This window comes from Cannabis sativa, chromosome 2 (genome assembly GCF_029168945.1).
Source record: "Cannabis sativa cultivar Pink pepper isolate KNU-18-1 chromosome 2, ASM2916894v1, whole genome shotgun sequence".
Classification (NCBI taxonomy): domain Eukaryota; kingdom Viridiplantae; phylum Streptophyta; class Magnoliopsida; order Rosales; family Cannabaceae; genus Cannabis; species Cannabis sativa.
In genome coordinates, this window is record NC_083602.1 from 26,747,925 (window position 1) to 26,818,534 (window position 70,610).

General features: G+C 35.1%; 8 protein-coding genes across 15 annotated transcripts in view; 3 read left to right on the plus strand and 5 right to left on the minus strand.

Annotated features, from left to right (window-relative positions):
* The first annotated feature begins 4,334 nt into the window (after positions 1–4,334).
* On the plus strand, positions 4,335–8,868 carry LOC115719173 (uncharacterized). Of its 4 annotated transcripts, none has more exons than XM_030648111.2 (9): positions 4,335–4,370; positions 4,737–5,284; positions 5,899–6,278; positions 6,429–6,678; positions 6,772–6,937; positions 7,068–7,170; positions 7,278–7,406; positions 8,015–8,230; positions 8,308–8,868. In XM_030648111.2, exons 2-9 carry the CDS (start codon positions 5,062–5,064, stop codon positions 8,584–8,586), a joined length of 1,746 nt encoding a protein of 581 aa, XP_030503971.2. In that variant the 5' UTR covers positions 4,335–4,370; positions 4,737–5,061; the 3' UTR covers positions 8,587–8,868. The 4 variants fall into 4 exon arrangements, with proteins under 4 accessions (XP_030503971.2, XP_030503973.2, XP_030503972.2 ...); XM_030648113.2 differs by lacking the exon at positions 4,335–4,370 and adding an exon at positions 4,394–4,551; XM_030648112.2 differs by lacking the exon at positions 4,335–4,370 and adding an exon at positions 4,540–4,610.
* A 787-nt stretch (positions 8,869–9,655) lies between these two features.
* LOC133034901 (uncharacterized) lies at positions 9,656–13,753 on the minus strand. Its single transcript, XM_061110394.1, has 3 exons — positions 13,370–13,753; positions 11,042–13,032; positions 9,656–10,456 (listed from the first exon to the last, which is right to left on the minus strand). Exons 2-3 carry the CDS (start codon positions 12,635–12,637, stop codon positions 10,061–10,063), a joined length of 1,992 nt encoding a protein of 663 aa, XP_060966377.1. The 5' UTR covers positions 12,638–13,032; positions 13,370–13,753; the 3' UTR covers positions 9,656–10,060.
* A 5,502-nt stretch (positions 13,754–19,255) lies between these two features.
* LOC133034231 (protein FAR1-RELATED SEQUENCE 3-like) lies at positions 19,256–20,840 on the plus strand. Its single transcript, XM_061109280.1, has 2 exons — positions 19,256–19,824; positions 19,985–20,840. The coding sequence occupies exons 1-2, from the start codon at positions 19,256–19,258 to the stop codon at positions 20,838–20,840; spliced, it is 1,425 nt and encodes a 474-aa protein (XP_060965263.1).
* Positions 20,841–20,845: 5 nt separating this feature from the next.
* LOC133034232 (uncharacterized) lies at positions 20,846–21,623 on the plus strand. The gene is made up of 2 exons (XM_061109281.1): positions 20,846–21,059; positions 21,192–21,623. The coding sequence occupies exons 1-2, from the start codon at positions 20,853–20,855 to the stop codon at positions 21,621–21,623; spliced, it is 639 nt and encodes a 212-aa protein (XP_060965264.1). The 5' UTR covers positions 20,846–20,852.
* Positions 21,624–21,896: 273 nt separating this feature from the next.
* On the minus strand, positions 21,897–22,742 carry LOC133034233 (nonsense-mediated mRNA decay protein 2-like). Its single transcript, XM_061109282.1, has 3 exons — positions 22,698–22,742; positions 22,258–22,548; positions 21,897–22,157 (listed from the first exon to the last, which is right to left on the minus strand). The coding sequence occupies exons 1-3, from the start codon at positions 22,740–22,742 to the stop codon at positions 21,897–21,899; spliced, it is 597 nt and encodes a 198-aa protein (XP_060965265.1).
* A 630-nt stretch (positions 22,743–23,372) lies between these two features.
* On the minus strand, positions 23,373–24,471 carry LOC133033949 (uncharacterized). Its single transcript, XM_061108997.1, has 2 exons — positions 23,950–24,471; positions 23,373–23,747 (listed from the first exon to the last, which is right to left on the minus strand). Exons 1-2 carry the CDS (start codon positions 24,211–24,213, stop codon positions 23,604–23,606), a joined length of 408 nt encoding a protein of 135 aa, XP_060964980.1. The 5' UTR covers positions 24,214–24,471; the 3' UTR covers positions 23,373–23,603.
* A 31,960-nt stretch (positions 24,472–56,431) lies between these two features.
* Positions 56,432–69,116, minus strand: LOC115719170 (diphthine--ammonia ligase). Of its 5 annotated transcripts, XR_009686220.1 has the most exons (14): positions 68,278–69,116; positions 68,035–68,106; positions 67,744–67,823; positions 67,154–67,379; positions 67,032–67,064; positions 66,846–66,928; positions 66,686–66,758; positions 66,041–66,386; positions 65,579–65,910; positions 65,108–65,445; positions 64,621–64,975; positions 63,767–64,176; positions 58,106–58,170; positions 56,432–56,643 (listed from the first exon to the last, which is right to left on the minus strand). XR_009686220.1 is itself a non-coding variant. In XM_030648106.2 (12 exons), the coding sequence occupies exons 1-12, from the start codon at positions 68,353–68,355 to the stop codon at positions 63,961–63,963; spliced, it is 2,232 nt and encodes a 743-aa protein (XP_030503966.2). In that variant the 5' UTR covers positions 68,356–69,116; the 3' UTR covers positions 63,303–63,960. The 5 variants fall into 5 exon arrangements, 2 of the variants coding, with proteins under 2 accessions (XP_030503966.2, XP_030503967.2); XR_009686219.1 differs by lacking the exon at positions 58,106–58,170; XR_009686221.1 differs by lacking the exon at positions 58,106–58,170 and having other exon boundaries at positions 56,432–56,662.
* A 291-nt stretch (positions 69,117–69,407) lies between these two features.
* LOC133029074 (serine/threonine protein phosphatase 2A regulatory subunit B''beta-like) overlaps positions 69,408–70,610 on the minus strand; it is a 7,304-nt gene continuing 6,101 nt past the window's right edge. The window contains exons 12-13 of the mRNA XM_061110395.1: positions 70,591–70,610; positions 69,408–70,001 (exon numbers count right to left, since the gene is read on the minus strand). The exon at positions 70,591–70,610 is cut by the window's right edge and continues 130 nt beyond it. Coding sequence (XP_060966378.1) covers positions 70,600–70,610 — 11 coding nt within the window. The 3' untranslated portion in view covers positions 69,408–70,001; positions 70,591–70,599. The remainder of the gene's footprint in view (positions 70,002–70,590) is intronic.

A 70,610-nucleotide genomic window follows, 5' to 3' on the forward strand; every position in this document is an offset into this window, starting at 1 on the left:
ACAAGTGAAACACATATATGATGATCGATCGTATTGAAATTGAAGCTAAACTCTCATACCTAAGCTAGGAAACGCAAAGCCGAGAAATAATTTGGATCGAATGGAGCCCCATATTTTAAATTTAAAGAAGTCGTTGAGAGAAATATGATAGATCTTCAGTTCTTAGACTTCAATTGGTTCCGCAGCAATGGCAGCCAACCTGCTCATGTTCTGTTTGGTAATTGTTTTGACAGGGAGATTCAAGATTCGTCTAGCAAGAGGAAATTGCACTAATTAATTTTTCCTGATGGGGGAATACCTTGCATTTGCTCTGAAATTAAGAATCCTGAGTTTAAAACCCAATGACTTTCCGACGATGATGACAATTCTAGTGACTTTCCAACGTTTATGAGAAATTTTGATGATTTTTCCGAGGACGATGATAAATTTTGGTGATTTTTATGATGGCGATGACTACTCTGCCGACTTTTTCAGCGACATTTGTTCTTAGAGATTCTGTTAACTTTATTTATGGTATTTTGTTGGGGTTCTCATTTTTTTTTAATTTTCTTTTCTGTAAAAGTTATTACCATATTTTGTAAGAATATATTGTATGCCCTTAAAAATAAAAACTAACTTTTTTTCACTATATTTTTGTAAATTCTTCCAAAATTATAAATTATAGGCCCAATAAAAATCTTGCCCAATTATTTTAGGAATAATTACATAAGATGCCATTTTTTATATAAAAAAAAAATTACATTTTTACGTTTAAAGAATTTTTTTTTTATATTTTTTGTTGGATTTTATGCCCTAAATAAAACTCATTTCAATGTAATCAGATTTACTTATTAATATAGATCAGAAATAACATTTAATGTTGCATGGTTCACATGATTTATTTCATGATTATATGTACATAATGTATAAATTCATCTGAAACCCTTTTCACATACTTGATCCTGTTTATTGTGCCGTCAACACATTGGAAAGTAAACATGACTATGTGAATAAAGTTTTCTAGATTTATCAGACATAGGGTTTTACTGATATGATAATCTACAACAGAGTTTACTTGCATTTGGAGAACTGCTATGTTCTTTCCAGAGCATTGGTTAAAGTAAAGCTCAGGTTGGATGCATGGAGTATGCATCAGAAGGGACCGATATTGAACTTTGACTTAGATTTATTAAACTTACCGTAATATCTATTCAAGTCAATATCGCCTAGTTGATCCTAGATTAAATGTTCTTAATCCTGTTATGATTAGGCTCAATCTTGAAAGGCTATTCGTGTTCTTTGATTTGTTAGTTAAGCCTACTTTTAGGTCAGGGTGATACGTACATTTTGGGAACACGGTAGTGCAATTGAGTGCGAGCGCTAGCATAAATAGGAATCTATAGCTTCTATCTGGCGAATAGTAAGCAAAGGATGATCTCCTTCGAGCTTGACCAAACGAACATAAATGGTGGAGTACTCATTTCACATAAGCTGAAATATCATTTATACGGGGTCAAGTGTTTTAAGGAATAAATACATTGTAGGGTGTAACGGTAATCTAATCCCTTTACAGTGTAGATCATTCATATAGAGGATCATGATCACATTAGGATTATAACAATGGATAACTAATGATGCGTCTATATGGTGGAACATATAGAGCATTCTATATACTGAGAGTGCAATTCTGAGTTCTATGCGTGGATTCAACGAAGAATTAATAAGTTAGTGAATTTTAGTGCTAAATTCTTGATCTACTTATTGGAAGCTCGGTTATATAGACCCATGGTCCCCGTACTAGTTGAGATAATATTGCTTGTAAGACTCATGTAATTGGTTTTGATTAATCAATTATAATTCTCAAATTAGACTATGTCTATTTGTGAATTTTTCACTAAGTAAGGGCGAAATTGTAAAGAAAGAGTTAATAGGGGCATATTTATTAATTATGATACTTTGTATTGTTCAATTAATAAATATGATAAATGACAATATTATTTAATAATTATTTATAGTTATTAAATAGTTAGAATTGGCATTTAAATGGTTGAATTAGAAAATTGGCGTTTTTGAGAAAATCAGATGCAGAAAAGATAAAACTGCAAAATTGCAAAAAGTGAGGCCCAAATCCACTAGTATAGGGCCGACCACTTTTATAGGAATTTACCTCTGATATTTTCATTATTTTAATGCCAAATAATTCAAACATAACCCTAGTGGAATGCTATAAATAGATAGTGAATGCTTCAAGAAAATTACACTTTTCTTCTGACACTTCTGATTCAAAAAAACCTGAGCCTTCTCTCTCCCTATCTGGCCGACCACTCCCTCTCTCTTTCTTCCCTCTCAAATTTCGAAATTCTTAGTGTAAGAGTAGTGCCCACACACAGCAAGTGATACCTCAACCATAGTGAGGAAGATCGTGAAGAAAGACTTTCAGCAAGAAGGAGTTTCAGCATCAAAGATTCAGAGAAAGAGATCCAGGTTCAGATATTGATAATGCTCTGCTACAGAAAGGAATCAAGGGCTAGATATATGAACGGAAGGAGTCATATTATTCCGCTGCACCCAATGTAAGGTTTCTTAAACTTTATACGTGTTTATTTCATCGTTTTAGAAAGTTCATATTAAGGGTGTTAATAAACATACTTGTGAGTAGATCTAAGATCCTGGTAAAATAATTTCCAACATTTTTATGGTATTTAGTAGAAACAACACAAAAACAACAAGAAAACTACATAAAAGTAATATTAAAATAGCATATATATAACATCAAAACAATAACAAATAATAACATACAAATAACAAAAAATTAACAATAAGAGTACAACATAAAAAGACCGTATTTTTTTGTAAATAAAATTAACAAAATCGTAAAAATATTTAAAATTCCGTAAAACTGTATTTTTGTAATTTATTTGTTGTTTTTGTGTATTTGTGAAATAATCCCCTTATTTTAATTAATACATCCTAACATTTTTTTTTCTGGCGAATAGCAAGTATCCTAAGTTTGTATTCCCCTCTTTCAATATACAAAATGAATAAATAAATAAGTAAGCAAAAGTCCCCAGTTGTGCCGATTGTAAATGAATATTAGTAGAAACAAGTGAATAGCTTAATATAATAAGATGTATGATATAATTTGATATAGTTATACATATATACTTTGTTTGGTACTCACGTAAATGTAATCAATCTCAACTGAACTGCAGGATTGGCAATGGAATAGATGCTTTTGTTTTGTTGAGTTTTAACTTAATTATATATCCAAATCTGACAAACTCAGTGAGCTCCCAACTGTCTTACCTAGGAATTCACGGGAGACCTAAGTAAAACACACTTTCATCCCAGTCAACTGTCCTCATGATATCATCCCATCTGGAATTCGTAGCCACCAACACCACCACTTGTGTTAATTTTATCAGTAAAACTCACCTATCTATGATGAAAACTAATAAAGAAAGACTTGATTTAATAATAATAATAATAATAATAATAATTAAAATACCAAAATTGAAGTATTGTAATCTTTTTCTTAATTATACACATGTTATCACGTACACGTAAGTATTAAATTTCAAACTAATTTAATCTCTTTACTTAAGACAAAATCATATCTTAAAATTTCTATATATTATATATATGTTTGGAGTTGGTTGGACCGCTACTAAGCATATCTTTATGTTAAGCAAAAAAAAGAAACATATCTTTATAAGAAAGGAAAGTAAGTGCAATTAGCTAGTGAAGGAGAAAAATGTACGACATTTTAGATACTGAATACCCAAATCCTCACTTGTTATTATACAATGTTCTGGCATTTTATAAATTGCACTCAATCCTTTTATGTTTTTTAATCTATAAAGACATGATATTCTAAAGAAATAGTTTGTGCAAAAAATATGATAACGTGGGTGATGATCAGTACTAAATATTGGAAGAAGTTGGTAAAAGAAAAGAGAACGATAAGGAAAGGAAAGGAAAGGAAAGGAAAGGAGTGAGGTAGGGTCCACAAACTCTGGAGGTTGAGAATATGATCTCTCTCTCATTGGATAATATTAGTGATTGAGTAAAGAGAACAAGAGAGAGAGGGAGAAAAATGACACGTTTGTCTATCTTTCCCTTGTTTTTATTTTTCTTTCTTGAGAAGCTGAAACTGGTCAGTTTCCCAATGGCCATTTCTCTCCCTCTTTTGTCATTTCCCATTCTGATACAAAACCTATATTCTTTTCGGTTTTACTGAAATACCCACTTAAATTATGATGATACAAACCTCAAAATATCCCATTTATATATGAATATATTAATTGCCTGTTTTTGAGTCTTATCTCTCCAAATCCAAATCAGTTTATTGTCGTTTATGATATATGTGTCACTTTGCATGGTGTGGTATGGTATGCTGTAGATTTATAGCCCACTTGTTTAGTTACTCTCTTTCTCTCTCTCTTTTCTCTTTTTTGTCTATTCGTCCAAGTGTACGTTTCATTTTCATTTTCATGTGATTTAAATTTGAAGATATATTTAAAATAATTCAAGTCATTGAAAGTATCTTCCCTTTCCCTACTTTTTCTGCATGTACGGTTTCCCTCTCTCACTCTATATTTCTTTACCAATTTTTTCTCTCAACTATGGAGGTTTTAATCATATAACATTTGCTTCTGCCACTTTCTCTTTATAAAAACCTTAGACTGTCATTTGTCTAAGACAGTTTCTGATTATGAAAATGATTTTTTTTGTTTTCTTAAATTTTGTTTGTGCAGCATGGGAAGGACAATATATATAGAAGTGGACCACTAAATGCAAAGGTGAAATAAATGGTTATGAAGACGTACGATGACAATTCTGTAAAATTTGTTCCTTGTTTTGAGTAATAGTTGGAGCTAGCTAGCCATGGAGGAGGCTTTAGTAGTAGCCTTTAGCCCATACTCTTTCTTAGTCAACAAAAGAAAGTGAACTCTTCATTTACTTCTTGTGACAAAATAGCTTGAGTATTCTTTCTTGTGATTCTAACTATTATTTGTTTAGTTAGAGAAGAGGGAAAGGTAAGAAAAGATCAAATCTTTTGAAAGGAAAAAAAAAAAAAAGATGATGGAAGCATTAAACCAGAAGTCTCTTGAGAGAGTTGTGTCACAGAAGGCATTGCAGATGGGAAATTCATTTCCATGCCAAATTTGTGTGGTGGGTTTTCTAAGTGGAATATGTCTCACAACTGTGTTTCTTGCTGCTCTTACATCTCTTGGTACTTTTGAGCTTGGTGGGTTTTCATTTTCTGCCATTTCAATGGGGACTTCAACCTCAGATATGATCAGTGAGTTAAATTATAGTTTCCTCTTCTTTTATTTTTCTTCTGATAATTTCTTCACTTCTTGATCATTTTCCTATTTCTTAGTGTTCTGATTTATTTATTTTTATTTAAAATTGGGACTTTGCTTAAATTCAAAGGAAAATTAAGAATGGATTGATTATGCAATGATAAGAATTTTGGGTTTTTTAAATTGGCCATTATATTTTATCTTGATTTTTCCCCACTTTTCATGAAGTTTCTTTAAAATGTGTCTTAATTCTGAAGTGAACAATTGAAAAGCAATAACAAGAATGATTAAAAGGTGTATTCAAAGTAAAGTCAAAGCTAGAATCACTTAGTTTTCAAAAGGAAAAAAAAAAGTTTGTTGTTTAGCTTCTCTAAGACTAAATTTAATTGGCATTTCAGTTCTTAATAATACTTAATTTTCTATTTACTTTCAATAAAAGCCAATATAGAAACAATTAATGTGTTGTACACTATTTCCTTGGAAAAATTAATTTGAATCATCAATCCCAGCCATACAAAATAACTGGTTTGCATTAAATTGACTGATCATTCACTCTACTTGAGTAGAATTTATTGACATTATTGAAATAAATGAACGAACTCATCAACAGACTGCGATTTTGTACCGAAAGCAACAGAGAAAATAACTGATTCAAGGTTAAGTAAAGAAAAAATCAATGATGAGAGGGTGGCACAACTCTATTCAGCTTGGAGTTCCTTACTTACTACTGGCATTTCATTAGAAAAGAATGAGCATCACCTCCTCAAACTTGGACTGAATGAATCTGATGTCCCAAATGCTCCTCACTTGATGAATTGCAAATTGAAAACACAAGAGAATGAGCGGCTTGATAAGCGCGGCGGGAATGAGAATTTCCCTCCTTGGACAAGTTGGAAGGGCCAGTTGGATTCATTTCCTGCTGCTGCAAAGAGTGATCAGTTTAAGAATTTTAAGCATCAGGCTGCATATGAAGGTTCTCATCCTCCTTGGGTATGGTTCTATTTTCGAAACCAATGACTCTTTATGTGAAAATCCTAATATTTGATTGGGAATTTGGCAATTTCTTTTTTTGGATAAGTTAGCGGCATAAACAAAGCAAGTATGTGTTTTTGTACTAAGTTCAAGCATTTTCTGCTGCAGATAACCGGGTCTGATGAAGATAATTACCCTTTGACTAGAAAAGTGCAAAGAGACATATGGCTTCATCAGCATCCTTTAAACTGCAGAGATCCTAGTGTGAGATTTCTTGTAGCTGATTGGGAAAGAGAACCCGGCTTCGGTATTGGAGCTCAGCTAGCTGAAATGGCTGGTGTTCTTGCCCTTGCAATCAATGAAAAACGAGTCCTTGTGACCAACTTCTATAACCGAGCTGACCATGATGGTTGCAAAGGTAGTATGTCTTAACATATCATGGCAACGAATATACTAGTTTCTTATAATTTAAACTGCAATCTTATCTCTGATATGTTTACTGAATTCACAGGCTCCTCTCGCTCCAGCTGGTCTTGCTACTTTCTCCCAGAAACATCCCAAGATTGCCGAGACAGAGCGCTTGAGCTTCTTGAGAGTAAACAAGCATGGCAGGAAGGAATTGTAAGAGTAAAACAAAATTATAGCTCTAAGCAAATATGGGCTGGACATACTCCAAGGTAAGAAAGATAAAGTACAATTGGTGAAAATAGACATTCTTTTTCATAATGCATACGAAACCATTTTGGTTGAGTTTACACCAATGATATCATGCTTAATTAATATCATTAAATATTTTACCAAATGTAGGATATGGGGTGATCCTTGGAATAATCTGCAGCCAACTACAGAAATTAATGGAACTTTAATGGCATATCATCGCAAAATGGATCGGAGATGGTGGAGAGCACAAGTAAGAGTTTTTGTACAATCAATTATTCCCTGGAACATCTAGTCCAAATGTATGTTAAAAGAAATAGAAACATTATATGATAAGTTGATATACTTTGACTGCATCAGGCCGTACGCTATTTAATGAGATTTGAAAGTGAGTACACATGCGGCTTACTCAACAATGCTCGCCATGCAGCATTCGGGAAGGAAGCTGCTACTATGGTTCTTAAAAGTTTTGCTGGAGAGTGGCCTAAGGTTGGAAATTCTAGTCCTTGTTCTCTGTATTGGTGTTGAACAAAACAAACAATCATAAGATGTTTCTGTCTTAATTTATTTCTTTCTTGTCACAGATATACAGAAATTATAGGTCTCAATTCATATCCAATTAAAACTGACCAAATTGACTAGTCCTCTCATAACCGATTGTCAAAAATTGGATTCATAATTTTGGAATCCAATAAAATTGACCAACCCAATTCTATATATATGTTGATTTAGGGTTGATGGATTTGTATAATGAATATTTAATATTTTGTTAGACTTGTTTTAATTGCTCTTGGTGCAGATGGTCTGATGGCCTAGTTATTGTTTGTTTAATTGATGTTGAACTAGAATAAATTTATATATTAATTAGGACTTATGATTATGTTGGACTTGTGTAATTTTGAACTAATCAAAATTATTATTTACCCTTTGGTACTGGCCTAACTTACAATAAATTCCTATCTAATTATATGAAAATTGGGTCTGATTGGATTAGTTATGGATAAAATTATTAGATTTCTAACCATTAACACCTCATTCCAATTCATTCCTTTTGTGCAGCAACCAAGATGCTAATCTGAAGACCTTTTCTTTTGCAGGATGTTAGGAATGACAAAAGATCAGATATTGAAGAGTTTGTATGGTCAAATCATAAGCCTTGGATCCCACGGCCATTACTGAGCATGCATGTGAGAATGGGAGACAAAGCATGCGAAATGAAGGTTGTTGAATTCGAAGAATACATGAGTCTAGCCGACCGCATCAGAAGGCGCTTCCCACACCTCAACAGTGTCTGGATCTCCACTGAAATGCAGGTACATAGTTGGTTCAAACTTATTTCCTTTAGCATTGTTTTAGCAGTATTTTGAAAAAAAAAATGTATGGATTACAGGAAGTTATTGACAAGTCCAGAGGATACTCTCACTGGAACTTCTACTACACCAATGTGAGAAGACAAGTCGGGAACACGTCCATGGCCGCTTATGAAGCCAGTCTCGGTAGGGAAACTAGTACAAATTATCCAATTGTCAACTTCTTGATGGCAATAGAAGCTGACTTTTTTATTGGGGCACTTGGTTCCACTTGGTGCTTTCTCATAGATGGAATGAGGAACACTGGGGGAAAAGTCATGGCTGGATACTTAAGTGTCAACAAGGATAGGTTTTGGTAAAGATTCAAAATTGTAGATTAGGTAGGTATGTACGTATGTAAATTTGTGTAGTGATTCTACCATAACCATTATGGGTCGGCCCATCAGCTTTAGTCCAATCACATTCTGTTATACAATTAATAGTACAAAATCAAGAAATAGGGTGCTCAACAGTTCTGTTATAAGTAACGGCCTACTGATTTGTTGTCCATGTTGAGTTGCTGAAATGGTGAATTGTTTTGTACATATAATTAATGTAAACAGAATCATAATCTAAAGTGATGGTAAATATGAAAATCTCTTCATATTATTCCTTGTTGATGTAATGGTTGACTGCTTGAAATCTGTTGTTCACATGGTTTTATGTCATCTTTAAAGAAAACAGAAGAAAAAAGAACTCAGTCAAGAAAAAAGAAAAGAAAAAGCAGCAGTGCCTACTCTGAGGACAAACTCAATCACAGATCAAATATTTTTTAGTATGTCAAGAAGAAAAAAACGTAATAGTAACATGCACATAAAAAATATTACAATGACGTGATGAATTCTTCACTTAATTGTTGCATCACTTAGTTTACCAGGCAATAACTAACGAAGTAAATTCACCAGTTTTCAACAATTTTAGAGTCATAAAACATGTACACGTACTATATGTTAATGCCCACAAGTTCTGAAGTCCCTACGATTAAACATATTATCTAAACATCATTGAGAGTAACTCCAAAACTGTCAATTCTTAGTAAACTCTAGTGGTGGCTACTGGCTGGTGGCTTCAGCAAAACAAAGCAACAAAATCCAAGTTTTCCACAAGATTGACAATCTGTCAAATGTGTGGACCTGCACTACAAGACACAAAAGCCAAGCTTTTTTCCAAGTACGAATTGAATCTTTGTGTTGATTTTTTAATCATTTTTCTTCCAATCTTTGTCGTTTACTAATCTACATCTTGCTTAAAGAATGATTAGAAGACAATACGACAATCCTATCAATCTTTTTTGTTTGGAAAGTAATGGCAGTATCCGACTCTAATATTATAACGTTAAATCTTTCATAAGAGGGGTATAATAATAAAAAATAAAGTGAAAGATGAAAGTGACCAACTTTGACTCGCATAATAACAAACTGAAGAGAATGACAATCACAAAAATGATAAACTTTAGATACAATGATTCGTGTTGAAAGAAAGAAAGAAAAAAATCAGGACGCAATAAGCTATTAATAAAAGAGGAGGAGCCTGTTCCTCTCAAATTTCACATCACATAACAATTCAACAAAATAAGATAACCCTTTTCTGAATGAACGCCAACTGATCCATACCCAAAGAGATTTCTTTCTTTCTTTCTCTCCTGTAAATCCTCCAACACAAACTCAGAGGGAAGAATTATAAAGTCAGATGTGGGCAATGAATGTGCTTTCTATTTTTACCTCCTTTTCCTGTTGTCAGCTCTTCAAATTGGGTATTTGGTAAAAGTAACAAATTTTAAGTCTTTAATGCCAATTACTCTTCCACATCCTCACTCACCTGCTGTTGTCCTTGTCCCCCATCAGCAGCGGCTCTGGCCGCTGTGTGTTTTTTATGCTTCTTGTTTTTGGCTTTCTTAGCCTTCATCCTGCGTTTCTTCTCATTGGCGTCAATCCAAGTATAATCTGATGGTATGTGGAAAGGGTCCACTTCATCTTTAAACCGGTGGCTTTCGCCATCGCTTGATTGCCCACCTCGGCTCCCTCTCATCCATGAAATCCATGAAGAAGATGCTTCTGAATCTTTTGATTTTGCATCCTGAAAATGTGCTGGACTGGAGAGAGGTGTTGAGAACTCCTCGATTGGCTGTAGCTCCTCAAATTTTGTAAAAGTGACTAGGACTCTAATGGTCGGCACGATAGGAATAGCAACCTAAGGCAGGGGAAAGAAAGTCATGATCAACACTCAAATAGCGAAATAGAGAATATTTGTTCTTGAGAGAACTATCAGTATGAAATACTAGAAAACAATTTTTTATATACTATCAAGATATAATTAAACCGTGTCTAAAGTAATAGAAAATCAGTCCCTACACCGTTACTAGAGAAGCTCACTGTCATAAAACAATTCTTAGCACATTCGGGTGTAATAGAAGATCCAAAAATCAAAAGACCAAATGCATTTTTAAAATCATGCGAGACAAATTGTCAATAAAATTTCAGCCATTTTAAAATGCTGGAATCACATGGCCAACACCTGCAGATTGCAGCATGAACGCTACAAGTGACATGAACTAAGCAAGAAAAAAAATGACACGACAAACCTTCTATTTAATAAAAAGAATCTGGTTTTATGTGCTTATAATAAAATAATGAATTCACAAAAAAAAATAACTACATGATTGTTCTTTTATTTCTAAGTTAAGCTTGAAAGTATTTCAATGCTTAACTGACACCTCAATGGTCCATAAAAATCAAAGTGTGTTCGGGATTACAAAAAATACAAATATTTAGTTACCTTAACAGGAAAAGTGCCGAGTGGAAGTTTGGTAGTTAGAAGCTCCCTTAGTCTTCTAACAGCCTTGACTTTGTTAGCTAAAATGTCTAGTAAAGGCAGAAGTTCATCTGTTTTCAAGGGGAAATCAGGAGTTAACCACAATACAGGTCTTAAACCCTTCTTGTACTCACTCTCGTGCTTAATTTCACCAGGCACTCCTTTCTTCTTCTTCTTCTTGCTGTTCTTTTCTTTTCCCTTCTTGGCATCTGTCGTATCCTCCCTATATGATTCAGATGTTGGTTTTTGATGATCAAGTGACTTCTGGTTGCTGCCTTCTGTAGCTAACTTTGAGACCTTCTTCAAATTCTTCGAATCTTCAGAATCATCACTGTTAGCCTTGCCACCTTTCTTATTCCAACCAAACCAACTTTTCTTCTCCTTAGACATACCATTAGACTCACCGTTTTCATAGGCACCTCCTGAACCATTTTCTTGGCCATCAAGAGCCCCGTGTTCTTCATCCTCACAAATACCATCAGGGTTCCCCATACGAAGAGCAGAATCAAGCTGCATTCTTTCCTCAGCTGTCAATACATCATCATACTCATCATTATCACCCCCATTGGCTGTCCTTTCTTCATCATCCACAGCAAAGAGCTCCTCATCAGTCATAGCACCCGGAACCCTTCTTGATTTCACACTAACCATGACATGAAGCATATCATAAACTTTAGCCTTCCAGCTTCCAACCATCTCTGTCCTCTCCTGTCTCCTCCAGTTTAGATGGGGAACAAGCTCAGCCTGAGTTACATCAATCCCAGGCCTATACATATTTGTCTGTGACATCAAGGCCACTTCATGGGCAACTTCTTGTTCAGTTGGTTGGGCACCAGCTCCTTCCAAAGCATTAGTAATTTCCTTCTCTTTGTGGGCAAGAACAATTAGAGTACCAGGTGCCAAATTCACATTGTTATCTTCCGAAGTGTAGCCTTCTCCAAGAAACAGAAACGTTTGATCAGACCTTTGAATGCGAAATCCATCAAACCCAGCAAGGGTCATATCAGCACGGAGATTAGAACCCCGCTTCCAGATTCGATAAGTATCAGAAGGCGCAATTCGGCCTATGAAAGGGATAACTGAGCTCTCAAAATGAAACGTTATCTCCATGTAAAAATCACGAATTCTTGATGCAGACGCCACAATACGAGGAAGTCTACGACACCATTTGGCCCAAGCAAGAGGTTGGTAGTGTCGAGCAATGGTCATGGCGATTGTTTCCTCTCTGGTGCATACTGCTTCTTGGAGAGCACTCCAACCATTCTCATTCTGAAGACTCCAATCTGCACCAGCAGCCATTAGTATCTCAGCTGAAACTGGGTCCCTAAGCCTCACAGCAAGATGCAGAGGAGTCTCACGGCCAGGAACATCACGACGGTCAATGACAGACGAAACAGAATCAGCTCGAATCTCTGCCTCAAGAGATTCAGCTTCAGTGTTAACCTCACCGGCCTTGGCAAGCCGAGGCAGAGAACCGATAATGCGCCTAAGAGCGGCATAGTCTCGCCGAGCCACCGCTAAATGAACTGGACTATGAGCATACTTTGATAAATCTTCCATTGATTCTGTTTAATTTTTATATATTTCTTCGTTTCTAAGCCAGAAAAGCCACTTCCATCATCGTCTATGAAAATCAAGATTTTGAACTCTTAATTGGAAAAGTTTCTACTCTATCTTCAGCTACACACTTGCAAGAGCCAAAGATAACTTACTGGGGGTTTGAGACCAATGCCAAAATTATGGATTTTTAAACTATCTAAGCCCTAGAAACTAACCTACAAAAGAATTTAGCGCCAACCCTCAAAAAAGATTCAGTTCAAATTCAAATTACAACAAGAATCCTTCACGATTGCCAAAGCTTCAAACTATTCTGCTGCTCAATCACTGACACCCACTTTCGCCACCTGACCCTAAGCTCCATCTTCAAGTAGTCGAGTTACTACAGTACTTCAAAGCTGCAAAACAAAAACAAAAAAATGAGTTCAAAAACAACCATTAAAAGAAGAGCAACAAACTTTCCTCAGCAGATAAACCTAAAGAAACAATCTTTCCGCACCAAAAATTTCTATTCTTTTCTAAATCCAATATCTTCCCCAAAAGAAAATATAAAATTTTGGGATCTAAAATAAAAATCCAAAAAACCGATTCCCTAATCTAAATATATTTTCCACACATTGTTCTCACACTTTTAACCCACCAACAAATAAGACTGGAGAATTTCACCATCTTTACCGCCCCCACCCAGCAACCCAAAAAAAAATAGAAAAGAAAATGAAGAGAGCGACAAAGTACCTGAAAATCTACAAGAAAACAAATTGGGTTTTGAAAAGCCCTCTCTTTCTCTCCCTCTGATTCTTTTGAATCTTAGGTTTAAGCTCAAAATTGAGCTTTCGCAGAGAAGAGAGAAAGCGAGAGGTGCAGAATCGAAAGGTAGGTATAGGTTATCCGAGATGGGATCTAACGGCCAGGATCTTCTTCTTCCTCTTCTTCCTACTTCTTCTTTGTTTTTTGTTTTAATTTTTATTTTTTATTTTTTTGAATGTTTGACGGCTCAGGTAGAAAAGAAGTGATCTAACTCGTTCCCGCGACTCAGTGATCCCAACTCAGATCTTCTTTCTCTCTCTAAAAACTAAACTCTATCTGCATTTTACAGTCCTTCCCTTTTTGCTTTTTTCCTCTGGCCAACTCTGTTGCCATTCTGGACTCCAATTTACAAAAATACCCTCCATTTTTTCATCTATTACTTTTGTTGCCATAACTTACAGTTATTTTTTCAGTTAACCTCTTCCTCCTCATTCTTCTGCCTTATTCACCCCTATCCGTATTCTAAATAAATTTTGTTCCGTTAAATTTCTACTTTTGTTATAAGTTAAATTTAAGTTTTGATTTATTTTTATTTTTGGATAGCTATTATATGATGATATTTTAAAAAAAAAAAAAAAAAAAAAAATTAAATATTTAGATATTATTAAAAAAAATTGTGAGTAAGTTAAGAATTATGTAAATTATTTTAATTTTAAAAATAATTTTTCACAAATCTTTTGGAATAAGTAAAAAAATTTAGATTGACTTTTAAATTTAAAAAATGATTTTTTATTTTTTAATTTTAAAAACTAAAAAAAATTACAAAAATTAAGCCAAACAAAATTATTATCCATTGCTTTACATCATAAAAATTAATGGGTGATTCTACAATGTACTCATTTACAAGGGATGTATTGATACACACTTTATCTATTTCAGTATTTAGAAGAAATTTTTAGTTTATTTTTTTTTCATATTCGTGTACGTTATAGTTATTTAAGATATCTTACAAAATTTTATGAAATTCAGAGTAATTTATAAAATAAAATAGTCACGCGTGCAACGCACTGTTTGAATCTTGTTTTCAGTGTATTAAATTTTTTCAAATTTCTTAAAATTTTGCAGGATGTCTAAAATAACTATAACGTACATGACCATGAGAAAAAATTTGATTGAAAAATTATTTCAAATATTAAAATAAATAGAAGTGTATCAGTGTATTTCTTTTAAGGTGATGCATTGTAGAATTTTTCAAAATTAATAACAACATAAAACAAAATATAAGTTTTTGGTTTTTGTTTAGTAAAAATTGACTAAAACTAAGTTGTATTACACCAATGTTAAATTTGTGTTATACAATTATTTAAAGGTGTTTATAGATTCAATGGGAAATTTATTTTGGTGGTTCTACTAAAGATTTAACATTAGATTAGAGTTTGATAATTTATTTGTTTACTACTTTATTAAAACAAATAATGATATTTGCGGGTCACCACCGACAGTTTTGCCAAGTATTGTTTTTGTTTATTTATATGAATTTAATGAGAGTTTTGCATATTACATGAGATATAATGACCAGAAGCCACCTAAGATTCACGTGAGATCTAATTAGCTTCTATGTACTTTTAATAGAATTCCCATGTGGATTATGATCTCTTACATTTTTTTTTTTTCACTCTATTTATTATTAGTAATTTAGTTGTATTAATAATCAAGGAATTTTTTTAAAAAAAAATGTATAAACAAGGAAAGTTGGGTTTGTTATTTATAACATTTTGTGTTTGTATTTTCAATTTCATTTTGATTCTCATTTCCATTATTTTAACTCAACTAACGGCATTATGAACTTTTTGTAGACATGTGGTACTGAATGTTATATTATTTTTAACATATGTGTAATAAATCGTAACATACGATAATACTTTTTTTTTTTGGTAAATTGTGGCATAAATATCTAATGTTTTAGATTTTATACACTTAAATACTTTATTTTTATTTTTGGAAGAAAAAATACCTAATGTTACAATTTTCTTATACCGTTACTACCAGTATTTTTCGTTAACTCATAAATATAGACACGTGGATGGTTCAGATGCATTACATTTATTTTTTTTTTATTTTAAAACTTAATATTTTTAATATATAAAACTAAATGCTACTTGTTTAAAAAAAAAAAATCAGTTCTCATAACAATTTATACATAATATTGGCACTTTAATTTGATAATCAAGTTCCATATACTGCACTGGTACTCAGCTATGGTATTGCATCTCTCTTATTTTATTTTTTTTGAAAAAAGTAGCATTTAGTTTTTTATATTAAGAATATTAAATTTTAAAATAAAATAAATAAATGTAATGCATTTGGGCCCTCCACGTGTCCATATTTATATGTTAACGGAAGTACTGGTAGTAACAGTGTAAGAGAATTGTAACATTGAGTATTTTTGCCTCCAAAAATAAAGATAAAGTATTTAAGTGTATAAAATCTAAAACATTAGTTATTTATGCCGCAATTTACCTTTTTTTTATCATTTTGTAACATATGGGAAAGTTGCTTGTTACTATAAGTAACCTCCACATTTATCACCAATATTAAGTGTGTAAAACACATCTTAATTTGAAAATCTTAATGTTATAGGAGTTATGGTGTGTGCATGAATTACATTTGAGTCCATAACATTCATAGGGGTTATCAGTTTGAATTTTTAAATGGTAATATTATACACACTATATAAAGAGGTCTAAGGTGCTCATATTGAAATAGACCAAGTTTTCTATCAAAAAAGTACTTTGCTAAAAAATCCTAAAAGGCTAGAAAACCATTCATGAGTAGGGGTGCACACGGGTCGAGTTTTCGGGTTTTCGGGATTTCGGGTTCGGGTTTTCGGGCATCGGGTCTTGGAAATGTATAACCGAACCCAGTTTTCGGGTGCGCCGGGTTTCGGGTCGGGTTTTTCGGGTTGGTTGTGGTCGGTTTTGGGTCCTATTGGGCTCAGCCCGAATTAATTTATGGGCTGAAATAAAATTTAATTTTTAAAAATATTTTTTTTTTCTATTTTTAACATTAGTTGGACTTTTTTTTATAATTAATATAGTAGAACAATATTAGACAAAAAGAGTAAAGTAATAATAATATTGACAAGTGAAATAACAAAATAGTTGCAAGATAGTTTGTAAGGTATATATTTATTAGTATATGCATATATGTGTAAGAATATATATGAGATGAAAAGAAAATAAAAATACATAAAAGACAAAAACAAACGACTTGTTTAATATTTATCTATTCTTCTATCAACATATTAGATATATATACAGTAGAACCTTTATTTAAGAATACTCTATTCAAGAATAACCTCTAATTTATTATAAAAAAATCAAGTCCCAATTTGGGCCACTTATAAATAAGAATAATCTCTAAATTGTAATTAGTTATACATTTTTTAAGTCCCGTATTAACAAAATATACCTCTATATAAGAATAATTACATCTTAATAAAATATATACATATGTTTTGTAAATTTATTTACATAAAATTAATAATTTTATTTCAAATTGTAACATATGTATTACCATTATATTTACTCTAAAATAATTCTATTATAATATAGTATTAATAATTATTTATTGTTATTATTGTTACATTGATATTTTTTAGTATTTTAATTTTTTTTTTCTGGTATAACTCTATTTAGTTATAACCTCTCAATTAGAATATAATTTGCTTGGTCCCAAGTCTATTCTTGAATAGAGGTTCTACTGTATATATATAAAAAAAAATTAATTAATAATAGTAGATATATTATACAATCACAGAGGCAGGGATGCGACTGAGAACTACACAAACGTCAAAGAAGAGTGTTTCAGAGGCAGGGATGCGACTGAGAAAATAGGGATGCGACTCCGCCGGTGAAGAGAACCAGCCGCCGTCACCGGTCTTGGAGAAGAAGAAGCTTTGGTTTGAATCGTCTAATGCGTGGTAATGGTTTAAGGGTAAGGTGCCTGTGGGTGACAACTCGAGTCGACTGGTGGTGTGGGTGAGTCGGATGAGTCGAGTCAGTCGAGTGTGATGTGGGTGGGACGGTGAAGTGAATACTAATAGTTAATAGTGAATACGAATAGGTAGCAGGCTGAGTTTGAAATTGAAAATAGAAGAATACGAATATCAATAGTAATTACTAATTAGTGAATACGAATAGGCAGCAGTAATTAGTAATTAATTATTTAAAGTATTAATTTTTTAATAATTAAAATGATATATTTCGGGTTACGGGTTATAACCCGATCAGAAAAAAAATCAATTACGCTGACCCGAACACAAAACCCGTTTACAGTCCTTTTCGGGTTGAACCCGACCCGACTATACGGGTTTTTAGGTGGTGGGTTTTTTTGGCAGCGGGTCGGGGCGGGGGTTTGGATTTTTTGGGTTTGCGGGTCTAAATGGGCAGCCCTATTCATGAGTGAGCATGGTGATGTATATTATGTGATTTACTATTTTATATGATAGTAATATATATGATATATGTGAGTTATATATTTGTAGCATATATATAATCATGTGTTTATATCAAATTAATAATGATATCTAATATGATATTTGAATTTATATCATGTTATTATACATATATATGTGAGATATATAATATATAGTATGCATACAAAAATGGAGGGATATAATATATAGCATGTATACAAAAGTGGAGGGAGGATTCACTTTTAAGGGGCCAATTATTAAAAATTTATATTTTAAATAAAACATTTTTACATATATTTCAAGTTACAAAAATTATTTATAATTAAATTTGTCGTAAATTTTTTAAATATATTTTGGGAATTTTACAAAAATACTGATTTTGGACCAAAACTTTACATTTATACTGGGACACGGCAAAAACAACATTTTTACTGCCCCAGCCCAATTTCATTACTTTTGTACTGCCCAAGCCCAACATCATTTCATTTGTACTGTGAACAGTAAAACACACGGGAAACAACCTTGTTCGTGTGTGGGGAGACGCCGGAGACGGAAATCACCAAGAAAAAACCATTAAATCCGGCGAAGAGTTTTTTGAAAAGGAATCAGAATTGAAGAACAAGACGTACAGAAAACTGTCCCAACAAAATAACAGAGGTAAACACAACAAACCCAAAAAATAATTTAATTCTTAAGAAACCAAAAAAAATTAAAAATAAAAAAAAAACAAGATTTAGATCTGAAGTTTTAAACAAAAAAACGAAAACACAACTGTGATATTCTTTAATTTATGATGCAAAAACATAAATGAGGGTTGTTCTATTGTTAATTTGACGTTTGTAACACAAAATGATTTCGAAAAAAAAAAATTGATAAATTAGTACAATTATTCAAACACAACATCAGGGTTGTTCTAATGTTGTTTTGCGGTCAGTACTACAACAACATTCATACATATATGTATCAGACAAATATAATAAGAAAAACTAAAAAAAAAATAATGGGTATTTCTGTTTGGTTGTTTTTGTGTTGTTTTATTGTTGTTATTTTAGTTTTTTTGTTGATTTTTTTTTTGTTGTTTTGCTATTGTTTTATTGTTGTTGTACTATTGTTTTAACATTAAATAAGACCCTGGAATGACAGGTAATGGAACGTCTACCAGTACTCATCAAGAGCAATGGACAATGGAATGAAGATCACAATTATGTGAACTATGTGGCTAGTGGAGAATTCATACCAACAAAATGCACGTACGAAGAGCTACTGCAAATACTGGTTACTTCATTGGGTGCGAAAACACCAGCACAACACTACAAATACAGTACCAAGCTAAAGAAGGAATACCACCGATCAAAATATGCAACGATCGAAGCCTCTACTTTTACTTGGAATTGAAAATGAAGGAAACAGATTTCACGACATATCCACTATGTGTCAACCAGCAAAACAACAACACAACACCTGCTGCAACACCAAATTCGATATCCACAACAACACCGAATGAATATAATGTGGCAATGATCGAAAACAACACAACAACGCTTGAAAACAACATAACAACAACAGAATCATACACAACGGGACAGCAAACGGAAGAAGGGGAAAAGTCAGAAACAATAGAAGATGAGGAGGACAAATTCGACATAATTGACTATGCAAATCTGGTTGCTGAAGAAATGGTAGAACAACTTGAAAACACCAGTAAAAAACTGGATCCAGAAATCGACATCAACAATGCAAAGTTAATAACAGACAAGCAACACCCCGAAGTGGAAAAAGGACAGGCATACAAAGACAAAGAAACTCTAAAAAATGTCCTCAGCTACTACGCAATCAAAAACAACTTTCAGTACAAAGTGTGGAAGTCCTACTCTCAAGAATACAGTCTGAAATGTGTTTACGAAAGCTGCAATTGGTCACTAAGAGCATCGAGAAATGGGCCAACAAACACATTCATAATCAGGAGGTTGGTTTTTAATAGTTTTTTAATGTTGTTTTTGTTGTCAGCCTTAACAAATGACCTGTTTTCACAATTTGTACTGAAATACACATGTTTGGTATCTGCAACAGGTTTGTTTTAATAGTTTTTTAATGTTGTTTTTGTTGTTTTTTTTTTGTTTCAATAGGTTCTCAAATATGCACACATGCCCCATAAATATAAGGCATGAAGACCAAAGGCAAGCAACATCGAAACTGATAGGGGAATGCATAAAACCGAAGTTCTTGAACATAAAGACCAAGGCAACAGCGAAGGACATAAAAGGGGAGTTGAAATACAGATATGGCATCAAAATGAACTATATGAAAGCTTGGAGAAGTAAGGAACATGCAGTAAACGACTTGAGAGGTAATGCTAGTGACTCGTACAGCCTAATACCGAGTTTCTTACACATGGTGGAAAAAACAAACCCTGGATCATTTGTGGATCTGAAAACGGCAGAAGACAACAGCTTGCTCTTTGTTTTCATGGCATTGGATGCATCCATAAAAGGGTGGGGAGCATGCAGACCGATAGTTGTTGTGGACGGAACGTTCCTCAAAGCAGCTTATGGGGGAACTTTGTTGTGCGCATGCACACAAGATGCAGCAGGTCATATTTTTCCACTAGCGTTTTGTGTTGCAGATTCTGAGAATGACCAATCTTGGAAATGGTTCTTCAAAAAATTTAAAGAAGCGTATGGTGTACGGGAACACCAATGCCTAATTTCAGACAGAAATGAAAGCCTCATCAAAGCAGCGAGAGAAATCTATCCAGAAATTGCACACAGTTACTGCGGTTACCACATTTTGAGCAACCTTAAAACAAGCTTCAAACAACATGCTGCCAAATACAATCTGCCATTCTTTGGAGCAGTGAAAGCCTACACAGAAAAGCAATTCGAGTTCCACATGGCTGAATTGGATGGATTGGACAAACGCATAAGACCTTACCTCAAAAAAATCGGGTATGAAAAGTGGTCAAGAATTCATAGCCAAAACTAGAGGTATTCCACAATGACCTCAAACATATCAGAATCACTGAACGCTGCAAATTTGGCAGCAAGGGAGCTACCAATTACAACGCTGCTAGAATGCTTGAGAGCATTGGTGCAACAATGGACGCATACTAATAGGACAAAAGCACACAACACCTTCACTAAGCTATCACCAACTGGAGAAGACATACTGTTGAAAAATTACACATACTCATTGAATCTGGAGGTAAAATATTAATTATGCTTCTTTTTTTTGTAGTGTTGTAGTGTTGTTGTAGTGCTGTTTTAATAGTTTTGTATTGTTGTTGTAGGAATTACAGCTATGTTTGATTTTTTTTTTCAATAAAATTTAAAACAGGTTAAAGCAACAACAGATTACTTGTTTGAGGTAACAAGAATGAAAGAATCGTGGGAAGTAGACCTAGAAAAAAGAACATGCACGTGCAACAGGTTCCAAATAGATGAAATGCCATGCGGGCACGCAGTGGCCGTGATGAGGGAGATGAACATGGACCCGTACACCTACTGTTCAGATTACTACACAAAAAAAAATTGGCTGGCAACTTATTCAGGGACAGTTTACCCAATAGGACACCAAAGTGAATGGGAGGTACCGGAAGAAGTGAAAAATATTATAGTCTTGCCTCCACATGAAAGAGTAAAATCAGGAAGACCAAAAACATTAAGAAGGAAGGCTGGATGGGAAAAGGATCAACACAACAAGTGCAGCAAATGTGGTGAACTGGGGCATAACAAAAGAACATGCCGCAGAAGACGTAGAAGGGAGTAAAAACAACAACAGAACAACAGTGGAAAAACAAAAGAAAACTACACATACGTTATGAGAATTAGATATCGTGGAATTTAAATTTCTGAAATACACAGGGAATACAGTTTTTATTTGAAAAACATTGATTACATTGGGAATTGTTGATACTCTAGATTGGATATTAAAAGATGTTGGATACTAAATTGAATATATATATATATATGAAGTTTTTTATTGAAACAGTTTGTGTTTTTAATACTGAAATGAATATTTGGATTCAAAAAAACAGAGAAACTATAAGAAAAAAAAAACATTGTCATCGTTACGAACATCGCCCGTGTGAGCCTCATCCTGACCAGCACCAACACCATCTCCACCCAGATCATCATCATCATCATCATCAGTTTCATCGTCATGATGATCATCTCCTTTGTCATCGTCGAATTTATCATCCCCGTCTTCCTCCGAAGTGGAATCTTCATCATCCTCATTTTCTGAAGTACGAAGAGCATCTTCAGACTGAGATCCATTGTGAGTGAGACCACCTTGGGATGACTGAGAAAAAAAAAATAAAAAATTAAGTAACTGTATAAAACAACATAAAAACACTACTAAAAAAATAACAGAAAAAGTAATGACAATTAAAAAAAAACACCTCAATAAGAATGTCCAGCTTCTTGTTCATCTCAGCAACAGATTTCATAAGAATCCCTTGCTGGCTGACAACAACAGATAAACACTTTTTAAATTCCTCAAACTCAACTCGGGAGACATTCTCATGAGCAGTTGATGAAGAAGAACCCATCAAGCCAGGTTGACCAGCAGGCTTGGAACCACCTTTAATTTTGAATTTCACAGCCTCGGGAGTAGTCTCACCAGAGAAAAAATCAGTGAGGCTCAAACTCAATCTCTCAACGAAAGTTGGAGTGAGGTTTCTTAATTTTAACTGAAACAACAAAAACCAACAAAAAACAATATGCACATGAAACTGAAATTATAAAATAACAACAACAATAAAAACATAAAGTATAAATAATGTATACAAAAACAACATTAAAACAACAGTGGAAAAATAATAAAAAACAACAGGATTACCTCTTTCAAAGACCGATCGAAAATGAGGGTGTTCATGACATCCATTTTCACCATACCCTCCTTGTCCTTGGGTAGTTTAGGTCAATTCAAAATCCTTGGAATGCCAACATTTGAGTACAAGGATAGTTTCCCAATAACATACGGGCAACACTCGAAAAACCAGAATTGAATAGCCAAAGGAAAACCCAATAACCTGTAATACCCACCATCCTCGTCACTACGAACTACCCTCTTATAACCAGAATCTATCTTACCCTTCAAAGAATGCATAGTGATATCAAAACAATGCTTGCCCCACCCAAATTCATTATATCGACCACTATCCACAACATCTATTTCCTCAGACGAAACAACTTTACCCGGGGGACCACCTAACAAATAACACTGCACAAAATACAATACAGCCAACTTGACTGCAAGATCGTCGTTATCCTTAAGATTGTCAGCAATAAAAGCAGTCTGAATAGCACCCTTGGTAATTTTTTTGTACCCCTTAAAACAAGATTTGACCAATTCATTATCATCTTGCTTAAACTGATAAAAATCAGAATCAACATGACAATCTAACCCCGTGACCAACGCAAACTCTTCGATACTAAACCTAAGGTATTTCCCTTGGACACAAACCCAAAACTCCAACCCATTAGCCGCCGAACCTCCTCAACAAAGCAAACAATGAAGCAATTGGTAATGAATTATGTACTCAGGAATTCGAAGAAAATAACCAAACACAGATTTTGAAAAAATTTCCAATTGGCTTTCAGTTAAAATTCTCTTAATGTCACCAAGTACAGAGTAATAACCAGATGTTACTACTCTAGAATGATAAAATTGAGATCGAGTGTACTTGCATTCCCAATCCTAAAAAACAGAACAATGAAAACACTGATAAAACACCATAAAACACTACGAAAATAACAACAACAAAAAAACAACAAAAAAACATAGAACAGAATGCATAACATGACAAACCTCAACAATCCTATTAACAGGAATTTCTTCAGAAACACCTGATGATGGCAACACCTTCACAGGGGATTTACCCTTGCCCTAAAATAAAAAAAAAACAACACCAACAAAACAACAAATAAAAAATTAACAAAAACACATAAATAAATCAAACAAGATATATAAAACAATTACAAATACATAAACAAAAACAAACAAATACCCAGATATATGAACTTCAAAAATCGAATTTAACAAAAAAACAAAAAACCTCAAAAACAACAACAGATAAATAGTAAAATACCTTAACAGAAACAGGCGACTTAAGAAATTCAGAATCCAACTCAAAATCTGAGTCTGAATTTTCAACAACAGTTCGAGGTCTTTTTCCTCGAGTGTTCTTCGAAGGTCCAGCAATGGTTTTTCTTTTAACAGAAGGGGAAGTGGGGCTAGGAGGGTTCTCTTTCAGATTTTTTTTACCCATTTTTGATTTGGGTCTGGTTTTCTGCGATTGTTTTGTGGGTTTTGTAACTTTGGCCGGAGATGGTGATGAACGAGTAACGGCCATTATGAAGAACTATGAAGGTATTTATAGACAAAAATAATAAAAATGGGAGGGAAAATGAGAGGGAAGTTTAAGATAGTGGGATGGGATTTGAAATTTTTTAAAATGAAAAAACCACCCACTATTACAACCGTCTAAGCAAACTGAAAATGGGGAAGAAGATGAACAGTTGAGGTGAGAGAGATTACCAATTACAAAATTTAGATTCGAAAATAATTAAAAAAAAATAAAAGAAAAATACATAAATACAATACTTTTTGATCAGAACACATAACCGTCAAATCAAACAATTATTTTTTTTTTAAAAAAAAAAAAAACGTGGCAAAACCCTATCGTGACAAGTGGCAATGAAAATCCCTTACACGGCTAAAGTTTAAAAGGCAGTAAACTGCCAAAAAAAAAAAAACAGTATAAATGTTGTTTCCAGCGTGGCACAGTATAAATGTAATAAAATGGGAAAAATCAGTAGTGGGTGTAAATTTCCCTATATTTTTTCACAGCAATTAGTTAGTCAAAACTCAACCTCTACAAATATTAGTAAAAGGCATCATCTATTATTGTTATTCGTTTTATGAATAAGAGGTATATTATTACTCAAAAACATCTATTATTATTATTTTGAAAAGAAAAATACATATTTTATTACAAAGTGTATGAACCATTAATTCAAAAAGATTTTATAGTTATTGTAGAGAAAATAGAAATTACAGAACAACTATTATAATTTTCATAAAAAAGAAGAAGAAAATATTATGTACTGATCCATTTTGATTTAGTGAATTTCAATATTTAATTACATATCTCATTAAATGTTGACAACTATTCAGTATTTATAATTATATTTCAACCAATTTTTTTTCTTTTTTTTGAAAAGGGGTAAAAATTTATTCATCTTGAAAAGCTATCATCCCTTACAATAGAAAGCAAATCTGATGGAGCAAAAAACTCATCAAACATACAATTTGACATAAAACAAGATTGTCTTGCAATGCAATGAGCAGCCCTCTTAGCATATCGTTTAACAAAAGAAATAAAGACATTTTGTAATTCAGAAAGAAGCAAACGACAATCTTGAACAAGTAACCCAAACTGAGATGGCATTTGAACTGAGCCATGAATAGCCTGAACAGCTACTAAAGAATCGGTTTCAATTTCCACTTCAGTTAGGTGCTTCGTCTTGATCCAACTCAAAGCCTCTTTCATACCCATAACTTCAACAATCTCAGGGGAAACCACACCAGTTTTACTGCTTGAGACCGCTTCGCCAAGCTTACCATCCTTGTCTCTAACTATGAAGCCAAATCCAAATCGATTCTCAGCTTCAAAGAGGGCCCCGTCGACATTGATCTTGAACTTAGTAAAAACTGGTTTCGTCCAATGCTCTCTTCCATTACTAAAATTAACATTTAGTAATGGAATGGAACCATTTGATTGAGCATTTTGCCAATTGTCAAGATTAGTCTTAGCCGACCGAATCACCTCTGAAACTTTGGTCGATTTATTACTCCATAATAGATTATTGCGAGCCATCCAAATACGCCACATAATTATAGCAGCCTCCTCTGCTACAGACTTACGATTGTGCATCAGAATGTCACAAAACCAGCTGCTAAACTCCCTTTCATCGACACCAGCAGCATTAGCAGATGAAAGATTCCAGCATGAGTGCGCAAAATTGCAACTGATGTCAACCAATATTTTTTTTAATTACATGTCAAAAGTTAAAGCTAATTGTGTATATAATCCTAACACTTGATGTTCATATATATAAAGAGTATTTATCAGTAAATATAAAGGCAATATTAATTTACTTTTTCTTTAGATAACTACACATATCATACAACTATTTTGTGATAAATTGAGGGGGAGCCAGGGCCACCTGAATGCATAATGTATCTCTGCATATATATATGAGTAATATATATTATATACATGTAGAACATGTGATATAATAAATATTAGTGTGATTAAATTTGTAGAAATAATTATTTTTATATATTTATATGAGACATACATATATAATATATATTATGTGTATATAATATATATCATGCATGTATATTAAAGTTTATATATATGTTATATATGTGTGAGATATCACTACTACAAAAATCAGAATTCGCGACGGTCCTAAAAAGGTTTTTTTTGGGGGGGACCGTCGCTAAAAAAATTAAGTAACTGTTTAAAACTATCGGGAAAAATTAGTATTTCCGACAGTTTATAACACTAATTAAAAGAATAGGCGATGATTTTAATTGGAATTCGTAAAATTTATTGGGCCCTTATAGGAGGCGACAGTTTTAAACCGTCACCTATAGTATAGGCGACGGTTTTAAACCGTCGGGTATAAGAGCCTAATAAAAAATTGTTACCTACTTCTCGCCATATTTCCCACGTGCTCACCTACTTCTTTTCTATTTTTTAAATGCCCACCTATTTCTTTTCCATTTCCCACACCCTAAAACGAAAATCTTAACTCTCCGAAACCCCACCCACGCATCCGCACCATCGCCCTCCTCTCTCGCCTTCTTCCTCCCTCTCTTGATCTTCCTTTCTTCTCGTTTCTCTCGTCCATCGATCTCCACCCACCTCCTCTCGTCGGTCTCCCTCTCCTCTCCGTCGCATACGTCAGACCACCACCACCTCCCGTCTGTCTTTCTCTCTCTCCAAGCTCGGTATAAATACATGTATTTATTTATATACTTTTTTATTTATTATATATATTTATTTTGTTATTGTATAAATTTAATGTGTTTTAAAGTTAGTTGTTATTGTAATAAAATTAATTAGTCGTTTTATTTTAATTTAGGTAAGATTATAAAACTAATGCAGGAAAAAAATGGGAGAAAATACAGATTTTTCTCTTTTTCTTACATTCCTCACAGTTTAAAACTGTTGGGAAACCGTCGGGAAGTCCACATTAGCGACGATTTTTAACTATCGCCTATTTTTCTCATTTTACGACGGTCGTATAGGCGACAGTTATAGAAACCGATGGGAATACTTTAAACGACTGTTTAAAAACGTCGAGAAAAACCATTTTTATAGTAGTGTATGTAACATATATATAGTTGTGTAATAATTAATATATTATGGGTATGTTACACATGAGATGTTGTTAGTAACATACATAATATATTAATTAGCATAAGATTATTATTTTAGATATATAATTTTATGTATTAGAGTTATATATTAATTTTTATATTTATGTATGAGTTATATAGTATGATAATAATGTTGATAGTAATATAATATTGCTTATTACTATTGATACGGAGATTATTATCATCTATATTGTGAATAAAGAGAATTTGGAAATTATCCACACTAACATCAGTGGACCTTATTCCACGTTGTGCAAAAACAAGTATTTTATAACTTTTATCGACGATTTTTCTCGTTATGAATTCACCTACTTAATTAAAGAAAAATTTGACACCCTTGATAAACTCAAATTTTTTTTTTTAAATGAGATTGAGAAACAATTAGAAAGAGTCGTCAAAGTTGTTCATTCTGATCGTGGAGGAGAATATTATGGTCGTTATACAAAATTTGGACAACACATGGGGCCTTTTGCTGAGTACTTACAAGGAAATGGTATAGTTGCTCAATACACTATGTCTGGTTCACCTGAGCAAAATGGCGTTGCTGAAGGGAGAAATCGCACTCTCATGGATATAGTTAGAAGCATGATGAGTAGATCAAATCTTCTAAAGTTTTTATGGGGTGAAGCACTTATGACTGCTACTTATATTTTAAATCGTGTTCCAAGTAAATCTATTCCCAAAACCCCTTTTGAGTTATGGATTGGGAGAAATCCTAGTCTGAATCATCTTCGTGTATGGGGTTGTCCAGTTGAAGTAATAATTTATGATCCTAATTTGGAAAAGTTAGATCCGAGAACAAATCTTTGTTGTTTCATTGGTTATCTAATGCCTTCAAAAGGCTATCGCTTATACTATCCTACTCGTGGTACGCACATTATTGAATCTCATACTGCTAAATTTCTGGAATTTGATGTTGTTGAAAATATTCCTTCAACGTCTCTTGAAATGGGAGAGTCATCTAAAAGAATTTTTATTCCTATGTCCTTTTAAAGAGATGATAGTAGTAGTATTAATCTTACTGCAGTTGGTAATGCTCCCATTGCTGATGAATATATTACTCCCGTATCGAAGATGATGAGGGTCCTATTATTAATGAAGGGCCTATTATTGACGAGAGGCCTATTATTGAAGAAGCTCTTTTTGTTGATGAGGTATCTATTATCGAAGAAATTCCAGTTGTGGAAGATGTTATTCAAAATAATGATCAACAAATAGAAGCTATTCCAAAAGTACTTCCGCTAAGAAGATCTCAGAGACAAGAGAAGTCAACAAAGTGACATGATAATTTTGTTTACCTTAGAGAAGGAGAATATGATATTGATCATTTTGTGGATCCTGTCACTTATAGTGAAACACTTAATAGTCCACAATCTTCAAAATGGTTAGCACCTACGGATGATGAGATTGACTCCGTGAAGAAAAATGGTGTATGGGAGCTAGTTTTATTACCTGGTGGTTTTAAACTAATAGGTTGTAAGTAGATTTTGAAAACTAAAAGGGAAAAAAAAAAGGACAGATTGAAAGGTTTAAAGCACGTTTAGTGGCAAAAGACTTTACTCAAAGAGAAGGTATTGATTACACTGAAATTTTCTCGCCTGTTTCCACCGAAGATTCATTCAAAATTATTATGGCCTTAATTGTGCATTTTAATTTAGATTTGCATCAAATGAATGTTAAAATTTCTTTTCTGAATAGAGAATTGAATAAGGAAGTTTATATGTCTCAACTTGAAGGCTACAAGGAGAATGGAAAAGAAAATTTGGTTTGCAAGTTAAAACGATCCATTTATGTTCTTAAAAATGCATCTCGCCAGTGCTACTTGAAGTTTGATAAGGTTGTGATGTAATGACCGCTCTAGTAATATGATTAGAAAAGGCAATTAGCACTAATTTTTATTATTTTATTATTATTTGTGAATTAATTTATTTGTGGACCCCAATATTTAGAAATAAATATTAGAGTTATAATTTCTCAATTCTGGAGATTTTATTAAACTCTAGGGGTATTATTTAGCTTATATGTGAAATATGTTAATTTTGTAATTTTGCTCGGCGACAACGGAAAATGCGATGGATGGCTAGATTAATCACATGGGTAAGTTTAGAACCTTATTTCATAGTGGGAAATAATTTAGAGAGAATAAAATATCGGGATTGAGCGGGGTTATGGAATTTGACCATTTTACCCCTAGCTTTAGAAATACCCAAGTTATAATTTTGAGGGCATTTTAGTAATTACCAAAAAGGGAGTTGGTGGCTGCCTATTAGGGTGACACCTAGCAGTAATTTCAGCAAAGGATTTATTTGAATCCTTTTTCTTTTGAGGGAAATTAAGAAGAAAAGAAAGAAAAGTCAAAATTGAGGAAATCAACCTTTTTCCCCTTTCTCTTTGCTCGGCCAACCTAGACCAGAAGGAACCAAGTTCAGCTCCTTTGTTTTGCTGGATATCAACTAGAGATTCAAGGTTCTTAGGACTAAGGTAAGCCCTTATAGCTTTCTTCTTTATTTTCCTTAAGTTTCATTGGTTTGGAAGTGTGATTTTGTGAAATTGGAGCTGTTAGTATTAGGTTTGCTTAGGGTTTGGTTTTCTAGGTTCATTTGAGTTGGTATTAACCTCTTGTTGCTGGTTTTGATGATTTGATTTGGTATTGTTCAAGTTTGAGCTTTGAGTTCAAAGTTTTGATCTCTAATGGCATATTTGTTTACATTGAGTTTTTCTGTGAAATACTGGCTGGGTTTTATTGTGTATGCCTTGATTAGGAGCTCTGGAGAGTTTGGTAAAGATTGGGCTTGATTTGAATCAAGGGGGAGAAATTTTTGGGTTTCTGCAGATGAACCGGAATTCCGGTTCTGGGTGGTCTATACCAACCGGTCGACCGGTTGGTGACCCAGAACCGGGATACCGGTTGGATCCGGTCTGCCTGTTGGGGGTTTTTCCAGAACCCTAGTTTTAGCCAATTTTGGGTTTTATAGGGTATTGCCATGAGGTTTATTGATAGGGAAACTTTTAGTTTCGAGTTTTAAGTCCCGAAAAGTGATTTGGCGAGTCACTCATCTGTGTTACCGTTATTGTGATTAGGGCATCCATCTAGCACGTGAATTCCGTTCAGGTCGGCCAGCACACTTGAATTCGGAAAACAGGTAAGAACTGTGTATAATGTATGATATGATTATCTGAATGTGTGTATATGTGTTTATATATGCATGCTTGAAATATGTTAAACACTACCAACACTTGTGTGAGTGTATTGGTACAGTGATTGTTGTTAATTTGAGTACGATACAGTGATACCAACACAAGCATAGAAAATGCTAAGGTGTGTGGTACATCACTCAGTGATACTCAGTGATCGGGATAAACCCTACCAACACTCGTACAGCGAGGTACGTTGTGTATGTGGTATAGTGGTTGTACCCTGGTATTGAACGTTCATGCACATCTGTTAAGCTCTGTAAATAGGTGTATGGGCGCCTATTTACAGGTCGGAAATTATATGGTATGTTATATGCATTTCTTACTGAGTCTGTTGACTCACAGTTTCTGCTTTCATGTGTAGGTAAAGGAAAGGCGAAGGCTGAACAGGAGTGATCCTGAGCTTGGGTGAGATTGTACATGTCAAGCAGCGCGACCTGGAGTGTTCGGTCTCGGGACATCTGGGAGTTGTATTTTGAATGTCGCTGTGCGACCTGTAAATCTGTATATTTTGGAATGTATATTTATAAAGTAAAGTTTGTAAAGTTTTAAAGATCGGGATCCCGGCACTTGTAAATATTTTATTAAATTACAAAGTTTAAAGTTTAAAGCAAAAGTTTTAATTTGACACGTTTTTCGAGAAATTACTTTGATTAGCAAAGTTTGCACAATAATTGAAAAAGCACTGTAGCGTGCCTTAGCATTAGGGCGTTACAATTTTGGTATCAGAGCCGCCAGGTTTGTCTACCGAAGCTTGCTATGACATGTACAATCTTCATCAGAGAAAGCTCGGTTCACGGTTCAGTAAGCCCGTACTTGTTTAGTATTTTAAATAAGTGTGATGTAAAAGCATGTTAGGAAGCATATTAGATTTAAATTAAATATATATTTCTTTAAAAAGAAAAGAAAGTGCGTTGCCTTTTTGCTATTAAGAGCGGTGTTAATTTTGATCGCCGTCTAACCTGCCTACCTTATGGATTCGCAGGCTAAGTCCTATTAAATGGACGCCCCGCGAAATACAAGAAGCCAGGGTGGCATGGTTGAGGCCGGAGGCGGTCAGGGGAATCCTCAAAATCCCCGTGGTCGCGGCCGTGGCCGTGGTAGAGCTCAGGGTGGTCGCCCTGTAAATCCACCTCAAGCTCCTCCTGATTGGGAGCAAAGATTTGCTGAAATGCAAGAGAGGATTCGTCAGCAAGATGAAGAGATCCAAAGATTGAGGCGGCGGGGTCCTCCCGCCGTGCCTCCTCGGCCAGTTCAGGGCGTTGCGGTTCCGGCGGTGCCGGCGAACAACCTGTTGTTGGCAACCGTATGGAACCGTTGTACGAAAGATTTCGAAAACAGGCACCTCCAGTGTTTCTGGGAGGCCCTGATGTGATGAAGGCCGAGCAATGGCTTTCGATGATTGAGCGCATTCTCAACTTTATGGGAGTGGTTGGAAATGATCGAGTATCCTGCGCCACTTTCCAGCTTCAGGAAGATGCCCTCGTGTGGTGGGAATTGATAACCCTCACACGGGACGTCACATTGATGACCTGGGAAGAATTTAGGGAGTTATTCAACTCCAAGTATTACAATGAAGCGGTCCGCAGTGCAAAGCGGAAAGAGTTCACTGATCTAGTTCAGACTGAGGGAATGTCAGTCACTGAGTATACAACGAAGTTTGATCGGTTGGCTAAATTGGCAGCAGGAATTGTGCCCACGGACTTCAGTAAGAAAGAAAAATATTTAGCGGGTTTAAGTGCAAAGATCCGGCATGATCTGGTTATTACCACTACTGAAGCAACCACGTATGCAGATATGGTTGAGAAGGCTTTGAGAGCCGAGGGTGCAGTAAAATTTCTTCAGGAGCCCCGGGTGACTCCGAGTGTTGGTGGAACCCCCACTGTTCCTACTCCTGTTTATGGTAGGGATGGTGGTGACTCCACCATTGAGCAGAAAAGAAAAGTTGTTCCGGCTTCTGGTGGCTCGGGGCAAAGCAAGCGGTTCCGTGGGAACCAAGGCAGAGGAGGACGCCAGGGTTATTCTTATCCTGAGTGTCCAAGGTGCAAGAAACATCATCCGGGAGAGTGTAACCGGAAGACATGCTTCTTATGTGGCATGGTGGGGCATTTCAAGAAAGATTGCCCCCAGGCAAAGAAAGAGGAGCCGAAAGCCGAGATGAAACCGGTTCCTGCTCGTGTGTTTGCCATTACCCAAGCTGATGCTGCAGCCAGTCCTTCTGTTGTGACAGGTCAGCTTCCCGTCAACAACTTGTTATTTACAGTATTATTTGACTCGGGAGCTACACGTTCATATGTGGCTACAAGGGTGATTGATCTTTTGGGTAGACCTTGTGACATTTTAGAAAGAGGGTTTGGAACCCTAATGCCTAGCGGGGAATTGGTTATCTCTAATAGGCGCATTAGGTCTATGCCGATTAGAATCGAAGATAGGGAATTGAGTACTGACCTTATAGAATTGAAACTAACTGAGTTTGATATTATACTGGGAATGGATTTCTTATCCAAGTATTCGGCCAGTATAGATTGTAGGCGTAAAATGGTGACTTTTCAGCCGGAAGGTGAAGATCCATTTGTTTATGTTGGATCGGTTCAGGGGTCTCGGATCCCGGTTATTTCTGTGTTGAGAGCTAGGGATTTACTATGCAATGGTTGTGTAGGATTTCTAGCGGTAGTATTTGACTCCAGCAGACCTGAAACATTTGGGCCTGAGGTAGTTCGAGTAGTGAAAGATTTTCTTGATGTGTTTCCCGAGGAATTGCCGGGATTGCCGCCACAGCGAGAGATTGATTTCGTAATTGATTTGGCACCTGGAGTCGAACCTGTTTCTAAAGCTCCATATAGGATGGCTCCAGCGGAACTCAAGGAGCTTAAGTTACAACTTCAGGGGATGCTTGATATTGGGTTTATTCGACCCAGTGTATCGCCCTGGGGAGCTCCGGTTCTTTTTGTGAAAAAGAAAGATGGTTCCCTCAGAATGTGTATTGATTATCGGGAACTGAACAAGCTGACGATTAAGAACAAGTACCCGTTGCCTAGGATCGATGATCTGTTCGATCAGCTTCAGGGAAAGGCAGTGTTTTCGAAGATTGATTTACGGTCTGGTTATCATCAACTCAGAATTCGGGAGGAGGACATACCGAAAACTGCTTTTAGAACCAGATATGGGCACTATGAGTTTCTGGTAATGTCGTTCGGATTGACCAATGCTCCTGCAGCCTTTATGGATCTCATGAATAGGGTGTTCAAGGATTTCCTCGATAACTGCGTTATAGTGTTTATCGATGACATTCTTGTATACTCTCAGTCAGAAGAGGAGCACAAGCATCATCTTCGAATGGTGTTACAGCGACTTAGGGATCACAAGCTGTATGCCAAGTTCAAAAAGTGCGAATTCTGGATGTCCGAGGTGTCCTTTTTGGGTCACATAGTTGGGAAAAATGGAATTATGGTTGATCCAAACAAGATAGAATCAGTGAAGAATTGGCCGAGGCCCAGATCTGTGACAGAAATTCGAAGTTTTCTCGGGTTAGCAGGGTATTATCGACGCTTCGTCGAAGGATTTTCTAAACTTTCTATGCCCCTAACTGAATTGACCAAGAAAAATCAGAGATTTGTGTGGTCAGATAAGTGTGAATCAAGCTTTCAGGAGTTGAAGCAGCGTTTGATTACAGCTCCGGTGTTAGCTTTGCCATCAGATCAAGAGAAATTTGTTGTGTATTGTGATGCATCCAGACAGGGTCTGGGATGCGTTTTGATGCAAGCTGACAGAGTCATAGCTTATGCCTCTCGTCAACTGAAGGATTATGAGCAGCGTTATCCAACTCATGATTTAGAGCTCGCTGCTGTGGTTTTTGCTTTAAAGATTTGGCGACATTATCTTTACGGTGAAAAGTGTGAGATTTATACGGATCATAAAAGTCTTAAATACTTTTTCACCCAAAAAGATCTGAATATGAGGCAGAGAAGGTGGTTGGAGTTGGTTAAGGACTACGATTGTGAAATACTGTATCACCCCGGGAAAGCCAATGTTGTGGCCGACGCTCTGAGCAGAAAAGGTCCCGGTCAAGTGTGTACTACGGTTATGATAGCTCCTCAGCTAGCCTCGGAAATGGTTAGTGCAGGAATTGAATTCGTGGTCGGGAAACTACATAATTTAACACTCCAATCTGATCTGTTGGAGAGAATCAGAAAGGCACAACTGGAAGATCCCGAACTAGTTAAAGTTCGAGATGAAGTGATAGCTGGTCGGCCTAAAGGTTTTACAGTCTCGAACAGTGGAATGTTACTATATAAAGTTAGAGTTTGTGTTCCTAGTGTGGATGAGCTTAAGAAAGAGATACTTGATGAAGCTCACACCACACCTTATTCGTTGCATCCGGGAACCACCAAGATGTATCAGGATTTGAAACCCTACTTCTGGTGGTATGGGATGAAAAGAGATGTGGTGGACTATGTGTCTAAATGTTTAACTCCGCCAAATAGAGATTAAGGCTGAACATCAGAGGCCGGCAGGGTTATTGCAACCCTTAATCCTTCCAGAATGGAAGTGGGAGGACATCACAATGGACTTTGTAACTGGGTTACCTAGAACTACAGGGATGTATGATTCTGTATGGGTCATCGTGGACAGATTCACAAAGTCAGCTCACTTTCTACCAGTGAAAGTTATCTATTCAGTAGATCAGTATGCTGAATTGTATGTGAAGGAGATAGTTCGTCTCCATGGAGCCCCTAAATCTATTGTATCAGACAGGGATCCAAAGTTCACATCGAAGTTTTGGGTGAGTCTCCAGAAGGCTATGGGTACCAAGTTAAAGTTTAGTACAGCCTTTCACCCTCAGACTGATGGTCAGTCAGAAAGAACTATCCAGATTTTAGAAGACCTATTACGAGCCTGTGTCATGGACTTTGAGGGTTCATGGGTTAAGTACTTGCCTCTAATTGAATTCTCCTACAACAACAGCTACCAGAGTACAATAGGGATGGCTCCCTATGAGATGTTATATGGTAGAAAATGTCGTTCTCCTATTCATTGGGACGAGACAGGAGAAAGGAAGTACACAGGTCCCGAGTTAGTGCGAGAGGACCAATGAAGCTATTGATAAGATCAAGGCTCGGATGCTTGCTTCTCAAAGCAGTGCGAAAAGTTATGCTGATCCGAAGCGCAGAGATGTTACATTTCAGGCAGGGGAACATGTTTTCCTGCGAGTTTCACCCATGAAGGGTATTCGGCGCTTCGGGAAGAAGGGTAAGTTAAGCCCTAGGTTCATTGGGCCATTCCAGATACTCGAGAAGGTCGGGCAGGTAGCGTATCGGCTAGCCTTACCACCAGCATTATCAGCTGTTCATGACGTATTTCACATTTCTATGTTGAGGAAATACGTGTCAGACCCGACTCATGTCTTGAGTTATGAAGCCCTTGAACTACAACCAGACTTATCCTATGAAGAGCAACCTGTTCAGATTTTGGATAGAAAAGAAAAAGTTCTTCGGAACAAGACTATCAGACTTTGTTAAGGTGCTCTGGAGGAATAGTAAGGTGGAAGAAGCCACCTGGGAATTGGAATCAGATATGAGGACTCAACATCCAGAGCTATTCAGGTTAGATTTCGGGGACGAAATCCTATTAACGGGGGGATAATTGTAATGACCGCTCTAGTAATATGATTAGAAAAGGCAATTAGCACTAATTTTTATTATTTTATTATTATTTGTGAATTAATTTATTTGTGGACCTCAATATTTAGAAATAAATATTAGAGTTATAATTTCTCAATTCTGGAGATTTTATTAAACTCTAGGGGTATTATTTAGCTTATATGTGAAATATGTTAATTTTGTAATTTTTGCTCGGCGACAACGGAAAATGCGATGGATGGCTAGATTAATCACATGGGTAAGTTTAGAACCTTATTTCATAGTGGGAAGTAATTTAGAGAGAGTAAATATCGGGATTGAGCGGGGTTATGGAATTTGACCATTTTACCCCTAGCTTTAGAAATACCCAAGCTTTAATTTTGAGGGCATTTTGGTAATTACCAAAAAGGGAGTTGGTGGCTGCCTTTTAGGGTGACACCTAGCAGTAATTTCAGCAAAGGATTTATTTGAATCCTTTTTCTTTTGAGGGAAATTAAGAAGAAAAGAAAGAAAAGTCAAAAATTGAGGAATCAACCTTCTTCCCCTTTCTCTTTGCTCGGCCAACCTAGACCAGAAGGAACCAAGTTTAGCTCCTTTGTTTTGCTGGATATCAACTAGAGATTCAAGGTTCTTAGGACTAAGGTAAGCCCTTGTAGCTTTCTTCTTTATTTTTCCTTAAGTTTCATTGGTTTGGATGTATGATTTTGTGAAATTGGGGCTGTTAGTATTAGGTTTGCTTAGGGTTTGGTTTTCTAGGTTCATTTGAGTTGGTATTAACCTCTTGTTGCTGGTTTTGATGATTTGATTTGGTATTGTTCAAGTTTGAGCTTTGAGTTCAAAGTTTTGATCTCTAATGGCATATTTGTTTACACTGAGTTTTTCTGTGAAATACTGGCTGGGTTTTATTGTGTATGCCTTGATTAGGAGCTCTGGAGAGTTTGGTAAAGATTGGGCTTGATTTGAATCAAGGGGGAGAAATTTTTGGGTTTCTGCAGATGAACCGGAATTCCGGTTCTGGGTGGTCTATACCAACCGGTCGACCGGTTGGTGACCCAGAACCGGGATACCGGTTGGATCCGGTCTGCCTGTTGGGGGTTTTTCCAGAACCCTAGTTTTAGCCAATTTTGGGTTTTATAGGGTATTGCCATGAGGTTTATTGATAGGGAAACTTTTAGTTTCGAGTTTTAAGTCCCGAAAAGTGATTTGGCGAGTCACTCATCTGTGTTACCGTTATTGTGATTAGGGCATCCATCTAGCACGTGAATTCCGTTCAGGTCGGCCAGCACACTTGAATTCGGAAAACAGGTAAGAACTGTGTATAATGTATGATATGATTATCTGAATGTGTGTATATGTGTTTATATATGCATGCTTGAAATATGTTAAACACTACCAACACTTGTGTGAGTGTATTGGTACAGTGATTGTTGTTAATTTGAGTACGATACAGTGATACCAACACAAGCATAGAAAATGCTAAGGTGTGTGGTACATCACTCAGTGATACTCAGTGATCGGGATAAACCCTACCAACACTCGTACAGCGAGGTACGTTGTGTATGTGGTATAGTGGTTGTACCCTGGTATTGAACGTTCATGCACATACGTTAAGCTCTGTAAATAGGTGTATGGGCGCCTATTTACAGGTCGGAAATTATATGGTATGTTATATGCATTTCTTACTGAGTCTGTTGACTCACAGTTTCTGCTTTCATGTGTAGGTAAAGGAAAGGCGAAGGCTGAACAGGAGTGATCCTGAGCTTGGGTGAGATTGTACATGTCAAGCAGCGCGACCTGGAGTGTTCGGTCTCGGGACATCTGGGAGTTGTATTTTGAATGTCGCTGTGCGACCTGTAAATCTGTATATTTTGGAATGTATATTTATAAAGTAAAGTTTGTAAAGTTTTAAAGATCGGGATCCCGGCACTTGTAAATATTTTATTAAATTACAAAGTTTAAAGTTTAAAGCAAAAATTTTAATTTGACACGTTTTTCGAGAAATTACTTTGATTAGCAAAGTTTGCACAATAATTGAAAAAGCACTGTAGCGTGCCTTAGCATTAGGGCGTTACAATTTTGGTATCGTAGCCGCTGTGTTTGTCTACCGAAGCTTGCTATGACATGTACAATCTTCATCAGAGAAAGCTCGGTTCACGGTTCAGTAAGCCCGTACTTGTTTAGTATTTTAAATAAGTGTGATGTAAAAGCATGTTAGGAAGCATATTAGATTTAAATTAAATATATATTTCTTTAAAAAGAAAAGAAAGTGCGTTGCCTTTTTGCTATTAAGAGCGGTGTTAATTTTGATCGCCGTCTAACCTGCCTACCTTATGGATTCGCAGGCTAAGTCCTATTAAATGGACGCCCCGCGAAATACAAGAAGCCAGGGTGGCATGGTTGAGGCCGGAGGCGGTCAGGGGAATCCTCAAAATCCCCGTGGTCGCGGCCGTGGCCGTGGTAGAGCTCAGGGTGGTCGCCCTGTAAATCCACCTCAAGCTCCTCCTGATTGGGAGCAAAGATTTGCTGAAATGCAAGAGAGGATTCGTCAGCAAGATGAAGAGATCCAAAGATTGAGGCAGCAGGGTCCTCCTGCCGTGCCTCCTCAACAAGTTCAGGCCGTTGCAGTTCCAGCGGTGCCAGCAGAACAACCTGTTGTTGGCAACCGTATGGAACCGTTGTACGAAAGATTTCGAAAACAGGCACCTCCAGTGTTTCTGGGAGGCCCTGATGTGATGAAGGCCGAGCAATGGCTTTCGATGATTGAGCGCATTCTCAACTTTATGGGAGTGGTTGGAAATGATCGAGTATCCTGCGCCACTTTCCAGCTTCAGGAAGATGCCCTCGTGTGGTGGGAATTGATAACCCTCACACGGGACGTCACATTGATGACCTGGGAAGAATTTAGGGAGTTATTCAACTCCAAGTATTACAATGAAGCGGTCCGCAGTGCAAAGCGGAAAGAGTTCACTGATCTAGTTCGGGCGAGGGAATGTCGGGTCATCGAGTATACAACGAAGTTTGATCGGTTGGCTAAATTGGCAGCAGGAATTGTGCCCACGGACTTCAGTAAGAAAGAAAAATATTTAGCGGGTTTAAGTGCAAAGATCCGGCATGATCTGGTTATTACCACTACTGAAGCAACCACGTATGCAGATATGGTTGAGAAGGCTTTGAGAGCCGAGGGTGCAGTAAAATTTCTTCAGGAGCCCCGGGTGACTCCGAGTGTTGGTGGAACCCCCACTGTTCCTACTCCTGTTTATGGTAGGGATGGTGGTGACTCCACCATTGAGCAGAAAAGAAAGGTTGTTCCAGCTTCTGGTGGCTCGGGGCAAAGCAAGCGGTTCCGTGGGAACCAAGGCAGAGGAGGACGCCAGGGTTATTCTTATCCTGAGTGTCCAAGGTGCAAGAAACATCATCCGGGAGAGTGTAACCGGAAGACATGCTTCTTATGTGGCATGGTGGGGCATTTCAAGAAAGATTGCCCCCAGGCAAAGAAAGAGGAGCCGAAAGCCGAGATGAAACCGGTTCCTGCTCGTGTGTTTGCCATTACCCAAGCTGATGCTGCAGCCAGTCCTTCTGTTGTGACAGGTCAGCTTCCCGTCAACAACTTGTTATTTACAGTATTATTTGACTCGGGAGCTACACGTTCATATGTGGCTACAAGGGTGATTGATCTTTTGGGTAGACCTTGTGACATTTTAGAAAGAGGGTTTGGAACCCTAATGCCTAGCGGGGAATTGGTTATCTCTAATAGGCGCATTAGGTCTATGCCGATTAGGATCGAAGATAGGGAATTGAGTACTGACCTTATAGAATTGAAACTAACTGAGTTTGATATTATACTGGGAATGGATTTCTTATCCAAGTATTCGGCCAGTATAGATTGTAGGCGTAAAATGGTGACTTTTCAGCCGGAAGGTGAAGATCCATTTGTTTATGTTGGATCGGTTCAGGGGTCTCGGATCCCAGTTATTTCCGTGTTGAGAGCTAGGGATTTACTATGCAATGGTTGTGTAGGATTTCTAGCGGTAGTATTTGACTCCAGCAGACCTGAAACATTTGGGCCTGAGGTAGTTCGAGTAGTGAAAGATTTTCTTGATGTGTTTCCCGAGGAATTGCCGGGATTGCCGCCACAGCGAGAGATTGATTTCGTAATTGATTTGGCACCTGGAGTCGAACCTGTTTCTAAAGCTCCATATAGGATGGCTCCAGCGGAACTCAAGGAGCTTAAGTTACAACTTCAGGGGATGCTTGATATTGGGTTTATTCGACCCAGTGTATCGCCACACAAGGGAGCTCACGGAGTTCTTTTGTGAAAAAGAAAGATGGTTCCCTCAGAATGTGTATTGATTATCGGGAACTGAACAAGCTGACGATTAAGAACAAGTACCCGTTGCCTAGGATCGATGATCTGTTCGATCAGCTTCAGGGAAAGGCAGTGTTTTCGAAGATTGATTTACGGTCTGGTTATCATCAACTCAGAATTCGGGAGGAGGACATACCGAAAACTGCTTTTAGAACCAGATATGGGCACTATGAGTTTCTGGTAATGTCGTTCGGATTGACCAATGCTCCTGCAGCCTTTATGGATCTCATGAATAGGGTGTTCAAGGATTTCCTCGATAACTGCGTTATAGTGTTTATCGATGACATTCTTGTATACTCTCAGTCAGAAGAGGAGCACAAGCATCATCTTCGAATGGTGTTACAGCGACTTAGGGATCACAAGCTGTATGCCAAGTTCAAAAAGTGCGAATTCTGGATGTCCGAGGTGTCCTTTGGGTCACATAGTTGGGAAAAATGGAATTATGGTTGATCCAAACAAGATAGAATCAGTGAAGAATTGGCCGAGGCCCAGATCTGTGACAGAAATTCGAAGTTTTCTCGGGTTAGCAGGGTATTATCGACGCTTCGTCGAAGGATTTTCTAAACTTTCTATGCCCCTAACTGAATTGACCAAGAAAAATCAGAGATTTGTGTGGTCAGATAAGTGTGAATCAAGCTTTCAGGAGTTGAAGCAGCGTTTGATTACAGCTCCGGTGTTAGCTTTGCCATCAGATCAAGAGAAATTTGTTGTGTATTGTGATGCATCCAGACAGGGTCTGGGATGCGTTTTGATGCAAGCTGACAGAGTCATAGCTTATGCCTCTCGTCAATCGAAGGATTATGAGCGGCGTTATCCAACTCATGATTTAGAGCTCGGCTAGCTGTGGTTTTTGCTTTAAAGATTTGGCGACATTATCTTTACGGTGAAAAGTGTGAGATTTATACGGATCATAAAAGTCTTAAATACTTTTTCACCCAAAAAGATCTGAATATGAGGCAGAGAAGGTGGTTGGAGTTGGTTAAGGACTACGATTGTGAAATCTTGTATCACCCGGGAAAGCCAATGTTGTGGCCGACGCTCTGAGCAGAAAAGGTCCCGGTCAAGTGTGTACTACGGTTATGATAGCTCCTCAGCTAGCCTCGGAAATGGTTAGTGCAGGAATTGAATTCGTGGTCGGGAAACTACATAATTTAACACTCCAATCTGATCTGTTGGAGAGAATCAGAAAGGCACAACTGGAAGATCCCGAACTAGTTAAAGTTCGAGATGAAGTGATAGCCGGTCGGCCTAAAGGTTTTACAAATTCCTCGAACAAAGTGGAATGTTACTATATAAAGTTAGAGTTTGTGTTCCTAGTGTGGATGAGCTTAAGAAAGAGATACTTGATGAAGCTCACACCACACCTTATTCGTTGCATCCGGGAACCACCAAGATGTATCAGGATTTGAAACCCTACTTCTGGTGGTATGGGATGAAAAGAGATGTGGTGGACTATGTGTCTAAATGTTTAACACACGGCCAGATTAAGGCCGAACATCGGAGGCCTACAGTGTTATTGCAACCCTTAATCCTTCCAGAATGGAAGTGGGAGGACATCACAATGGACTTTGTAACTGGGTTACCTAGAACTACAGGGATGTATGATTCTGTATGGGTCATCGTGGACAGATTCACAAAGTCAGCTCACTTTCTACCAGTGAAAGTTATCTATTCAGTAGATCAGTATGCTGAATTGTATGTGAAGGAGATAGTTCGTCTCCATGGAGCCCCTAAATCTATTGTATCAGACAGGGATCCAAAGTTCACATCGAAGTTTTGGGTGAGTCTCCAGAAGGCTATGGGTACCAAGTTAAAGTTTAGTACAGCCTTTCACCCTCGGAGCGATGGTCGATCGAAAGAACTATCCAGATTTTAGAAGACCTATTACGAGCCTGTGTCATGGACTTTGAGGGTTCATGGGTTAAGTACTTGCCTCTAATTGAATTCTCCTACAACAACAGCTACCAGAGTACAATAGGGATGGCTCCCTATGAGATGTTATATGGTAGAAAATGTCGTTCTCCTATTCATTGGGACGAGACAGGAGAAAGGAAGTACCTGGGTCCTGAGTTAGTGCAGAGGACCAATGAAGCTATTGATAAGATCAAGGCTCGGATGCTTGCTTCTCAAAGCAGGCAGAAAAGTTATGCTGATCCGAAGCGCAGAGATGTTACATTTCAGGCAGGGGAACATGTTTTCCTGCGAGTTTCACCCATGAAGGGTATTCGGCGCTTCGGGAAGAAGGGTAAGTTAAGCCCTAGGTTCATTGGGCCATTCCAGATACTCGAGAAGGTCGGGCAGGTAGCGTATCGGCTAGCCTTACCACCAGCATTATCAGCTGTTCATGACGTATTTCACATTTCTATGTTGAGGAAATACGTGTCAGACCCGACTCATGTCTTGAGTTATGAAGCCCTTGAACTACAACCAGACTTATCCTATGAAGAGCAACCTGTTCAGATTTTGGATAGAAAAGAAAAAGTTCTTCGGAACAAGACTATTGCACTGGTTAAGGTGCTCTGGAGGAATAGTAAGGTGGAAGAAGCCACCTGGGAATTGGAATCAGATATGAGGACTCAACATCCAGAGCTATTCAGGTTAGATTTCGGGGACGAAATCCTATTAACGGGGGGATAATTGTAATGACCGCTCTAGTAATATGATTAGAAAAGGCAATTAGCACTAATTTTTATTATTTTATTATTATTTGTGAATTAATTTATTTGTGGACCCCAATATTTAGAAATAAATATTAGAGTTATAATTTCTCAATTCTGGAGATTTTATTAAACTCTAGGGGTATTATTTAGCTTATATGTGAAATATGTTAATTTTGTAATTTTGCTCGGCGACAACGGAAAATGCGATGGATGGCTAGATTAATCACATGGGTAAGTTTAGAACCTTATTTCATAGTGGGAAATAATTTAGAGAGAATAAAATATCGGGATTGAGCGGGGTTATGGAATTTGACCATTTTACCCCTAGCTTTAGAAATACCCAAGTTATAATTTTGAGGGCATTTTAGTAATTACCAAAAAGGGAGTTGGTGGCTGCCTATTAGGGTGACACCTAGCAGTAATTTCAGCAAAGGATTTATTTGAATCCTTTTTCTTTTGAGGGAAATTAAGAAGAAAAGAAAGAAAAGTCAAAATTGAGGAAATCAACCTTTTTCCCCTTTCTCTTTGCTCGGCCAACCTAGACCAGAAGGAACCAAGTTCAGCTCCTTTGTTTTGCTGGATATCAACTAGAGATTCAAGGTTCTTAGGACTAAGGTAAGCCCTTATAGCTTTCTTCTTTATTTTCCTTAAGTTTCATTGGTTTGGAAGTGTGATTTTGTGAAATTGGAGCTGTTAGTATTAGGTTTGCTTAGGGTTTGGTTTTCTAGGTTCATTTGAGTTGGTATTAACCTCTTGTTGCTGGTTTTGATGATTTGATTTGGTATTGTTCAAGTTTGAGCTTTGAGTTCAAAGTTTTGATCTCTAATGGCATATTTGTTTACATTGAGTTTTTCTGTGAAATACTGGCTGGGTTTTATTGTGTATGCCTTGATTAGGAGCTCTGGAGAGTTTGGTAAAGATTGGGCTTGATTTGAATCAAGGGGGAGAAATTTTTGGGTTTCTGCAGATGAACCGGAATTCGGTTACGGGTGGTCTATACCAACCGGTCGGCCGGTTGGTGACCCGAATCGGATACCGGTTGGATCGATCTACTGTTGGGGGTTTTTCCAGAACCCTAGTTTTAGCCAATTTTGGGTTTTATAGGGTATTGCCATGAGGTTTATTGATAGGGAAACTTTTAGTTTCGAGTTTTAAGTCCCGAAAAGTGATTTGGCGAGTCACTCATCTGTGTTACCGTTATTGTGATTAGGGCATCCATCTAGCACGTGAATTCCGTTCAGGTCGGCCAGCACACTTGAATTCGGAAAACAGGTAAGAACTGTGTATAATGTATGATATGATTATCTGAATGTGTGTATATGTGTTTATATATGCATGCTTGAAATATGTTAAACACTACCAACACTTGTGTGAGTGTATTGGTACAGTGATTGTTGTTAATTTGAGTACGATACAGTGATACCAACACAAGCATAGAAAATGCTAAGGTGTGTGGTACATCACTCAGTGATACTCAGTGATCGGGATAAACCCTACCAACACTCGTACAGCGAGGTACGTTGTGTATGTGGTATAGTGGTTGTACCCTGGTATTGAACGTTCATGCACATCTGTTAAGCTCTGTAAATAGGTGTATGGGCGCCTATTTACAGGTCGGAAATTATATGGTATGTTATATGCATTTCTTACTGAGTCTGTTGACTCACAGTTTCTGCTTTCATGTGTAGGTAAAGGAAAGGCGAAGGCTGAACAGGAGTGATCCTGAGCTTGGGTGAGATTGTACATGTCAAGCAGCGCGACCTGGAGTGTTCGGTCTCGGGACATCTGGGAGTTGTATTTTGAATGTCGCTGTGCGACCTGTAAATCTGTATATTTTGGAATGTATATTTATAAAGTAAAGTTTGTAAAGTTTTAAAAATCGGGATCCCGGCACTTGTAAATATTTTATTAAATTACAAAGTTTAAAGTTTAAAGCAAAAATTTTAATTTGACACGTTTTTCGAGAAATTACTTTGATTAGCAAAGTTTGCACAATAATTGAAAAAGCACTGTAGCGTGCCTTAGCATTAGGGCGTTACATGTGACATCATTTGGTTTCGTCGAGAATAAGTTTGACCAGTGTATTTATATGAAGATTAGTGGGAGTTGTTATATTTTTCTTGTTCTTTATGTAGATAACATTTTACTTACCAGCAGTGATTTGTCATTACTAAATGAGACCAAAAATTTTCTGTCTACCAAATTTGATATGAAAGATCTTGGAGAGGCATCTTATGTTTTGGGGATTGAGATCCATCGTGACAGGAATCGAAAAGTTCTTGACGTATCTCAAGAAGCTTACATTGATCGTGTGCTCAAAAGGTTCAACATGGATTTATGTAAGGCTGGTTCTGTTCATATTCTGAAAGGGGACAAGTTCACTAATCAACAATGTCCTAAGAACGACTTGGAAAGATAAGCAATGAAAAACATCCCATATGCAAGTGTAGTAGGGAGTTTGTGTTGGAAATTATTTTACCAGAATCTAGATTTACTAACAAGTATGTTGGATTAACAACCTAATATGAATTCTAAAACAATGAAAATAAACACATATAAAGTTAGAAAACCTTACAGTGGGTGCAGTTGAATAATATGACTCCTTCCGTTCAGATCTCTAGCCCTTGATTCCTTTCTGTAGCAGAGCATCACCAAGATCTGAACCTGGATCTTCTTTTCTCCTTCTTTGATGCAGAAATTCCATAGTCTTACATACTATGATTGAAATACCACTTGATGTGTGTGGGCACTACTCATCTCACAAGGATTTTGAAATTTTTCTCTCTTTTTCTCTCTTAATTTCGTGGCTTATGGCTTACAAGAGAAGAGACACAAAGGTTGCTTTATATAGGGAGAAGGGAGAGCACAACTTTCCAAATAAACAGTTTCCTCTTTTACTGTGTAATTGATTAACTGCCTTATTTAGTGTGATCCACCACTTTCCTATTATTGCTAGGCTTTGATTAGCAATTACATGGCAATTAAAAATTGAAAATAATAATTGGGAAACTCAAACCATGTGGCCGGCCATAGGGTGATTTGGGCCTCACTTGGATTTTGCAGTTTCCTCAATTTTATTTCTATTTCTCCAAAAATGCCATTTTTCCAATTCTAATCATTTAAATGCCAAAACTAATCATTTAATAACTAAAATAGATTATTAAATAATATTGTCATTTAAAATAATTATTAATTAGACATGCAAAGTCTCTTAATTAATAATCAAACCTAGAAACCCTTTTCTTTACGATTTCATCCTTAAACTGTGAGAATTCATAAAGTAGACATAGTCTAACTTTTAGAATTATAATTGATTAATTAAAATCAATTAACTGAGTCTTACAAGCAGTATGGTCTCAACTAGTATGGGGACCATGGGTCTAGATAACCGAGCTTCCAATAAGTCGAACCGAATTTACCAAGTAAATTCCCTAACTTATTAATTCCTCATTGAATCCACACTTAGAACTTGGAATTGCACTCTCAGTCATATAGAACGCTCTATATGTTCCACGATATAGACACGTCATTAGTTATCCATTGTTATAACCCTAATGTGATCAATGATCCTCTATATAGATGATTTACACTGTAAAGGGATTAAATTACCGTAACACCCTACAATGTATTTTATCCTTAAAACACTTAACCCTGTATAAATGATATTTCACCTAAGTGAAATGAGATCTCCACCATTTATCTTCGTTTGGTTAAGCTCGAAGGAAATCATCCTTTACTTCTATTTGCCAAATAGAAGCTATGGATTCCATATTTATGTTAGCGCCCCCACTCAATTGCATTACCGTGTTCCCAAAATGTACGTATCACCCTGACACAAAACTAGGCTTAACTAACAAATCAAAGAACACGAGTAACACTCTTGAAATTGAGCCTAACCATATCAGGATTGAGATCATTTGATCTAGGATCAATAGGTGATATTGAATTGAATAGATATTACGGTAAGTTTTATCATATCTAATCAAAGTTCAATATCGGTCCCTTCCGATGTATACTCCATACATCCGATACTGGTAAACTTTGCCAATGTCCTGGAAAGGACATAACACTTTTCCAAGGTGTAAGAATACCTATCGCTGATTATACCATGTCAGTCTAAATCCAGTGTTCTGACAAATCAGGGAATAAACTTTTGAACATATAATAAAGATTATATTCCACTGTGCTGACAACACTATAATCTTTAACAAACTCATATGTTCTGGACTTAAAAAAAATTCATACATTATATACATATAATCATGAAATAAATCATGTGAACCATGCAACATAAAATGTTATTTCTGATCTTTATTAATAAGTAAATCTGATTATATGAAATGAATTTATTTAGGGCATAAAACCCAACAGTTTGATGTATGCATAAGTTTGCACTGGACCTGACATAACTTTCGTAGTCAATGTTCTTGGAAGATATTTATCTGATCCTGGCCATGATCATTGGGTTGCAACCAAGAAAGTTTTGAGATATTTGCAAAGAACGAAGAGTTTTATGCTTGTGTATAAGCATGTCAACAATCTTCGAATTGTTGGTTATTCAGATTCAGATTTTGGTGGTTGTTGTGATGATTTAAAGTCAACTTCTAGCTATATTTTCACCTTGGTTGGTGCTGCTATTTACTGGAAGAGTGTTAAGCACACTTTGATCACATCATCTACTATGTATGCTGAGTTTGTCCCATGTTATGGGACATCTTTGCAAGCTTTGTGACTGAAATTTTTTATTTCAGAGATACAAGTGTTTGATTCTATTTCCACACCTATGCTAATCTATTGTGACAATAGTGTTGTTGTTTTCTTTTCAAAGAATAACAAGATTAGTAATGCTTCTAAACATATGGAAATAAAGTATCTCACTGTCAGAGACTTGGTCAAGAAAGGAGACATTATCATTGAAAATTGCAAGACCGAGTCTGTAACGTCCCCGCTTCAAGCCTCCATTGGGTCCTTACACCCACGGAATAATGACTCTTACACATGAGTACGTCACTCTGGCTGCTTTCTGGACTGATGACTGACCCTACAGACCAACACGAGTGTTTCCAGCATGCTTTGTCCTCACTCGCACGCTTCCTAGGAAAACTTCCCACGAGGTCACCCATCTTGAAATTGCCCCAAGTCAAGCACGCTTAATTGTGGAGTTCTTTCATGATGGGCTACCGAAAAACAAGATGCACCTTGTTGATATATGTAGTACCAATCAATCCATTTAAGCTCTCTTCAACTGTGCAGTCTCATACCTACACAGTCTCAGAATCATCCCACTTGACATTCCCCAGGTGATGTGGGATTACACAGCTTACCCGGTATTTCCCCTTACGGATCAGGGGACTACTGACTGTCACAATTACCCCCCCTTACGGGGTCCGATGTCCTTGTCGACCACACTTCCGGCTGGGTCAAGGCTCTGATACCGTTTTGTAACGTCTCCGCTTCAAGCCTCCATTGGATCCTTACACCCACAGAATAATGGCTCTTATACACGAGTACGTCACTCTGGCTGCTTTCTGGACTGATGACTGACCCTACAGACCAATTCGAGTGTTTCCAACGTGCTTTGTCCTCACTCGCACGCTTCATGGGAAAACTTCCCAAGAGGTCACCCATCCTAAAATTACCCCAGGTCAAGCACGCTTAACTGTGGAGTTCTTTCATGATGGGCTACCGAAAAACAAGATGCACCTTGTTGATATAGGTAGTACCAATCAATCCATTTAAGCTCTCTTCAACTGTGCATTCCCATTCCTACACAGTCTCAGAATCATCCCACTAGACCTTCTCCAGACAATGTGGGATTGCATAGCTTACCCGGCATTTCCCCTTACGGATCACGGGACTACTGACTGTCACAGAGTCGATGTTAGCAAATTCTCAAACCAAAAGATTAAGTGTCGTGTTGTTTAATAAACATGTTGTTAATAAGGGCATTTTATAATCTTTTGATCTTTTAGGTTAGTGGGAGTTTTATTTTCTATTTGTTTTTTAAAATTATGATTATTTATAAGTTTCTAAATAAAGTTATGAATTACAATTTGCGTTTCAATTCTTTATTATTGAATGGATATGTTTTCAATTATGTTTTGTTATATTCTCGAGAATGATTGAATTGAAAGCATGTGGTTCATATTGTTGTGATCATTGTCTTTTTAAATTTATTTGCTTAATGACAGTGATATTTTGTTGGCTTAATTTTTAATCATATTTAGTGACACTAACTTATTTTAAGTAGTGTATGATTAATTTTATTGGCTTATTTACTAAGCATCACGATATCAGTGAAGTTGAGGACTGATAAGAATATTATGTTATTTTAAATTGATCACATGTTGAACATAATTCCTTACCACACTACTAGACTTATTGACCATATCGATTTAATACTTTGGTATTTATGATTATGAATATCTTTTGGTGAGTTAAAAATAATATGATTGTCATAGTTTTATATCAAAGGTTAAATGAGACCGGTATGTTGAGATGCTGTCAGAGAACTATCATTTTAAAGTGGTCACAAATATTTTCTTGTTGTTCAACCCATGAGTCATTTTTCAAATAAAATTATTTTAATATATAACAAATATATGTATTAAAATTAATATAGCCTAAGTGGGAGAATGTTAGACTTTTTATTTGGATTTACATCAAATTATATTAATACTTGGATTGATTGGATAGTTTTTTTGTTGTATTAGCCCATATTGTTGGTGATCAATAGTTAATGGGCCGTAAAGTCTAGGTGAAGCAGAAGTATGGATTTTTTTAGTTAACTGAAGCCTTTGATGAGCAGGTCCACTCCAACTAGGGTTATGTAGCTAAGTCTCTTCCCTAACTCTATAAATACATATTGTTTCATCACAATTGTATACTTTTTATAATCGAATAGATAAATGCTTCTGATTTAGAGATAAAGGAAGAAGATTTAGTTGATAGTATTGCACTATCAAATTGTGGTAATTACTATGGATCAACCAGGTACGCATATACCTAATTATTATATAATGTTATTGTGTTCTACATTATATTTGATATTGTATTTATTATTAATTTTTTTAACATATTTATGTAGAAAAATTATACTGTAATTAAGTCTATTATCGTGGCTGTTGTTGTAAGTGCTTGTGATTAATGAAGCTGATTCTTCATCATAAAAAAAAAAATCAAGTTTCTAAAATTTATGGGATAATGGGATATGGAAAAAGGCAATTGGATCCAATAATTGCCTCAACACAACAACAAGACATGTCAAAGAAAAAAAAATCACGTGTCACAAATAAGAACAAAACAATCTCCCTCTTTTTGCTTTTCTTATTATTCTTATACTCTAATTATATTATGGAAATTTGAATTTCCACACTTAAAACACTTTATAATTTTTTCCCTAAATGCATAATTATTAAAATTGGTCATATATGATCACTTTACTAATTTTCCAAAACTACCCCTCACATTTGAAATCCTAATCTCAGCCTCTCTCTTCCTCTCTCTCAACTCACCAGCACTCACGGCAACCCACGAAATCCCCAACCCGCAGCAGACGTCGACCGGTCTCAACCCACGACCGTCAACGCTCAACCCACGACCGTCAACGCTCAACCGTCGACCGTCAACGCTCGACCCGCGACCACGGTGGTGACCCGAAGCGAAAATGTCCAAGGTATGTTGTGTTTTTTTGTTTTTTTTAGAAAGGGTTAAAAGATTTATTTTGTTTGGGATTGTTTGTGAAACATTATTTGTTAGATTTAAGAACTTTTTTGTGAAAATAGGATTCGGATCCGTGAATGGAGAAGAGATTGGCATTTCAGATCTGGGGAAGAAGATGGTCTGATGGTCCGACTTTGTGGGTCCGATGGTGTCCAACTGTATGGGTCCGATGGGGTCCGATGGGGCCGATGGGGGGTCCGAATATGGGGTCCGACGGGTCCGATGGGGCCGATGGGGGGTCCGATGGGGTCCGACGGGTCCGATGGGTCCGATGCATGTGCGGGTTGGGAAAAAATAGGGTTGAGTTGTGTAAGGGTTATTTTTGGGTTTTTAATAAAAGTGTCATATTTTTTAGTTTGAAATGTATTGGTTTAAGAATAAAATATTAGAATTTTTAAAGTATAGTTTTTCAAATTTCTCTTATATTATTCTACTAACATCAATAGAGCTTTCCATTTTCATCTCAATAAAATTTAGCACTGTGATCTATTATCATTCCACATTATATATTTTATAAGTTGGAAAATTATTTAGTAGAAGCATTACACTTGTCATACCATAGAGTATTTTCTACTTTAGATATATTAAAATTATAAACTATTTTTTTAATATAATAGTATGTGTATTATAGTTCTAGTAGACTGTCTATTTTCTCTATTGAAAATTTAATATCATGATCCATCGTCATTCTACTTACATTTTATAAGTTGGAATTATTTGGTATAAGCATTACCCTTGTCATAGCATGGTAATTTTTGTTTTCAATATATAAAAAATTATAAACTAATTTTTTTATACCATAGTATGCATTATAATTATAGTAGGCGTTCTGTTAGTTTAAAAAAAATTGAATAATTTACTATACTAAAAATATGATTCAAATAGTAAGCAGCCAGCGTGCTAATTTTATTTTATACATATGTAATTAAAGTATTTTAAAATTTATTTTTGATACTATGAATTTAAAAATAAAAAAACCTCAAGCAAAAGTGATCTGTGACTCATTTTAAAAGTTTCCCAATTTTTATTAGGATTAATTCACAAATACACAAAAATAATAAAAAAATTATAAAAATACGGTTTCATGAAATTTTAAATATTTTTACGATTTTCTTTTTATTTACAAAAGATACGGTTTTTTTATGTTGTAGTCTTGTTAATGTATTGTTGATTTTTTGTTATTTGTATGTTATTTTTTGTCGTTATTTTGATGTTATTTTGATGTTACTTTTATGTAGTTTTCTTGTTGTTTTCGTGTTGTTTCTAAAAAAATTTGTAAAAATGTAAAAAAATAAATTCTTTAAACGTAAAAATGTAATTTTTTTACAAAAAAATAGTATCTGATCTAATTATCCCATTTTTATTTGTAGTTCTATAAGAGGGTTTGTGGGCCATTATAAGATGGTTTGTGGGCCATTATTGAGGCCCATATGATTTCAATGCTAGAGGGCTCAAGTCTTTTATGCTTCTCAACTACTACTATAACACCTATGTGGGGAGGAATGTGTCACCTCTCTTTTCTTTTCAATTTTTATATCAAACCAGCCATTAAAATGGTCCCCTCTCCATAGTCCCATGTGCTGTGATTCAATATATATTTTTTCCTTTCTTGCTATTTTGCTTTCTCGAGTGATAGCCTACATACCATGATCATGTCATGCATATAAGGGAAAAATTTGGGAACTTGGCTTTACTTGTTTAATGTTTGGAAGATGGCTAGAAAAGTAACTATTCGAAAAGCAATTCTAGTACAGAGTCACTATCTAAAAAAAACTAGTTGTCATGCCATCAAGATTTTGATATATGATCAGTGGCGGACCCAGAATTTAAAGTGAGGGGGGGCGTAAATAAATTTAAAAAGAAAATATAAAGTGTAGTTAGTGGGGTTTGAACCTTTACCCTCTAACCTATTTACTAACTACCTTAACCATTACACCAAGGTTACTATTATGTCTATAAATATCATCTTTTAATACATATATATGTTGTAACTAATTAAAATACATATACATTTTTTTCTCGATTTTTTTTTTCAGGGGGGGCGACTGCCCCCCGTCGCTACAATGTGGGTCCGCCCCTGTATATGATATTAAATCATGACAGCTACCCTTGTACGTTTGGTAACAAACTATAATTGTTGTTTAGTTAAAATAATAATAATAATAATAATAATCTTTTAAGGGTCGCAATTGGAGGAGATAATCAAGGTTTCTTTGGATTCCACCTTGAATTTCAATTATACTTTGCTCATTTTGAAATCTTAATTTTAGGGTGAAAAAAAAAACAATATTTTCTTTTTTTTTTTTTTTACAAAGTGATTGGAATCACTCATGAATTGAATTTACGACGCAGACGTCCGCCACCGGCGCTGGAACCTCCTCGAACCAGGATAGCTCATCGTCTAACCGCAGAGCATGCTTTGCCAAACCATGGGCTGCTAAATATCCAAAGCGAGCCACATAGGACAAAACTGCCCCTAGAAATTTAGACAATAAAGCTATAACATCTTCAAACACCGCTCCTAGCTCATTGAAATACACCTGAAAATAGCAGAAAATCAGAATAAAACTTTTATTAGAAAATTATCAAACTGACCAAAATCTACCAAACAACAAGAACTAAGCAACCAGAACTCCACTAAAAAATATTAGAACTAATCCCTTTAGCTAGTAGCAACTGAATTATAGCACTCTACTTCATAACCTTCTTAAAGTCACCATCCCTTACTAAGACCATATCATCTAAAATAAATTTTAGTATGTAATTTAGTAAAAAGCAATAAACCTAAATCCTACCATATATATAATGAAACTATAATTTGATCCATTTCTATTTATATCAATTATAGAAGTTGACTGCCTTGTTTGAAAAAGATCTTCCAAAAACAACTTTGGAAAAATTTAAGCTTTCTTGATTGACATTTCCAACAGGATAAAACTATTATTTGACTCTATTGGAGTTAACTACTTTTTAAATAAATTATAATCTACTACTAGTAGTATTAAGATAGATAGATGTCAATAAAAAAATAATGTATATCTTAATGTTTTCCTGATACTATATATAGCTATTTTTTATTGTTATCTTTTAATACAATAAAATAAAACTCAAACTTATTAAACTTAATTGTCTATTTATTTCAGCATCTTATAGGATAAAACAAAATTTTCCAATTCATTATTAATGTCCCCTCTCTCTTATTGATAACGAAATCTCCACATTTATGATTTATACAATAAAGTTATATTATTTTATATATCTATTTATGGTAAAAATTATATTTATAAACAATATAAACAAATTAAAATTAACTAATATAATCACAATTCAATTCAGCTTATTTATTATCTATAAAGATGGGTTGGAATACCAACATCATAACCAATACTAAACCTTCTAATTATTTTAGCCATTGGATTTACTAAAAATTATTTATATTGGTATCTATCTGAACAACCAAAAAACAATAAAATCAATACTCATTAACCTTTACTATCCAATTATTTTAGTATCTTCCTAATAATAGAATAAAATCAAAAATATCCCCAATTCACTTTTAATGTCTCCACCTCCCATTGATTATAAAATCTCCACATTTATAATTTTTACACCAAAATAATATTATGTTATATATAATGAATCTTATATTTATTGTCAATATAAATTCCCATAAAATGACCTAATTAATATATTCACAATCCAATTTGAGTATTAAGACTTAATATTTCCTTATTTAAAATTTTAATATATTTTAAAATTCATGAAATACTAATATTTTAACCAAATTACCCTAAATAATAAGAGGTCAGCCATATAATAGGCGCAAAAGCCTTGAAAGGCACCAAAACCATTATCAATGGCGCAACTCAACTATCAAATTGGTACTGAATTAAGTAATAATAATCTGCTAAATATAAATTTATAAACTATCAATAGGGTAGAAATACAATAGCTTAAATCAAGGAAAATAAATTAAAAGAAAAAAATATTTATTTAATTATTTAAAATATTAAAATAAAACAATTTCTAAAGATATTAAAATAAAATAAATACAACAAATTAAGCAAAAGTCTGTATTAATAATAATAATAAAATTCATTAAAATAAAATATTAAAAAAGAAATTTAGAAATTTCTGATTCAATAAATGAAAAGAATTAAACTTTACCGCTAAACATATAAAAGGAAAAATTTAAGAAAAGATACTATTAATAACAAAAGTCAAAATTATATAAAATTATATGATTATATAAATATAATAATAAATGTAATAAATATATATATATGAAAATAATAAATGTAATAAATATAATATATAAATTACCATAAAAAGTAATAAAGCTTAAACCAAAACAACCGAAATCATGTCTCTGGTTATTCCGCTACCATCCTCGTCATCGGAAAATGAAACTCCTTTAACTTTTTTCCGGTAACGACTTTGTAGAACATCATCTCTTTCTAGAAATTCAGTCATAGAGAAATAGAAACTAATAATTATTAAAATACAGGAAAAGAAAACTCCCTTTGAAGACTAACCAAGAGACAACGGTGGAATGAGCGCCTCAACTGCTCTTTATCTCTATGGTTGCTGGTCATCTTATCTCCATCAATCTTACCTCTTCCAGAAACATTTCTCCTGGCCACAACACAGTCAACCGAGGTATCGGCTGAGAACCCTATTCCTTCCGTTGAAATGCTTCTTTTAAGTATAAACAAGGGTGAATCTCTTTTATATGTAATTTAATTACAAACATCAAATATGAAAAAGAAGAATTCAAATGCCAATATTTTCTTTTCTTTGAATACAAATGAATTAATAATAGTAAAAAAAACATGAATTATGGAATTTGATAAAAAAAGAAATTACAAAAATATAACACTTATAAATTTATTACTCTCTTACAATATTTTTTTAGATTTAAGAGAAAATTACTTGTACTAAGAAATTTTAATAAAGAAATTTTAATAAATGTTTAGATATATATGGATAAATTTTATTTTTAGGAACTTATGGTATATTTTTATTTTAAATTATTATGTAGGTTTTTTTTCATTTTTTTTTATTTTTTCCCAGATATTATAAAACTTATTCATCACTCAATCTCCTTTCACTATAATGTCATTTCCTTCTCAGGCGGATTTAAGGTGAGATTTCCTTCTCAGGTGGAGTTAGGAGTTCAATTTCCTTCTCCAACGGAGCTAGTGGTTCGATTTCAGCGAAGCTGTTGGTGCGATTTTTCCTCAGGCGAAACTCGAGTTGTTCATGTAGAGCTTTAGTTGTTTAGGCGGAGATTGGGTTGCTCAGGCGAGGTAGAGGTTCGATTCCACACTCGTTTGCTTCTTACCTTCCTATTCTCCCATTTTTACATCATTTTTTTCTTAAAAAACAAAAATAAAAAATACTTTAGGGTTTTTGCAACACCCTACTAGATTAGGCGTGTTACCGTGATTTCTTAATTGTTGTGCACACCTTTACTAATCAAAGAATTTATTGAAAAATGTGGATAATTAAAATTTTCTTAAATACCTTAACTTTAAAGATAAACATAATTTGTATAATTTGGGATCTCGTTAAAATTTACATGTCTACAAAATACTTGTGTTACAAAAGTTGTCTTCATATGATTATTAAAAGGTGAACTTAAATTGTCCCGAAGACCCTAAACGCTCTAGGTCTAACCGTTTTAATATGTACAATCTTCACCATTAGCTTTAGACTCATCTCGATTCAATTCTAGCTCTTATCTGCACATACACGTAATAACTGTGAGTCGAAAGACTCAGTAAGAAAAGTATAATCATAAACATAAACATATATTAAGACGGTAACTAGGCGTCCATACACCTACTCACGACCTGATAACTGGGTCAGGAACATTCTCGACTAAGTATGACTAACTGCGAATCTAGCCTATACTCAGTACTCTAGTCGTACTGATGTGGTAGCAGTTAATTCATACTATTCCTAGCATACATTTATTGACATCTCAGTGCAACTCTATGTACACCTCACTGATACCCTGATATTAGGGTTGTACATCGGTAGGTTTGGGCGGTTTATCCTAGGGCAGTACAAAAAAATTTGTAAACCGCCCAAACCGAATAATCCGCCCAAACCAAACCGAAAAAATTGATAAAAATTACAAGCCGAAATAACCCGAAAAAATTACAAACCGCCCAATCTGTTAATTGGGCGGGTTGAAAATAGGTCCAACCCGCCCAATTAACCCGACCAACCCGATTTTGGACTTTAATTTTTTTTTTAACTTTTTAGTTTTTATTATATATAACATAAATGATTAAATATATAATAATATAAAGTTATATACTTAATTGTTAGTTTTAAAGTCATATATATTGTGTAGTACTTTAGTGGAATGTGATATTTTTAATTTATCTTTTCAATTTTTATTGATTTTGACTTTGAAACGAAAAAAAAAAAAAAGTTTGGCCGGTTTGGGCAGGTTAACCCGACCAAACCGCCCAAACCGTTGGTCGGTTTACATATTTTTTTTTTAAAATTGGGCGGGTTGCACTTAAATTTTAGCAACCCGAACTTTAGATTGTGTTAGAAAATATATAGGATAAACCGCCCAAACCGACTGATGTACAACCCTAGTTTATCCTATATATTTTCTAACCCAATCTAAAGTTCAGGTTGCTAAAATTTAAGTGCAACCCGCCCAATTTAAAAAAAAAATTGTAAACCGACCAACAGTTTAGGCAGTTTGGTCGGGTTAACCCGCCCAAACCGGCCAAACTTTTTTTTTCGTTTCATAGTCAATAAAAATTAAAAAGATAAATTAAAAATATCAAATTCCACCAAAGCACAACACAATATATATGACTTTGAAACTAACAATTAAGTATATAATTTTATATTATTATATATATATAATCATTTATGTTATATATAATAAAAAGTAAAAAGTAAAAAAAAAATAAAAAAGCCAAAGTCGGGTTGGTCGAGTTATTCGGTTTAATTCGGCGGGTTGGACCTATTTTCAACCCGCCCAATTAACAGATTGGTCGGGTTGTAATTTTTTTTAGGTTATTTCGGTTTGTAATTTTTATCGGTTTTTTTGGTTCGGTTTGGGCGGTTTACAATTTTTTTTTTTGTACAGCCCTACCTGATATACTAATCTATTGGCTACTGACATGCACATTAAACATGTATACATATATGCAACTATTATACTAGTCTTACCTTAATTTTGAATGTAAGCGTCCCGGTAACTCTAAGTGGAAACTGTTGCTCGACAATATAAGGCCCTGAGTCACAATTTTTGTAAAACTGGTAAGTGATCCGCTAAATCACTTTCGGGGACTTAAACTTAAAACTAAAAATTTTCCTATCAATAAAAAGCGTGACTAAATCCTACATATCAAGAAAATTGCTAAAAAAAATGAGATTTCGAGAAAAGTATCCCAAAAAACAGTAGGCCATTTCTATGAAAATGGTAGGCCGTTTTTTTGGGTTTTCTGCCTAGAAAAATGGTAGGTTGTTTTACCAGAAACGGCCTGTCGTTTTTACAGCAATTTTTTTTCTAAAATCCTAAAACTACAACAAAATAACTCTAATCCTTCCCATAATATCTAGAACTTCAAATAAGGCTAAACAAACATAATTCATCAAATAAATCCAACCATATAGCCTTGAATCAAAAACTACCGTTAATGAGCTAAGCTTGATCTCTAAACCCTAACATAGCTCAAAACACCACAAAACAGCCCAAAGCTTCTCACTAAAGCTTAAACAACACAAAAGAACTCCCCAAACTTAGCTCTAAAATCAGAAACAAAAAATAGAACTAAAATCCCCAAAACCCTCAATGAAACCACATAAAAACCGTAAAATTTAAAAAGAGATGAAGATGGATTAGCTTACCTTAACCTTCTCAATAATTAAACCACAAAAACCTAAGCTGAATTCTCTTGATTTGGTCTAAATAATAGAGAAAAGAGGTTGGGTTTCCTTGTGTTTTCTTGTAGTCGAACCCCAAGGGAGAGAAAGGGAGAAGAGTTATGTGTGATGAGTTTGGATAATTGAAAATTAATTATTTTATTCAACTTAATAAAATCTAAATAAACTTAAGGATTATTACTAGAAAGATCATTTATTGTCCATTAATAAAATAAATCCAAAACATAATTTTACCCTTTGCTTTACTAGGAAGATACCTTACTTTCTAGGGGTAAAATGGTCCAAAACCATAACCCCGATAACTCCCGACATTCTAAATGTCTAACTAACCCCGCTAATTCTAAGACACTCAACCATATCTAAGTAACTCTATTGGCCAAATCATCACATTCTACTGTTATCAAGCACAAAACATGAAAATCGTAAAATTCATAAATAGTATATATAATACATTTAACATTCAAATATATCTCCGTAATTAAAAAAAAAATACTTTCCTAAGACATATTTCTAACAATAAACCCTAATTTCTACTAAGAGGCATATAATCATACAGTAATATTAAAATCCTTAAATATCTACTAATTCCTATGATTTAACTATGCGGTCATTACATTTTTCTTTGAAGTTGCCAATTTCAGACACAAATCTCAGAAACAGCAACTGTCAATCTCAAACATTGTATACATTCGATTCTTATCTTCCTCATTGAAAGATTTTGAGCACTCAATCCCCAAGTAACCTAGGTGACATTTTTCAACTGGACATGTTTTTTTTTTTTTTTTTTTTTAAATTACTTTTAGTTCACATCTTTGGATTGCACATTTCAAATAAGCATGATGGCACTGCATTTCCTAATCCAATTGTCTTCTGTTTTCACTTTAGCTCAGATAAGATATGACCACAACTCAATGACTAAGAATTATAAATTTATATCATACTATGAAAAGTAGTTGATATTATGAAATCATATACAAACAAGGAAAAATAAAGAAAAGATTTACATAGTTATAAGTAATTTTTCTCAAAGACATGCAGATGTGCAATCCAAAAATAGTGTGTTATCCGCGTTTTTGCAAAGTACAAAATGCGGCATTTAATGAGAAAGATCAATTTAATCCTTCCCTAATCAAGATTCTTTGATGCAACTTTGTCACGGGAAAGCCTGTGGAACTGGGAATTATCTGGGATAGAAAGACACACAAAAGCCTACTTATTTCTACCTTGGCGTCCCAGATGTAGTAGACGAATGGTTTCTCCTGGACCTGGGTGGGTCTTATAGAGAAACTCACTAAGGTGGTGCCCAAACGAGTACGTAAAAGGTCTAAGGTGGATATCGACCATTATGGAGTGTCGCAAATGTTAACTTTTTATGCACACCAGGTCACCCAAGTAATGGTTATACTGTTTATGACAAAGATTAGATCTTCTCTCCTACATCCAAGCATGGTAGGTGCATACCACCACCACCTTTTTTCCAGGAAAATATTACAGACCCCTACTCATAAAGGAGCTTGCTTTGAGCTACACGAGGCCTCTACTTTTAAAGATTGAACATTTGCATGCTACATGGACATATGGTACAAAATGATCCCCATTATCCAGCTGTAGCATACATGGGCATATTGTTTCCTATGGGATCATTTGGTTAGCTCTGATATTGCATGTAATTTACTCCAATAGTGGGATTTTAGCGGATACCTAAGGCGGGTCATGGGATTGTCCATACCCGCCACTTAGCCTATACATACCCCTTGATTCTCATACGAAGGGGGCATCACAATTCACGTAGCTAAAACCCTTCCAAGATTGCTCCAAGTATTCTCCTTCTTCAAGAGAATCTTAGAGTACAAAGTAAGGGTTTTCTATAAAAATACTATAAACACATCAAACTTGCCCTAAGAGGCTAATAGATTGACTCGTGGACTAAGGTTCATTAACACTTGAACCATGTAAAAAACCTTCATCTCTTTATTTCTACAATAGGTAATCTCTTTAGTTCTTAAATATTTGGTTTCCGAAAATCTCAGTAAATATTTTGGTGTTTTCATTGAGAGTTGAAGAAAGACATAAACCACTGTTACGGTCATGGTGTTCACATGAAAGACAGTTCCTAGGAAGACTCTTCAAGGTGGCCTCGAGATGGTCATGGAGGAAGTAAACCCCCTCTTGCCCGAGCCCGCCCAACCGAACGATGCGAGAGGTAGGGATACGTCCAATGTGAACGATCGAAAAGATGATCCAGAGAACCAACTGCTGGGATTTTATGCCCTAAATAAAACTCATTTCAATATAATCTTATTTGCTATCAATAGAAGATTAGAAGTCATTTAATTTTACATATTATTTTTATAATTATGGTTTAATTTACAATTTCTAATAAATTCAGAACATATAGTTCTTTATAATTACAGTGATGTCTTCATAGTGAAGAGTAATTGTGATTATATACTTTAAAGTTTTAGTCACATGATTTATTAGTGCACTGGATTTACATTGACGTAATAATCAGTGACAAAGTTTACTTACACTTGGATAAGTGGTATGTCATTTCCAAGGAGTTGGTAAAGTATGCTAGTATCATATATATGGAGTATACATCGGACTGAACCAATATTGAACTTGGATAAGATATCATAAACTTATTATTATATCTTTGTAAGTCAATATCACTTAGTTGATCTTAGATCAATAGATCTTAATCTTGAGATGGTCAGGTTCTGGCTTAACTGTATTATTTGTATTCTTTAACTTGTTCGTTAAAGCTGACCAAATGGATCGGCCCAATACTTACATCTTGGGAGCATGGTAGTACAATTGAGTGGGAGCATGGTAGTACAATTGAGTGGGAGCACTTAGGGGTGAGCAACGGTCGGTTTGGTCGATTTTTTACACAAAAAAATCCAAAATTCGATTTTCGATTTTCGATTTTCATGGTTATAATCCAAAAACCGACCGACCATTATACAAATGTAAAAAAAACCGACCGTTTTAATCCATGGTTTGGTCGGTTTAAATCGACCAAACCGAACTTTATTTTTTTTTAAAAAAAAAATAAGTCTTTAAATTTTCAATAATTATTCAAAAACTAAAAAAATTAGAGTATTGTATCAAATATCATATAATTTAAAAATAAAAATTTCTTAATTAAATAAATAATGTAAAATAAACTTTTTTAAATTTACTCAAATTATTTGTGCTACTAATATAATAATGAGTTATATTAAAAAACTCGTATTTTTTTATGAATGTGGGCATATAATACGTAAATACATCAAATTATAATAAAATAAAGCAATGAATAATTGAGACTATAAATAAAAAAGATATAAGTAAAACTAGTTTAATAAAATTGTATATTAAATATGTATAAAAATAATATATATTATATATGTATATTGTATAATATGTTCGGTCAGTTCTCGGTTTAATCGGCCGGTTTGCCATTGACAATAAAACTGACCATGTTAAGGCATTTTTAATGGAAGGCGGTTTTTTTGATTTTTAGTTTTTTCGGTGTTGGTTTTTTCGATGTTCGAACGGTCAGTGTACTTAGTTTGGTCGGTTTCTTGGATTTTTTGCTCACCCCTAGGAGCGCTAATCATAGACATGGAATTTATAGTTTCTATAATGACATAAAAGTGAAATGATGATTTCCTTTGAGCTTGGCTTAACAAAGATAAATGGAAGAGTTTTTATTTCAATAATTATATTAGTTTACTGAAATATCATTTATAAGAAGCTAAGTGTTTTAAGGATAAAATACATTAAGGGGTAGAACGATAAATTTATCCCTACTCTATGTGAATTATCTATAGAGGATCTTTGATTATTGGATTATAATAAAGGATAATTAATAACGTATCTATATATGAAACATATAGAGCGTTTTATGTAATTAAGAGTGTAATTTTGAATCTATAATGGAGTCTAGAGGAATTAATAAGATAGAAAATTTACTCGGTAAATTTTAGAACTACTTATTGGGAACTTGATTATGTAGGCTCATGGTCCCCGCACTAGTTGAGATAATATTAGCTTGTAGACTCATTTAATAGGTTTTAATTAATCAATTAGAATTCTAAATTAGACTATGTCTTGTTTATAAATTTTCACTAAGCAATAACTTATTTGAAAAGAAAAAAAGTTTTAGAGTTTATTTGTTAATTATTAGATTTTGTAAAATCTAATTAATAAATAAGTTAAATGATAATTTTATTTGATAATTAATTATAATTATTAAATAGATAAATTTGGATTAAAATTAAAATTATAGCATTTGTGAAAAAAAAGTTAGTTTGGGAAGAACAAAAGGAAAATTTAGGGATCCCCTATCCAAGCTCTTGGACCATATAATTCAGGCAGTATGTAAGATGTGATGTGACCTGCACACAAATCCTCTAAAAAAAAAAAAAAAAAAATCTGCCTGAATTCAACATTTTTTTTTTTTTTTTTTTTTGAGATAAAGCTGAATTCAACATTTGATTAAGAAGGATATGACATTTAGCAATCACATTAGTATGGTCCAAAGGTGGCAAGTTAACAAAGCCCCTCTTAAAATGTCTGTGCATGGTGTTTGACAAACAATAAAAATGAAAAAGTATTTGTCTAGTTGTGAGATCATATCATAATGTTCTGTGTGATCATTTCATTTTGACGGTTTACTTTCACTCAAGTACACCTGAGTTAACAGCTTATCCAAAATTGTCTGCAACTCTCTCTCTTTCTCTAGATTTTTTTTTTTCCTTGCTAACTAGTTCAACATAATCTTGTTGATCTATAAAGACATGAACTTACAGCTCAAGCACAAAGATTTTACAACATCAAAAAGATTAATGGTGCAACATGCTAACAGATAATAGATTTTAGATAATAGTAAGAATTAAAAAGAAAAAAAAAATAAAAAGAGCTGATAGTTAAGTGCCTAGATGGCAAGTCGTTTACCTAGAAAAACCTGTCCTGAATTGATCATTCCATGAAGCCATTGCAGAGAGTCATTAAAGGTGGAAGGGGGTCAAGAAAGAGACTGCTCTCTTTAAAGGATTTCAAATCTTCAGTTTCCCCTCAAATTCTTAAAGCTTATGAATCAGTGATAGGAAAATTAAAAAATAAGGACTCTTCAAGAGAAGAAATCATACTCATAATCTCCTAGCCATTAGTTCACAGGTGAATATATCATCCATGGATGTGGCAGAGTTCCCTGCGCCCACAACAGGGACAAGGTTGAAGATGGGCTCGTTGTCAATTTTAAGTGTCTGATCCATTGCAGCAAGTTCAGTAAATGCATTGGTGAACATGAAGGACAATTTCTCCAGGGGTACAGGAAGGCTTGTTGGAAAATATAGCCTCAAGTACTGAAGAAATAAACTTTACATGAGAACAATATAAATGAAAATAAAGACACTAGCAGCAAAAAAAAAAAAACAGTGAAAACTGGAAAATGTGAATACATATATATAATATGAAATGTATCTAAAGAAAATACAAAATGCAAATATGAAGCTGACTCAAAAAATATAGATCAAAATTGTGTGGTACAAAAGGTCCCCCAAATGACACATTTATTCAAAAGATCTTTTGTTTAGTCTATTGTTGCAAATAAAAAGAGTCAACTTAGTTTTCACTTTCTCACAATCGCATCTGATATTTTAAACCAAAGTTTTAAAGAACTCCCTAAGCCTAAATGATGTAAAGATTTGACACAAACATCCATAGTAACATGACCTTACACATCAAAATATATATACCAAGACAGTCAGAATAATCAGATTTAACAAGTGTGTATAAAGCAAACCTACCATAATGTCTTCCCAAGAGAAACCATTTTCTGTAATAACTCTGTCAAGAAGATATATACAAAATCTTGATATCTCTCTTAACTGCTCCTCTGTGAAATAATTGTCATAGTCCGTTCTATTTTCATCACCTGAAGTTGCAGAACCGAGTTTCATTGCAACTTCACTTGTAACACACAAAATAATTGTGCATAGCTCTCCAGGAACAACACATTTTTTAATGCATTGGTCATGCCAGCTTTCATGCTGAAATCCCCAACAACTAGGACCCCGTATGCAAGATGGGTCTTTCAAAGTACCATTTGTTTCTTCAATATCCTCCGGAATAAAAAGAATGGGCTTAACTTCCACAAGCGCTCTGTAAAACATAAGCCAAGAGCATGTGATTATGAATTAGACCAAATTTCTGAAGACAAATTTAGTGAAAATGTACAAAAAATAGTTGACAAATAAATAAATAAATAAATATATAAGATATATAACTACACACCTTTTTGGCAGATCAGGGGCTAGGATATATAGAAAAATGGGATCGACAGCTTCAGATATGCTCTCTTTGTTGAAATGGGAAGGCCTTATTTGCTTAAGGAATACATCTAGCTTATCTTGTATCTGATGTCTCTCAGATGAGGGAATACGTGCTGAACAGTAAACGACAAATACAATAGCTGAAGTAGATATCGAACTGTTAAAGCATTTTGCCACAGCTTCACTGTTTTCTAATGCCTTTTCCAACTCAGCTGTGACGCCTCCCTCACATAGGATCATTGTGGGAGGATCAAGCCCCAACTGCCCAGCCATATGAAGTATATTCTTGTGCAATGTTGCCTATCAACACACAAAAACATGAAATCAGAGCAGGCAAAGAAAATCTCTAGAATTAAATAATTGACCAAACAAGAATAAGCACATTGCTAATCCCAATTATCAATTCAGTAACAAGTATCAAGCAGCTTTGCACCTGGCTATACGGTCCAATACAACTAGGAGCCCAAGAGGAAATACTTTGTACATGTAGAACTCTTTTAGTATGGTCATTTGCCACTAAAACTTCCATGTATGCATTACCCAGCCCTACTTCCAATAAAGGCAGTTCAATTGTACTGCGCGATGGAACACCAAAACGACATTTCTCCTGTTTGATAAATCTCACATATGTTTCATTTGCCGTTGTGAATTCCTTCATATCAGCAATATAGAGATGAATATAGAGGACATTCTCCCATCCAAAACCATATTCTGCAAGTTTCAATTCCATTCGTCTTAGCACAGCTGTCAAATCTTCTTGTACACCTACCAAAATATACAGAAAACAAATAATGATTAGGTTGCAGACTAGAAACACTGACCATAAGGAATGAACCTGGGAAACAAAAAGAAGCTTGCAAATCTGAGTACTGCAAGCCAATTATCCTTTGATTACCTGTTGAAGAATTGGTTGAATGTTCCAACCAGCAACAAATGGAAAACGTATCACCTTTCTGTGTTCTTGAAATGTGAAGCTTATTTTCTGCAATAGTGATTGAGTCTAGCACTTCAGCGGCAGACTGGACTGCAGCATCACATACTTGTGCACTGTCTCCTTCCACTTCAAAGACAGAACCCTTATTCTCCAGACATATCTCTTGAGTTTCGCCACTGCCAGGCAAAGAACAATGCCATTTCTTATGTTCCAAATGAAAAGCCAATGTATGAAGGACCGCAGCTGGAGCAATAGAATCTGAAGAGTGCAGAATAACTTGAAACTCATCAAGCATAATTCGAGCATTCTGTAACCACAAAAATCTATATATATTAGAGCCGAAAAATGAATTACAATTAACATAAACTTTGAAACGGTAACATCATGGCAAGTGTAGACGTATTATGAGGTCAAAATCAAAATATAAACAATCTGAAAATATTTCCTCTAGTTGCAGAGGTCATTACCTAAAACAGATCAAATTACACAAACAAAAAAAATCTAAATAAATTATAGTGACTGCATACTCACGGCCATCATGAAGAAGAGAAGCCTCTTAACTAAGCAGGGAACAATAAAATATCCATGGGAGAGGAAGAAACTTACAACAAAGAGAGGGCAATCAAGTGTTAATGTTTCATATTCTCCTCCTTCACCACAAACATTAATTCCATACAACCTGCCAAGGATGATAGTTAACCAAAAAAAATTACAATGCTGAGCTCAAAAAAAAAAAAAAAAAAAAAATAGGGGGAAAATAGCATACCCCTTCAACTTATGGAGATAGGGACTCAGGGAAGCTAAATCTTTGCCCAAGTGCTTTGTCGGGTCCAACCCCATTGCAGCGACCTATAAAAGGAGAAAAAAATACCGTTTAACAGACGGCTGAACTCTTTCCAAAATATAGCAAGAAAAGTCATAACTAAATAACAAGTGAAATTAAAAATTATACCTTCACAGTAATAGCCAATATCTCACTTGCAATCTGATTGTGATAGAAAAGAAAATCATTTCATGAGATGTAAGAACTTTCAATGTTAAATGAACAAATTCACATACAAAAGTACAAATTACCATTTCTTGAAGGAGCAATGACTGATCCTGCTTCCACAAATATGCCAGGGAAACAAGCCCTAACCTTGAACACACACTTTCCACCCGCAGCCTCTGATAATCTGATGCAATGGCACCAGAAGATACTGCACCAACAGAGGGTATCTGTTTCTTCACTTCATTTAGCAAAATGAACATATCTTCAACTTCATCACCTGGAGTTGTTGTATAGGTAAGCTTCTCATGCCTGAAAAGTCCACAAAATTCATTGGAAACTGAAAAGTAAGCTTTACATGCACCATACTATAACAGGACACAGCATGCATTGAGAAGACCAAAACGCCTAGTAAAACTGCAAGCTCTTGTTATGTAGGGAAGATCCTTTATTCGAGAACAAAGATCACATTAAGATAACTTTATTCAAAAAGATTTTACTCTTAAATCCTTCTACATCTGAAATCTGACCACGAAGCTAGTTATACTATTTTGTGACTGTTTCCCATATAACTATTTCAAAATTATTTTCATAGCAAGACGATGTGAAGAAAACGATGGAACCTTCCGAAATATAAGATACAGGTTTTACCAAAAGTTTCTGCATAAAGGCTTGCCTTGTGGATCCTTGTATTCTCCTTCTGAATAGGGGAAGTCCCATGCATTCAGCATAGCTAACGATTATTTGGTGCCCAACCTGATAAAAGCAATCAATAGTCCAATCCAAACAGCTAATTAATTATACATTTCCGGGTAATTGAAGCTCAGAGTCACAAACACACACACTCACCCAACCAAACCTATCCAATCTAGCCTCAAATGTCAACAATAGTCTGGCATATTTCTTCATTAAATAAAGTTCTGGGGCATTCATTAATTTTCTTCTTTAAAAATAAATAAAAGCTTACAGTTTGATACATGTAACTATCGAGCTCGTCAACTGAATCATCAACTGGCATCAAGTTCGCCAATGCCACAACCTAACCGATGACAACATGAATAGGTGGAGAAGAAGATATATTAGAAATCAAATTCCAGTGGGCAGTCGAGTTTAAGAAGATGGTGATGGTAATGATTGTTAAAATGAATTTGAAAGAAAAAGAAAGAGTATAGTAGCTGAAATATAACAGGGGATTTGAAAGTGGAAGGACCTGGTGACCATATTGGATGCATTTCATCATGGCGTAGCAGCTATCCTTGCCACCGCTTACTAAAGCAACCACCTTCATCACTTCTGAGTTCTGATTTCTGGCTCTTCTGACAAGTGATGCTGTTGCTACTGCTGCTGTCTTCCTCACACTCGCTCAAATCCGAAGCCAGGTGGTGAACCTCCAAAGTCCAAACCCTGATCCAAATTTATGGGTTTACCTTCTTCCTTGATAGGTTGCGTTTGTTTACATACACGAGTCAGGGAGAGACCTGACCAAACTCTGTTGTTTAACCATAAAATTAACTTCGTTTTTATTATAACACTAAATTGATGGCAAAAGTATATCTTATATATATTTACCCTATTATTTATTTTATTTGTTCATATTAAAAAAATTAAGTCAATTACTTATATGCTCTTCCCTCTTTCGCAACTCTCAAATTTTAATATATGAAAATATTACTTTATTTATTCTTCTTTTGAGGAAATTTAAATTATATAAGATTGAAACATTAACAAATCAGCACTCTTCTTCTCCAAACCAAGGTTTACAATAATGCTTACTTCTTTACTTTTCTGAAAGGATAATAGTACTTGTTTTTATTTATTTAGTTTGTTATAGAAACAAGGTGCATAAAAAAATACTACATCAATTTAAGTTATTCAGTTGTCTGGATGTGCTTTTTCTGTTTAGCTGAAAGCGAGTCTTATCTCAACTCAATTTGAATCTGTCCATTGAAGTTCCATCTCAGAATTACTTTCCTTCACATATGATATGCTAGATTCTATGATTATTCTAAATGATATCATTAAATGAAATATATACTTTATGCAACCGTTGCATCTTTGAGCATAAACTTGGTATATAGTATAGACTATCAAAATGAATACCCACCAAGCAAACACATAACAAAATGAACTATTTCATCATAGGAGCCGCAAAACTTGACAATAGTTGTAGAGTAGTAGACTACAATACCAAGCTTCTTTTTTCAATTATCATCTCTTAAGCCATTAGTAGTTAATCACCGCTGTTTCACTCGACCCCACCCAATCAATATAGGGAGCCAACGAAAAATTGTGGGAATGATGGGGCCGAGAACTGAAAATTGACCAATCGGGAACCGAAAATAAAAAAAATCAACACTGAAAACCAATTTATAATGACAAAAGACCGATCCAAAATTCCTAGATGAGAAATAAAATCTGAAACCACCCAGCATGTATCTAAAGAGCCAACCACTAACTTGAAAGAAATAATTTTTTTTTTCTGGGGAAAAATAGAAGGGGGTGAGGAAAAGAGAGACTAACATAGCTGATAACTTACAACTGAAGGTTAAATTTTGGGAGAAAGTAAAAGAAAAAGGTGAGAGGGGGAAGGAATTGAATGTTCTTAAATACTTTAAATCTGGCTGTGTTTGATCGATCAACTATCAGCAGACAGCTACTCCTCGTGCAACTTCTAATTTGTATGAGAGGCAGGCAAATGGGCTGTTGATTGTAATCAATCAATGCTGTGTCAATAACTGCACTCGAATATCTGGAAATTATTAATATTATTGCTGTGGCACGCAATGCCTTTCCCACACTGCGCAACCCAGATTTCCCCTTTTGATAGATTCAGGTCTCTCTCTACACTGTGTGCCCATTCAGTAACTGATCCCTATGGACTTGGATGGATGGCCAGTTTAAAGATTGAATTAAGAAAAAATTTCTTGTCAGGGCCTGCAACAAAACAAAAACAAATAAAGGGAGTTCCCATGGATATATATATAATCATTTGCTATAGTCATAAAGAGAATGAACACAAGGAAATAACTTGTTTCTCGTGAAGATTAACATGTGAATGTGATCCATCTATGGCGCATTTGAGTTCATAGGTAATGCGTTTAGCAACAGCATACCAGCATGCAAGAATGAAAAACTAAAAACATAACTGCATATATAGGTTGTGAATACATGCACCAAAACTTGATTTTCTTTAGTGCAGATGAGAGAAAATGAAAATCTAGCTGTTCTGAGATTATATATATTTATCTGACGTTTATCATGTGCACAGTGCTCTTATCAAATTATTGACGCCCAAGAGCTAAAAAATAGAATGAAAAGCCACAGTCGAAACCATTTAACCATCATTAATTTATCACATGTATGGGAAATGTGATGAATGATATCAGTTTGAAGGACTCTCAAGTATCTGTCTGTGCCTGAGTAAAGGGGTCATTCTTTACTTGCATAATTAATAAGAGCAACCAAACTTTGGCCAGACAATTTACATGGTGACTCAGAAAACAACTTAATTAGCTTAGCTTACTTAATGAAATCAGAAGGGAG

What these genes read in the sequence shown, in the direction of transcription:
- LOC115719173 (XM_030648111.2), top strand. Translation starts at nt 5,062, where the DNA reads ATGATGGAAGCATTAAACCAGAAGTCTCTTGAGAGAGTTGTGTCACAG. An exon ending in GGAGATGGTGGAGAGCACAA is followed by an intron (nt 7,171 to 7,277) that starts GTAAGAGTTTTT and finishes TGACTGCATCAG; the next exon opens with GCCGTACGCTATTTAATGAG. An exon ending in GGATCTCCACTGAAATGCAG is followed by an intron (nt 8,231 to 8,307) that starts GTACATAGTTGG and finishes TATGGATTACAG; the next exon opens with GAAGTTATTGACAAGTCCAG.
- LOC133034901 (XM_061110394.1), bottom strand. Translation starts at nt 12,637, where the DNA reads ATGGAAGATTTATCAAAGTATGCTCATAGTCCAGTTCATTTAGCGGTG. An exon ending in TCGGCACTTTTCCTGTTAAG is followed by an intron (nt 10,457 to 11,041) that starts GTAACTAAATAT and finishes CCCCTGCCTTAG; the next exon opens with GTTGCTATTCCTATCGTGCC.
- LOC133034231 (XM_061109280.1), top strand. Translation starts at nt 19,256, where the DNA reads ATGAAGGAAACAGATTTCACGACATATCCACTATGTGTCAACCAGCAA. An exon ending in AACACATTCATAATCAGGAG is followed by an intron (nt 19,825 to 19,984) that starts GTTGGTTTTTAA and finishes TTGTTTCAATAG; the next exon opens with GTTCTCAAATATGCACACAT.
- LOC133034232 (XM_061109281.1), top strand. Translation starts at nt 20,853, where the DNA reads ATGACCTCAAACATATCAGAATCACTGAACGCTGCAAATTTGGCAGCA. An exon ending in CATACTCATTGAATCTGGAG is followed by an intron (nt 21,060 to 21,191) that starts GTAAAATATTAA and finishes AATTTAAAACAG; the next exon opens with GTTAAAGCAACAACAGATTA.
- LOC133034233 (XM_061109282.1), bottom strand. Translation starts at nt 22,742, where the DNA reads ATGGATGTCATGAACACCCTCATTTTCGATCGGTCTTTGAAAGAG. An exon ending in TCGATCGGTCTTTGAAAGAG is followed by an intron (nt 22,549 to 22,697) that starts GTAATCCTGTTG and finishes TTGTTGTTTCAG; the next exon opens with TTAAAATTAAGAAACCTCAC. An exon ending in AGCTGGACATTCTTATTGAG is followed by an intron (nt 22,158 to 22,257) that starts GTGTTTTTTTTT and finishes TTTTTTTCTCAG; the next exon opens with TCATCCCAAGGTGGTCTCAC.
- LOC133033949 (XM_061108997.1), bottom strand. Translation starts at nt 24,213, where the DNA reads ATGGCCGTTACTCGTTCATCACCATCTCCGGCCAAAGTTACAAAACCC. An exon ending in AGTCGCCTGTTTCTGTTAAG is followed by an intron (nt 23,748 to 23,949) that starts GTATTTTACTAT and finishes TTTTTATTTTAG; the next exon opens with GGCAAGGGTAAATCCCCTGT.
- LOC115719170 (XM_030648106.2), bottom strand. Translation starts at nt 68,355, where the DNA reads ATGAAGGTGGTTGCTTTAGTAAGCGGTGGCAAGGATAGCTGCTACGCC. An exon ending in AGAATACAAGGATCCACAAG is followed by an intron (nt 67,380 to 67,743) that starts GCAAGCCTTTAT and finishes TGGACTTTTCAG; the next exon opens with GCATGAGAAGCTTACCTATA. An exon ending in TTGATTGCCCTCTCTTTGTT is followed by an intron (nt 66,387 to 66,685) that starts GTAAGTTTCTTC and finishes TTGTGGTTACAG; the next exon opens with AATGCTCGAATTATGCTTGA.